General features: G+C 35.1%; 4 protein-coding genes across 4 annotated transcripts; 1 reads left to right on the forward strand and 3 right to left on the reverse strand.

The window, feature by feature from the left end:
- Positions 1–1,291: 1,291 nt before the first annotated feature.
- On the reverse strand, positions 1,292–7,681 carry LOC131928777 (uncharacterized). Its single transcript, XM_059284904.1, has 2 exons — positions 7,494–7,681; positions 1,292–2,277 (listed from the first exon to the last, which is right to left on the reverse strand). The coding sequence occupies exon 2, from the start codon at positions 2,261–2,263 to the stop codon at positions 1,292–1,294; it is 972 nt and encodes a 323-aa protein (XP_059140887.1). The 5' UTR covers positions 2,264–2,277; positions 7,494–7,681.
- Positions 7,682–9,195: 1,514 nt separating this feature from the next.
- LOC131928780 (cytosolic 10-formyltetrahydrofolate dehydrogenase-like) lies at positions 9,196–29,519 on the reverse strand. The gene is made up of 25 exons (XM_059284907.1): positions 29,240–29,519; positions 23,234–23,375; positions 22,987–23,051; positions 22,313–22,482; positions 21,554–21,719; positions 21,193–21,294; positions 20,648–20,737; positions 20,317–20,451; positions 19,991–20,119; positions 19,329–19,414; positions 18,751–18,895; positions 18,279–18,398; positions 18,050–18,112; positions 17,806–17,870; positions 17,360–17,510; positions 17,173–17,243; positions 16,733–16,838; positions 16,468–16,555; positions 15,733–15,826; positions 15,142–15,340; positions 14,247–14,412; positions 12,962–13,067; positions 12,035–12,234; positions 11,297–11,383; positions 9,196–11,197 (listed from the first exon to the last, which is right to left on the reverse strand). Exons 2-24 carry the CDS (start codon positions 23,358–23,360, stop codon positions 11,325–11,327), a joined length of 2,703 nt encoding a protein of 900 aa, XP_059140890.1. The 5' UTR covers positions 23,361–23,375; positions 29,240–29,519; the 3' UTR covers positions 9,196–11,197; positions 11,297–11,324.
- A 3,804-nt stretch (positions 29,520–33,323) lies between these two features.
- Positions 33,324–45,164, reverse strand: LOC131928778 (leucine-rich repeat and guanylate kinase domain-containing protein-like). Its single transcript, XM_059284905.1, has 16 exons — positions 44,944–45,164; positions 40,145–40,252; positions 39,706–39,787; positions 39,371–39,553; positions 39,162–39,286; positions 38,841–38,894; positions 38,229–38,318; positions 37,895–38,062; positions 36,913–37,019; positions 36,445–36,564; positions 35,867–35,963; positions 35,438–35,551; positions 34,883–35,084; positions 34,346–34,566; positions 34,107–34,195; positions 33,324–33,888 (listed from the first exon to the last, which is right to left on the reverse strand). Exons 1-16 carry the CDS (start codon positions 45,115–45,117, stop codon positions 33,501–33,503), a joined length of 2,322 nt encoding a protein of 773 aa, XP_059140888.1. The 5' UTR covers positions 45,118–45,164; the 3' UTR covers positions 33,324–33,500.
- A 984-nt stretch (positions 45,165–46,148) lies between these two features.
- On the forward strand, positions 46,149–50,416 carry LOC131928779 (elongation factor Tu, mitochondrial). Its single transcript, XM_059284906.1, has 2 exons — positions 46,149–47,269; positions 49,473–50,416. Exons 1-2 carry the CDS (start codon positions 46,169–46,171, stop codon positions 49,788–49,790), a joined length of 1,419 nt encoding a protein of 472 aa, XP_059140889.1. The 5' UTR covers positions 46,149–46,168; the 3' UTR covers positions 49,791–50,416.
- The last annotated feature ends 12,084 nt before the right edge of the window (positions 50,417–62,500 follow it).

Raw genomic sequence — 62,500 nt, forward strand, 5'->3', positions numbered from 1 at the left:
TACGAAATCATGTAATCAAATGGAATTATCATTTAAAAATATGTGTTGACCTATTCGAAATATAGTTCCCTCCGATAAATTAGTTTAATGAAAAGTCGATTTTAAAAATAAATTAAAAATAATACTTCTGACTGAATGAACATTAAGAATCGAGTGTTATTTCTTTTGTAAACACACTTATGATTGGCAATTAATACTCCAAATGTTGTTTTTTGTATCAGATAGGGTAATTAAGCTAAAATTAACTCACTCATTGGGACAAGGGTGTATTAATAAATGGGAAGAGAGGCGTGATCAGTCTTAGTAGACTACTATAAGCTTCACTAAACTTAAGCACAAAGTACGTGAATGTGATCATTGATTAGCCTTGGACTCTGTGATGAAGAAACTATTGGACTCGTTCATGTTATAAAGTAGGCTGATATGATACGAAATATAAAACGGGGTTTTTAAATTCGTATCAAATACGATTGACTTGTTTTTTAATCAGTGTTTTTCATACAACCATACTTTTAGTAGTAAGGAATACGTTAAGTAATACGGTAAGAACTTGGAAAAGCTCCATATTTCCAAATATATTTTAACTACAGGATTAATCTGTATCGTAAATAAGAAAAAGGCAGTAGTGGTAGCCTATTTAATTTTTAAAAATTATTATATTTATTTAAAATAAAAAATTGTGTTGGAATAAAGATGTGATTTAGATCAACGTTGTAACATTCAAGGAAAGCATCAAATGTGGACCGTAATACATTGGATACAAAAGTTTAAAATTATTTAAATTGTTTGAAAGTTGGTGTTGTGTTGAAATCTGGTAAGGATTCAGGAAGATCATGGGGTTACCATTTTTTCTTTAGCTCTTGCAGTTTATTTAAAAACACTTCAGAAGTTATAAACAAATTTTAAAAAAAAAACATGCACAAGAAGATAGTGTTGTGGACTTAATTGGAAAACTTTTTAAAACTGTTTTTGTGAATGCCGCATGCACATTTAGAAACTGGTTGATCTTTTTGTTAAGACATTTTTAGATAAAGGCATATGAGACCTAAACAAAGGCTAATTAATAAAAGATGGCATAGATTCCTATATAGAAACAGGCCCATTCAAAATTAAATAGATTTCTGTATAGACACGGACTAATACAAGATAATACCTATTTCTGAATAGACGAAGACTAATACTTGATAACACAGATCTCTGTATAGACACAGGCTAATAAGATAACAGATATCTCTGTATAGACACAGACTAATACAAGATTAGACAGATTTCAGTATAGACACATGCTAATCTAGATAAATAAAAGACTTACCTGGGACGGTCGACCGCCGTGTGTTGTACCTTTGCGTAGATTAACGATCTGATTAAATCCAGTGGCTTTGATGACGTAGAGATCGTTGGCATTAATCTGACCCGCGGTGTACCAGTTCTCGTACAGAGGACGAGACGCCCAGTAACTGTACCACTGTGCTAGACTAACCTTTGGTGCGCGGGCTGTTTTAGGTAGCGCTTTGCCAGTTATGGAAGTTACTGTAGCCGATGTGTAATTTAACAATTTGACAAAATCCAAACCATGTTTTCTGGTGATCTCGTAAAATCTCGTGCTGTTCACCCGCGGTTTAAAATCCGGGTCGTTGACGGTTTGGTTAGCGTAGTAGAGTAACGCTAGAAACGTAGAGACGACGCCTTTCCGGCAGTGGATCAACGCCGGAAGTTCAAGCTGTCGGATAATTTCCGTCATCTTCCTCACAGCATCCACGCTGTTCCAGTCTCCATCTTGGTCTCCGTCCAACACCGTGAAAAATTTCATCCCGGCCAAATTTTCAACGATAAATTTTTCAGTGGCTGTAGATATTAGAACCTCTTTACCGTCCGGGCTAAGTTGTCCTTTATGGGTAAACACAGACACCACTGTTTTAAACCCGCTGTCGGCGGCGTATTTAATCTGTCGCGGGGTCGGCTGACCGGAAATATACACGCCATCATCCAACCTCCTGGCGTACCACATCTTCTGCGGGGATATCAGCGACCCCTCGGGTACCTGGTGGTTGGGGTACATGGGTACGATGAGGGCGTCTTCACACGAGTCGGGCTCCCCGATGGTGAGGTTGGAGCAGAAGGTGGTCGTGTCCAGGTTGCTGTAGGCCATGGAGATGCTGATGTCTCCTCTACGGGTGGTCTTTGACGAGACATGTCCGGTCCAACTTAGCAGAGTCAGGAGAAGTAAGGAGGGAGGCGTTCTGTTAAACGGTGTCCAGGCCATAGCACGGAATGCAACTGTGGACACAAAACCGTTTATACAGGAATATATATATATATATATATATATATATATATATATATATATATATATATATATATATATATATATATATATACATACATATATACATACATATATATATATATATACATATATATAGGCCTACATATATATATATATATATATATATATATATATATATATATATATATATATATATATATATATATATATATATATCATATTATGTTAAGCATCCGTTTAAAAAAAAATAACCAAGACGGCATTGTTTTCCATCAGGGTTATCTAGTGTTTACTCAAATGAATAAACACTGTGGACTTGAGTTATCTTCTCCTAGCCATGAAAGCTACTCGCCGTAAATCAAGCATCTGGTAATTGTCTTAAAAATTACATCCTTGTGATAAACATTGTACAGTTCCTGTATAATTTTAAACGTAATTTGCGTTATGTTTTTTTTTAAAAAATAGCCACAAGGCATCAGCCACTGATGACGTGTAGGCTACAGTTGACCTTGACCTTTAGTGTCAAGATGTTTCTACATTCTGCTGACCTCTTGGAGAAATGTAACCGCAGTCTAAAAAAAAATTCTCTCCGTCTAGCTTGTGCGCAGTTGTGATGTTGTGGCCTGTTATTATTATTTCGTAAAGGTCTGGTATGGTTGAGTTAGAGGCTTGGGACGTAAAGGTATGGTAGGGTTAAGGGATGGAGATGTATAGGTATGGTAGGGTTAGGGAATGGGGACGTAAAGGTATGGTAGGGTTAGGGAATCGAGACGTAAAGGTATGGTAGGGTTAGAGAAGGGGACGTAAAGTTATGGTAGGGTTAGGGGATGGGGACGTAAAGGTATGGTAGGGTTAAGGGGTGGGGAATGTAAAGGTATGGTAGGGTTAGGGAATGGGGACGTAAAGGTATGATAGGGTTAGGGGATGGGGACGTAAAGGTATGGTAGGGTTAGGGAATGGGGACGTAAAGGTATGATAGGGTTAGGGGATGGGGACGTAAAGGTATGGTAGGGTTAGGGGGTGGGGACGTAAAGGTATGGTAGGGTTAGGGGGTGGGGACGTAAAGGTATGGTAGGGTTAGGGGGTGGGGACGTAAAGGTATGGTAGGGTTAGGGGGTGGGGACGTAAAGGTATGGTAGGGTTAGGGGGTGGGGACGTAAAGGTATGGTAGGGTTAGGGAATGGGGACGTAAAGGTATGGTAGGGTTAGGGAATGGGGACGTAAAGGTATGATAGGGTTAGGGTGGGGACGTAAAGGTATGGTAGTGTTAGGGAATGGGAATATAAAGGTATGGTAGGGTTATGGAAAGGGGACGTAAATGTATGGTGGGGTAATGGAAAAGGGACGTAAAGGTATGGTGGGGTAATGGAAAGGGGACGTAAAGGTATGGTAGGGTTGGGGAATGGGGACGTAAAGGTATGGTAGGGGATTGGGACGTACAGGTGTAGTATGGTTGTGAAGGGGTATGGAAGGGTGGGAGTTCTGCACCGTAAAAATAGTTTATGCACTTTAAATAAGTTAAATCCTTAACATAAAATTAATATCTTTAATAATATAGAATTCAATGAATGACGAACGATAGTTTTATATGGCATTCTGAAATTACATAAGACATTTTTCAAAATGATATAGGACGCATATTTTAGAATTGAAATATATATATATATAAGTTAATGGTAGGTACAACTACTATATATATATTATATATATTATATATATATATATATATATATATATATATATATATATATATATATATATATATATATATATATATATATGGTGTTTACTAATGTATAAATGTGAGTACTAATTGATTAACAGGGTGTAATCATGCGTAAAAATCTGTTGCATTCAGTTCCGGCGCCAGGTTATTTAGCGCTCTAGCAAAAACTTATTAAAATGCCACCTCCCCCTCTTGCAATTGTGTGTGTGTGTGTGTGTGTATGTGTGTATTAGAATATTACTTTAAAAACTTTAAAATTCTGTTTAGGATTTTGTGGTGCCAACAATTAATTTGGTTTGAAAATCTAAATCTCTCCCTGACTAACGAGATTTTAAAATTTAAAAATCGAAAGTGCACAGGCGTCGTCCCAAAGGGGGGCGCCAAACGCGGTAGCTAGTATTATAAAAAGCGCGTTACTGAATTATATACATTCGAAATAAAAAATGTTGACTGCTACTTGTCATACGGACAAATTTAATTGTTTTCTACATCAATTGTGTGACAATATGTGACACCAAAATAAAAAGTCAAAGTGACTTGTAAAAAGCGCCCCGATCTCTCTCTAAGAAGATGGGGCGCAAAAATTGAAAGTTCGCCCTGGTTACTGAAATAGATTGCCACGCCTTTGTATATTATCCCGTCTAAAGTTGATAAAATGTGATCAAATTTATTAATTATTATGTACTTTTTACTAATGGAAAATACATATTTTTGCGCCCCCTTATGGATTGCACACTACGCGACCGCCTAGTTCGCCTTATAGGTAGCGCCGGCCCTGGTCACATTAGTAGTAATGTATAAATGGTGTGTAGGGCCTACTGATGTTCAAATACTGTGTACGCTAATGTATGTAATGAGTAGGTACTGAGGTGGAAACGATGTTAACTGAAGTTGTAAGATAAGCGCCAAGTGGTGGGCTATAGGCACGTAGCGTCTAAAAGTTTGATAGCTGTTGGTTGAGTTGGTGTTGGAGTGTTGTGCTACCTATGTACTGTTGGTCTAGGAGTCCTAGCTATGTCCTGATGGTGTATGAGTTTTGTCCTACATATCCTGATGGTGTAGGAGTGTTGTCCTACATGTCCTGATAGTCTAGGTATTTAGTCCAACCTATATCATTATGGTATTAGTGTTATCTTGTCCTGATGGTATCAGTGTTGTCCTACCTTTGTCCTGTTTGTGTACATGGTGTGTTGTCATACCTATGCCCCGTGGTGTAGACGTGCTGGGATTATCATATTTTCAAAGTCCAATCATTTTTAAATTACAGACAAGAATCGTGGACCATTAAAGATGTGGAGAATGAAGGGAAGGGGGGGGGATCCTAAAAATTTAATGTAATATGACGGTGGTTGGATAGTCTGTGTAAATATTATGTAATGCGATATATATAGTTTCAGTTTAGGTTAAAAACTTCATATTCGTGCAGAATTCCTATGTACGTAAAGTTACAGCATAAAGGATGTTATAGTTTTGACATGCGCAATGTGTGCAACAGCTGCCCATTCAGACGTGCAATTGTTTAACAGGTGCACAAATGTCAGGTGTTACGTGGCCACTGATCAATACAAATGTGCAGTTATGCGATTGAGATAGCGATTGATGTTTGTCCCTGTTCAACCCGTCGGCAATTTCTTGTTATAATTTAAAAATAATTAAAGTTTGAACCATGGGGCAGATGTGGCTCAATAGCTGATGACAGCTACCCACTTAGGAGACAAAACTCCAAAATGAAACAATTGTATGGACAAAAACTATGAAAGTAAATCCAGACAGAAAAACATGGCGTTTAATATGTAGACACGTAATACTAAATCCCGTCCAACATTACAATTGAGAACAAAGAAGAAGAAGAAGAATTGATGAGCCCAAAACAATTTTAGACAAAATTCCTTTATTTTTTTAATAATTTTAGGAGGGGGGAGAAAATCCTTCGTAAAAAGTATGAGTCGACACAGGCTCAAAAATGAATCAACCAAAAGATAAAAGACTTACACAAAGGCTCAACACTAGTAGGATATATTTGAAAAGTAAAAATGTGATGGTTAGGATATATGAAAAGGTTAATAAATCACAGACAGGTGGATATAGTGTATAACCAAAAATCCAGGAATATACTATCCACGGGGTTAATCAGTAGCGTAGCGAGGGGGGGGGGGGGCGAGGGGGGGGGGGGGGGACATATGTCCCCGGGCGCCGACCTTAGGGGGCGCCAAAATGGGTTGGAAAAATAAATTGATAGGTTCAGGGGGTGCAAATCGAAAGTTTGAGGGGGGGGGGTGCAAATCGAAATCTTGAGGGGAGGGGTGCAAATCAAAAGTTTGTCCCCGGGCGCCGGGAAGGGTCGCTACGCCTCTGGGGTTAATAATGGGGTATATGTCCAGTGGGTTATTGACCAAACACCAAGGGAGGCGACCAAATGATGTGGTTTTAGTCCAGACATGGAAGAAGTCCAGACAATCTGAGTGGAAGATGGTGGTGGAGTAGATTAAACCTAACCCCCCCCCATGTGCTGTACATCCCTAGGGATGGATGGAAGGTGTATATTAGGATACCTTAAGAATGATTGTTACCTACAGCCATCAAACAGTTAATGAACTTTGCTTCAATATTGTTTCAACAGACTTAATAGAAAATAAACTCGCCATTATCAACAGCATCTTAAGGGGAAAATATCAAAAATTATACGGCAATGCTAACAGTTACACGGTATTACTATCAACGTATCATTTGTGTAAACAAATGAAATAAAACACAATCAAGGTACTTTTTACAAAGGGAAATCTTAAAAACAGCATCGTTGTTAGTTTCTTAAAATACAGCTAGTTTTTGTAGCCCTAAAATTAACTTAAGTATGTTGCCCTCTATGTATATATTTAAATCAAATAAATACCATATCATTATAGATAAAATATCGGTCTTAAAGCGATGCTTACCTAGAATAGCTGAAAGTAATACATACAGTTTACCTTCACAAGATTAACTTTAAGAGAAAAACACTAAAGCCAGCAAGCCTAAACTATAATGGTTAATTTAATAGTATACTATTGATCCGACCCACGTCAGACTATATGATTGATTTATATCGTCAATTAAAAACAAATTCCTTAGCTATTGTTGAACTACACATCTTCTGAACTGAATCGACTGATACTGATACACTCTTTAAAGCTGATTTTATTTTTGTTCAAAGCTTTCGTTGATTTAACGTCTAGACTGTAAACAAATACAGATTTAGCTGACAGGAGGAATTTAAAACCTAACTTTTATATTTTAATCTAACTTTAAATGGTTTTAAATGAAGAACTAACATTTTGACAGTTATTGTAATAAAAATCTACAAGACGTTGTTACTAAAAATAAACCTGAGTATTTTGACACGTTGAAAGATAAATATAACTTAAAGACAGAAACAAATATAGAGCCAGCAGACGATAGAGCTAACTGCTGAGGCAGGAGGCGAACATGCAAGTAAGTACTCACGGAGCAAGACAAGCCCTGCTACACACGTGCCGAGGAGCGTGTGCGTTTTACGTGTGCGTGTGAACTTCCCGGACAGCTGTGACCCAGGCAAACATACCCCATCAAAAGCAAGGAGATGAATGGTGAAGATATCACAACACAATAGCGCCGTCACGTGATACGACTCTGTTGTTTAATAGACCTGGATGTGTACGGCGTACTTATCACGGCATTAAAGAAAAAGGAACGCCAACCTATGTCTGTTTCAAATATTCCATGAAATGTCCTTGTGAATAAAAAAATATAAAAAAATAAACAGAAGTTATCTCCCTTTCCCAAAGTTGCCTCCCCTATCAAAGTATACGATACCGCAAGATTTCTTTTTTATCGTTTCACGCTTAGTCGTTTTTCCCCCTCTTCCATGAAGAAGGCATGTAATTTATTCCTTTAAGTGAGGAAAAAATTGTTTTGTCTCGAACTAAAAGCTCGTCTTAGAGCGTACCTTACAGTCGCCTCCCCTACCAAGCTGAAGTTATTTGTTTCTTACCCACTTTATACATAGGCGGAGACTTAACTTAATGAGTTGTTTTCAGTTAAATGATAGTTATTTTCATGGAATACAGGTGTAAACACGTTTCAAAAAGAAAATTTGATATTAAATAATCTTTGAAAAGAAAAAAAAATTACGGTCAGGAATGTTAATGTATGAGCTCTGGTTTATATTTTGAAACTCGAGTTGTGTAGTGTTTTTGTTATCTCTTTTTTTCTTTTCTTCAACCTTCAGTGTTCACACGCTTGGAAAATTGTCAGTTTTTAATCTCACTCTGTCTCTCTTGTTGCTAGATGAAATTTGCTAAGAGGAATCTCTCTTAAATTAGAATTTGGTTTCAAAAGTGCACACCAACAAAAAAAAAAACCCACTCATAGATACACCTGGGTTGTATCAGGCTGTATGAATAGCACGAAGTTCGATCACTGTTCTTAGCGAAATACTGCTGGCAGATTTTACATACACATTCAACCAATTTATTTAATACAGAGCAGGCTACACTGATTGATTGGGGGGGGGGGGGGGGGGGCTATACGCTGCACACTTTAATTAATTGAAATAAAAATATAAGGAGAATCATAGAATAAAAAAAGCACAAGAAAACAACACGGAGTGTTCAACTTCGGTCTAAATTATCAAATGATGGTTTCATGTCTAAAGCTTAATACAGAAATATTTCGTTCTGGCTGTCGCAAGCGTCCCATTAACAATGTCCTATAAATGAGACCTTAGGACGTTCCATTAATACTGTCGTATAAATACAACCTACCAACTTCCCATGAACACTGGGACCTTCCACCTTATCCATGTTGTAGTGCAACACATCAGCCGTCACCTACCACCGTTCTATCCACATGTGGATAACAATATGTTATTTGGGGTTGAAGGCACTTCGGTAAGAAGAAAACCTACAGTCGAGTACCCAATCAGGTGAAGTAGAGTCCCACTGTTTCAGTTACCTCGACATTCCACCCGTAAACCATGAATGATTATTTCCTACAATAATTAATTCATTTTTGTAAACCTTTTCTAAACAAAAGCGCACTCAATATATTAGACCTACATTGGTATATCCAAATGAAAAACCAAACATCAATGAAAATAGTTTACATGAGAACATGAATTATTTACTCACATTCGCAAAAGTACTCACAATAAATAATAAAACACATATCTGGTAAATGCACATTGTATTCATGTAAAATTTGTACTTCCAATGTTACAATCCATCCACCAAAGTGATCCTTGTAAAATGAAAGGTTGTCAGTTTTTTTATGGTGAGTAGGACTACACCAAGGTTAGCTTGTATCTGTCTAGATCAATACATCACAACCACAACATGACTTTTATTTCTTTTGGTAAATATCTTTCACAGTACATATATGATAAATCTATACTTCAACACATTTCATAGCTGAAACTTTTACAAGAAACTTTAAGTTTAAACATGTTTCATAGCAGGAACAAGTACAAAAACTTGCATTTTAACATATTTCATAATAGGAACTTGTACAATAAACTTTCATTTTAACAATTTTCATAATAGGAACTTGTACAATAAACTTTCATTTTAAACAAATTTGTGTAGTAGAAATCTGCATTTTATACAAACAGTTGTACATAATGTTACTTTCAGTTTTAATTTATTTGTCTAAAATGCAAAGAACACAAATGTATAGCTATCAATGACTAAAGACAGCTAGTTATAGGTTATACATGTATGGAGAGTCAGGTTAAGAAGTAATCCCCTTAAACTACCTGCTTCGACCTGTGAATAGGTTGAAGCAAAATGTTTGCAACAAACATGTATGTGAACACACCATCCATAATATTTTTTTTACAATTTTTTTTTTAAATCATTCAGAAAACACCATCAAACAAAAATTAAAGCCATTGAACACTTCCAATTAAGATTTGGAATAATTGCATAGAAAGTAAATATCATTATTTTTTTTTAAATATAGCAACAGGATTGCCAATCCTGTTAACAGTTGTTTAATAAAGGGATTAAAGAATTATTGAAGGCGGATAAATCAAAACCAACAAAGCAATCCTCCAAAAATAGCTTGGAATGTTCCAATCTAAAAAAACGTTATATTTTTTAATCACTTTTTTTTATCACTGGAGAGAAATAAAGATGCAACAAGCAGTAGTTCTATACAAAACTTTAAATAGACAAAAAATTAGCAACACGATTTATGGCACTGTATAGCGTATAAGAAAAATAACAGACAATTTGCAAAATAAAATATAATTTCTGAATTAGAAAATAGGTAAAATAAGTTTTTTTCTCTGTGCAGGCATGTGATTTACAAAAAAATTGCTGAAACTTGTAAAACAGTTCTTGATTAATATTTCTTTCATGCATGAGCTATGAAAAAAATATAGTTATAAACACTGAAAATACCTAAATTGTTTTCTAATTTTTACTCCATTTAATGGTGGTTAAAAGGGACTCAGTTTTAATTCCCAAATTTATAAGCGACTATAGTTGTATAGAGGCAAATTAGCTTATACATTAAACAACTTAAATGTATTTAAATCTTGGTGAAAATCACAATACAAAAATGTTCTCCATTTTCTGAACAGCGTTCTTGGGTAAAAAGAAGAATTTTAAAAAGAGAAACAATATTTATAAAGGTAAACTATTGTGCTTTAAAAAGAAGAATTTTAAAAAGAGAAACAATATTTATAAAGGTAAACTATTGTGCTTTAAAAAGAAGAATTTTAAAAAGAGAAACAATATTAATAACGACAAACTATTGTGCTTCAACATTGCATATTTTATATTCAATACTTCGCTGTATATTCAAAATAGAATAAATCCCAGTACTGAGGTATTGCACAGTTCAGTAAAGTGAAATTAATTCAGTGTTAATATTTGGTCTACAATTCGATTACTATTGTAATGTAATTAGATTTAAGGTAGACTAGTTGTACCATATACACATAAAAGCAGGTCTAAAAATAAAATACCTACTAATCTGCTTAATAAAATATAACATACAGTTAAAACATTTAGATAAGTTAGGTAGGTAAAAAAAAACATGAAAATGATACCAGTAAAGTTTCTAAACATTTTCTGTTTGAAATTACTATTAACATGAATCATCCAGAACCATCATTGTGAATAAAACTTGTTTCCACTGCAGCCTTGATCTCAAGATTGCTCTATCTGTAGGAGACAAAAGAGAAAACTAAAGAAATAAATCTTACTTTTAAAACAATTTCTGAATGTATTATAGGAAAAAGAAAATGCAGGAAAATATCTTACCAAACACAGTACAAATCTCTAGGTTCTGTTAGTTGTATTCTAAAGTCACAGCCTTTGTTTTTAAGTATTCATTGAGAGCATCTTCACCTATTTGAAATGGATAAATGTTTTAAGAAATAATAAAGAGTAATGCAGTTGGTCATTATGATAAAGTATGAAAGTAGGCCCAATAATAAAGAAGGACTAAAGGATACAAGTTAATCATATTGGCCAACAAATTTTGGTCAGAACAAAATTACATTAGTTTTTAAATTAAAACTCATAAATTGAGGCAATACAAATAGTCTGTGACAATTAAAACAATTTTAAAATAAATAAAATAATTGCAAGCTATAGCAGAGGCATAGCGAGGGGGGGGGGGGGGGGGGGGGGGGGGGCTGCACCGGGTGACACCGAGGCAAAAATAGTAAATATATAGAGAAAATTTGAGGGGGGGGGGGGGTACAAATCAAAAGTTGAGAGGGGGGAATGGTGCAAATCAAAAATTGAAAGTTTGTCCCTGGGAAGAGTCGCTACGCCTCTGAGGGGGTGACAGCATTAAGTGCCGCACCGGGTGACACCCGACCTCGCTACGCCACTGAGCTATAGTAATATTCTATTACAACACTACTTGTTAGTAATGCATTAAAAATTAAAATAAAATATTTAAAGGCTACAGTAATAATAATAATATTCTATTACAACACTACTTGTTGGTAATATTTTTAAAAAATTCCCTGAGTTCCCGTCGACTCTCACCTAGATCTTTGCCAAAGCCAGACTGCTTGAACCCACCAAACGGCGCTGCAACATCGGTCTTGTTGTAGGTGTTGATGAACACCGTCCCCGCCTCAATGCTGTCTGCGACTCTCATGGCCTTGTCTATGTCGCGCGTGAACACACCAGATGCCAGACCAAACTCTGTGTTGTTGGCGCTACGCAGCACTCCCTCAATGTCGCTGTATCATACACATACAATAAATGTTATTTAAATATAATACAGATCAATTATTTTTATTTGTTAAATTAGGTAATTAAATATTTTACCATAGAAATAAAACAAATATAGGATTATATTATGAATTTTGAATATTTCATCTAAAACTCTATTCTCATTTAGGATTTTTAAATTAACTCAAGGTGTTAAACTAAATTATTATAATTTTGATAAACTCCCTCAATGTCGCTATATCATACACATACAATAAATGCTTTAAAATAAAATACAGATAATTTTTTTTATATATTTTTAAATTTTTAAATTAAATATTTTACCATAGAAATAAAATGAGTATAGGTTTATATTATAGATTTTAAATATTTCATCTAAAACTCTATTCTCATTTAGGATTTTTAAATGAATTCAGGGTGTTAAACTAAATTATTATAATTTTGATAAACTCCCTCAATGTCACTATACCATAAGCATACAATAAATGTTTTTAAAAAAAAACACAGATATTATTTTTTTTAATTTGGTAATTAAATATTTTACAATAGAAATAAAAGAAAAATAGGCTTATATTTTACATTATCACTTAGGGTTTTAAAAATTAATTAAGGGTAATGAACTAAACTATTATAATGAAATTGTAATAAGTTATTGTAATTTGTATTAATAAAAAAAAAACAATAGATTTTATAAATCTCTGATTGTGTTATTATGTGTGTAGCAATTAGACCTACCCATCAATGAATTTGCTAATAATCATGACTGGCCCAAAAGATTCTTCTTTAGCAATCATCATGTGATCTTCCACATCAGTAAATATTGTGGGCTCAAAGAACAGACCTAGGTGAGAAGCATGTTACGAATATAATACAGAATACTTCTTCTTCTTCTTCTTCGTTCTTAATTTTTAGTGTTGGAAGGGATTGAGCCTTATCTGCCAGAGGGTTTTGAACTCGAGACTTTTTTCGAATTTATCAACCATGTGCTTTTTGCACGCCAAGCCTCCATCACAATTAAGGATTCGTGTCAACTGGTTATGCGCCATTGAGGCCATTGACTCTGATTTCAGCCTGCTTTTCTTTTTGGATTTGCTTCCATAGCCTTTGTCCAACCAAGAACAAACTACAAGGCAGCAGTTGTTTGAATTTGGAGTTGTCTCTCATAGAAGAGTGGCTGTCCCCAGCTAACGAGCCTCATCTGCCCGAGGGTTCGAACTCGAGACTTTTCGGTTTAGCGACCATGAGCTTTACCGACTTGACCACGCCGACCCTGAATACTGTTTGTGAACATCCTGGGGCCAAGAACAGCGAGCCTTTTAGCTATTGCAGTAGTATTGGTAAGAAACAGGACAAAAGTAACATGATTTATTCTTACAGTAAAATACACCATCATTTTATAGTTGAAACATGATCACCGTAAACAAAGATAAAATATTGACATTCTTAGTGAGAGCTTCATGTCATCATGTTTGCCTGTCGTCCCTACTGGGACATAGGCTGCTGACAAGAGCTTTCCAGGCGTCTCTGTCTAGGGCTAGTCAGTGAGAGCTTAACATAGAATAAAAAATTGAACCTCCTCTTTGAGACCTAACAATTCGTAGGGCAGGTTAAACAATTGAGTTCATACATTATTTGACTTAGTTAGGTGAAGGGATGGTGTGTTCAGCACAATGCCTAGCATCCTTTACTTTCCCAAACGAGAGTCAGAGACCCGCCAGAGCTGGGTGGACTCTGGGATTTCCTGCAATCTTGAGTCCAGACTAGAATCTGAACTCAAGACCTTTAGGCTAGCAGTCGAGCGCTCTATCAACCGACCACGACATTCCATATAAATTTGTATGTGTAGATATTCCTGTTAGTATATATCAATCTGTTTTTAAACTCAATGTCTAACAATCAAAATCTCTGTTTTTTGTTTCGTCTAATTTTTTCCAATGGAATCTTAAGAACTACCTCAAATAAACTTTATGTATATAAACAGAAAACACAAGTACAAAAGCAAAAAAAAAAAATTTCTGACCTGGTCTGTTACACTGGTGTCCACCTCTGACCAGTTTCGCCCCTTCACTGACGCCAGTTGCACAATACTCCACCAGCTTCTCCAGATGGGCTCTGTGATTCTGTGGACCATGGTCAGTGGATCGATCCAATGGGTTGCCGATTTTCATTTTTTCTACTTCAACTACCTGTAACCAATAAAATTATCAGGAGAGTTAATTATTTTTTTATAATATTAATAGAAGTAAAAAGAAGAGAGATTTTTAAAAATTGTATTTATGGTTCTAAGTTTATAATCTATTATCTCCCTTTCCGTTTTCTCAACATCACTTTGGGGCTTTGAGCCGTATATTTGTTTATCATTAATGTCTTGCAATCATAGCATGTGCATTGTATATTGTTATACTAATGGAGATAGGCGGAACTGATATTTTCATGTTTTTAATTGTTAGGCAAACTAAAAGTTTTTTATTCCTGCTAGGCAAAGACAAAAATGCAAGTCCTATAACACAAGCTAGAAAAAAAACCTCTCATACTTAGAATTTTTCTTCTAATAAAGATGATCAAATGCACAACTTAAGAGAAGACATTTAGAAAAGGATAACTTGAAACAGTGCAGCTAAGAAATGAGCAATATAGGATACAGATAAATTATTTGTCAAAAGAAACTTTGAAATTTTTTTTTAAACTGAGCTTCTACATTAAAAATCAGTGAAGTTGTAACTAACAAAATTAAACATTTTAATTAAGAAGAAATATCGTCAAACCATAAAATATTTTAGATTATACTAAAAATAGAAATTACATTGTATATCATACTGAAATTAAGTCTTTACAATGTCTTACAGTAAGATGGGAACTTTAATTACAGAGTTGGTCAAAATAAAAAAATAAAAATGTTCTGGCACTTCACATACCACTCTCCTGACAAACTCATCATGGATTGACTCCTCCACAAAAAGCCGCCCCGCAGCAATGCAGTTCTCTCCCTTGTTGAAGAAAACAGCTCCGCAGCCCAGTCGAACAGCTTTGTCCAAATCACAGTCACTAAAGATGATCAGCGGTGACTTGCCACCCAGCTCCAGGGAAACTTTCTTCAAGTTTGCTTTAGCACAGCTATATACGAATTTAAAACAAAAAACATCAAGACAATGTTAATGATTTAGATAAAAGTTCATATGGAAATATAAAAATTAATAACTATTGACGTCCTTGGTGCAAGAAAGTCATTAAAAAGTGGAGATAGGTAAGAAAACATTGAGGAAACTGGCTACAAGTATTGCCAGATAAGGCATATCATAGAATCAACAAGGATAAAAAAAAAAAGGAAGACCCAAAAACAACTGGTATAGAGAAAATGAAAGACATGAAAATTATTGGAAAGAGGTGGAAAAAATAGCAAATGACTTAAAAGCATCGAATGATGTTCTAAATCAAAATGGCCACTGGGAGAATAAGCCATTTGAAAAAAAATGAAGAAGAACTATTGACATATGAACGTAGGTCACCTTTCCATGATAGTTTTGCCAACTGGTGTAGAGCCAGTGAACCCAAGTTTCCTGATGTCAGGGTGTTCAGACATTGCTTGACCCACCAGGGCTCCTGTAGATTGAGAATCTCTAAATTATTATTATGAATAATTATCATTAGGTTCAAGTTTAGACTAGGTTTGTCATCCCACTAAAATTATGGTGGCTCACAAGAACTTTCTAGGAAATTTAAACACTGGTTGAATAAACTACGGTTGACAGTAACTAATGTTTACAAAACTCAAGTAACATTACTGGAGAAAATCTGTGCTATACTGTGAGATTACCTGTCCCAGTATTTATAAAATATATTATAGTTTTATAAGGAGAAAGTAGACCTATCAATATTTACTGCACAAAATTTGCATCATGATTTTGTATTTTGGGATTTTTTATACATATAAAACTTCTTAACAACCTCGGGCTATTAAAAACTTTTGACTCAAAATTCACCACACAGTTCACTTTAAAATTTAATGTGATGGGCATAAGCAAGCCTTCTGTTATGTGTTAATGATATGTTAGTTGTACCCATAAGAACCATGGTACAGAACATATAAAGTAAGCTAAACCCTTGTAAAACACTTGTCTTGTAAAAAAAACCTACTTAAACCCTTGTAAGACACTTGTAAGAAAACCCTACCTGAACCATTGTAAGACACTTGTAAGAAAACCCTACCTGAACCCTTTAAGACACTTGTAAGAAAACCCTACCTGAACCAGGCAAAATGTTGATAACACCAGCTGGAAAACCAGCCAAGACAGATAACTCTGCAAATTTTAGTGCTGTCAGGGGAGTTACCTGTTAGACAAAAAAAAATTTAAATTTTATTTGGAAACAAAATGTATTTTCTGGAGATGCAATTAAATTTTATTAAAACATTCCTTGCAATAAAAGTATGTGTACAAAATTAGATCTAATTAGACAAAATTAAAAACTTATGAGTTAAATTTTATTGTTTAAGAGATTAAAACATACCATGGCAGGCTTTAAGACAACTGTGTTTCCTGCAGCCAAGCATGCAGCTATCTTCCAGGCCAGCATCATGAGTGGATAGTTCCAGGGTACAACAATGGCGCAAACACTGAAATATTTGTTTTTAAAATAAATAGAGGATAATTTAACATCACAAACATAGTGAGTGGATAGTTCCAAGGTACAATAATGGCACAAACACTGAAACATTTTTTAAAAAAATAATTAGAGGATAATTTAACGTCACAAATATAGCGACTGAATAATTCCATGGTAGGATAATGGCACAAACACTGAAACTTTTTAAATATTTAGAGGAAAAATTTTATGTTCTATGGTACAAACATTTGTTTTAATTATTAAAGGACAATTCAATTTAGCAATTAATTAGAGATTTCTGTTACAATTTAAAGTTTTAAAAGACTATAAACAAAGTATAATACCCTATAGGTTCCCGCTTTGTAAATGTTAAATTCTTGCTTGGTCGAGCATTATTAATTGGAATAGTCTTGCCCTTCAAAAGAAAACACAATCAAATAAATATGTATAATTTTAAGATAAAAACAATAAATAAAAATAACCTGTAACCTAAATATTAATACTTAAATAAAATTATACAAAGCCACTTACCTGTATCTTATCACACCATCCTGCGAAATACCTGAATGTCTGTATGGACATTCCAACGTGTGTTTTGAGTGCAAGGGTGTACACAGCACCAGAATCCAGACTCTCTATAGTGGCAAGTTCTTCTTGGTGCTGCTCCATCAGATCTGCAAGCCTAAATAAACATAATGGAAGATAGACTACTGAGGCTTCAGTGCTGTGAATGAGGCATTGCCAGATGTAATTCAGGTAACATTGTCTAGCTTATGTAATTATAGTAGCCAACCCATTTAAAAAATAACTTTCTATATTAACTCTTAAGGTATGGTTAATTAAATAGGTACTAGTTAAATTAAGCTTTATTTTGAAAACGAATACACTTATCAAAATATGAATTTATTTAAGGATATTATATTTTTTGTATCAATTATTAAAAAGGTGGAAAGAAATAATAAGAAACAAATGTTTACTTCATCAGCAATTGACCTCTGTCCCTAGCATTCATCTTTCCCCACTCTCCTTCTTCAAAGGCTTCCTACCAATGCATAATAATGTTAAAGTAACACCCATATTTTAGTAAAAAAAAAAAAACGAAACATAAGAACTATTCAAACTTTTTGAAATTTTGAACTCCTTTGAAATAAAAAAAAAATAACTTAATTTTAACAGCCTAAAAATTCTAATTTAATTAGAAAAAGTTTTAAAATTATCTACCTTAGCTGCTTCAACAGCCCTGTTCACATCCTGTTTGGTAGCTTTGCTGATTTGACAGATAACCTAAAATAGAAAATATATAAATTTTCACTCTAATATTAATAGCACTCGTTTCCATTTACAAATTAAATCACAAACATTCACTACATAGAACAAAATAATATAAAATAATAATTTTTAACAAAATTTCATTTGCTTGTCCAACACATATTGTTAAATGATGTCTTACTGATTCATCAGCAGGGTTGATGGTGTTATAAGTAGCTCCATCTGAGGCATCAATAAATTCATTATCAATGAACAACTGGTGTGGGAACCTCAGGTTCATCTTATTTGCTTTGATCTCAACCTAATGTAAGATGTATTCCAAAATTTTGTTCATGAATTTTTATTTAGGCTTACAATATTATCACAACAATATCCATTAAGTTATTTTAGCTTATGTATATCAGCCTGTTACCTAAAAATATGGCCTTAGAAATCCTATTTTAAAAATTAATTTCTGATTATGGTTAGGACTAGTCTTAAAAATGTGAGTTTAGATAATACAAATAAAAGCATATAATCGTTTTTAAATGAACTTTAGTTTTTAAATTCTGTTTACAAGTAAGAAGTTCTAAAAAATTAAAATGTAGTATAAACTAGTATACAAATGATATTAGTATAACAATATATGTTTTGAAGCTGATATGAAACCTTACAGCATCGTATGTGAAAGGCTCTTTATCCTCTATACCTCGACCTCTTCTGATGATGCACATGAGAAGGTCTTCAAAGACTGTGTTCATGTATACATCCTCAGCAGCCATCTTGATGTCAAAGTTCTCTTTAATTTCTTCAACCAGCCTATTAGAATTGAATCAGGATAAGGAATTTAACTATTTAGAGCATTAAAAGAGTCTTAACTATTTCTAATTAATTCTTTATTTTAATATTTATCTAATTCAAAAACAGTCTTACGTAATATCAATATTTATATAATAGGGCAGTCTTTCTCAAAGAAACAGTCTGACTTAAGAAACAGTTTGCATATGAAACAGTCTTTTATAAGAAATAGTCTTACAAAAGAAACAGTCTTTTATAAGAAATAGTCTTATAAAAGAAACAGTCTTACATAAGAAACAGTTTTATATAAACACAGTGTTACATGAGAAACAGTCTTACATAAGAAACCATTTTATATAAACAGTCATACATGAGAAACAGTCTTACATAAAAATCAGTCTGAATAAGAAATAGTCTTACATAAGAAAAAGTCTGACGTAAGAAACAGTTTTACCTAACAACATCCATGGACCCTGCCCCAGCTTTGAAAAAATCCAAAGAGTTTTCAATGTCTGTGTTCAAAATGCCTCTCCATATGTTCTAAAAGTGTTCAAGATCAGATAATCTTACAGTGACAAAAAGTTATGCACATTGTTAAATAGTGGCCAATCTGGAAACAGTTCAAGAAAATGTAGGTAATTGATTCTGTTATGTTTGGATTTAAAATAAGTAGTTTCAAAATTTTATTTAGAAAAGAAAAAAAAAGAAAAAGCTTATAGCATAAATCTTCTTTTCTTACTCTTCTTTGTTCTTATTTGTAATATTTTAGAGAGTTCCCTCCAACACAATAGATTACATGTCAACTTGTTATGAGCTATATGACCCATTGACTCTGATTTCAGCCAGCTTTTCTTACTGGATTGATTTCCATAGCCTTAGTACACCCAAGAACAATCTGCAAGGCAGCAGTTGTATGATTTTGGAGTTGACTCTCCTAGTTGGGTTGTTGTCCCCATCTATTGTGCCCCATCTTCCCAGGTAGCATAAAAAACTTCTAGTCGTTTAGGGTGAGTTCTTCATAAATTATGGAGTATATGTTGAAATTATATACTTCTTAAAACAGAATTTAATTCTATTACCACTTTAAGGATGTAAAGATTTAAACACCAGCACTACCTTCAAGCCATTCCCCATTTCAATTTCTTCTGGAGTCAATTCCAGCTTTTGCGTGGATGCATCCTCTTTCCCAAATTTGGAGGCAGGAATCATTTTCCCACTGGCATATTGTATCTGGGACACGTTGACCTGGTGACACATGCAAACACAAGAGGTCACAACAGGTCAGAAGGTTAAAAGTTTAGTTTCCACAATTGTAATTGATCAGGTTAGAAGTTTAGCATTCAAAAATTTGAAATGGATAATATAGACGTAAGTAAGATTGCTTAAAAAAAATATAATAATCTTTAATAAACTAATAAACATATTTATCCTGTTGAACATACCATATTTCCATCATTCCCAAACAGTATCATCCCACCTTTGTGGACAATAGCTGGTTGCTTTGCATCATCAATAACAACTTTAGTGCCATATGGAGCAAGGCGAGTCCAGAGACGAGAGCCGAAAAATGTGATTTGCTAGGAATATAATTAAATACGTTTTTCTTTTTCAATTTTTAAAGTAAATTAATTTTGTTAATAAATTTGTAAAAAAAAATTTTTTAGTGGTAAATTAAAAGGTGCATAAACTTCCTTTCTAAAAACTGTACACTAATACGCATCTATGAGTTGTATATAGCTTTAGATATGAAAATAAAATTATTTAAAAAATTACTTCTCCATTTATTGTAGTCCATGCACCAGGAACCTTGTCATTTCCTCGAATGAAATTATGAATGCTAGATGCTGGTTGGTCAAAGTTTATCTAAGGGAAGTAATTAGATGCATATTTTATTTTTCTTAGTTTTATTCATTTTTAATAAAGGTTGTAGATAGGTTAAGATTACCATTTTTTACATGATAAATTGTCACGAGTCAATAGGTAATACATTTAATTAAGAAGAGTTGACTAATAAAAACACCAGTAACCATCTTTTGTAAGTTGCTATTTTCAAACTATACAGAACATTGGTTACAGCCAGAGTTTCTTCCAGGCATCTCTTTGGGGGGGGGGGGGGGGGCAACCGAAATTTTTTTACCGCCCCCCCCCCCCCCCCCGAACGAAATGAAATTTATATAATTTATATAGAAAATATATACTTTTAACAGTGTCCGCCCCCCTGAAGAAAGTCTACAGCCCCCCCCCCCTGGAGAAAAAAGTCTGGAAGAAACACTGGTTACAGCAATAAACTGTAGAGGGCACTGGTTACAGAAACTTACTTTAACTTTGTCCTTTTTGATCATGGCATCATAGGTGGCTCCTTCAACTGGCTGGACAATTCTTGGGGCTCGTCCAGTCACAATAAGGTCTACGGCCTCACCCTGGGGACACAAGATTCAAGTTGACATGTGCTTTACAAATTTTATTCTAAGATAAACAAAATGTAAAACAAGTTAACTTCTTAGGAATACACTACTGCTTGTGTCACAATGATATTGATTAAATGTTGTCTCCCTTATGAACTATAAGACTTAAAAGGGGAAATTACTAAAATTATATAAATTTTACATAAATAAACACTCAGCAACTATTTTTTAAACCTCTACTTTAAATTTGTATAATTTTTTTCCTTAATATTACCATGGCTTTGATGCCCTCAGGAAAACAGAATCGGTTATAGAAGGAGTCAACTGTTTCATTGGGATCCACGTATGTTGACTTCTGCAGCAAGATTGGGCCAGTATCCAGGCCATCATCTGCCCAAAACACTGTAAACCCTCCCTTTTTATCACCACACATTAGTGTCCTATGTTTAAAGATAAGTTGTTTACAAAATAAGTAGGTATTAAGATTTAATCGGTTTATCAATCAAAAACATTTTGAAAAAAATTGTAATTCATCAGGAGGTTAAAAGGTTTAGTTTAAAAAAAACTAAAAAAATTGATTATATAAAACAGATTTCATGAACATTTTATGACACTTCTTTCCTTAAATATTATAATAATATAATAAATTTGAATAAACATTTTATCATGTTGGACATACTATATTTCCATCATTCCCACACAGTACCATCACACCTTTGTGTTTTGCTGCTTATTTTTATTTATTTAATTATATTGGCATATAAAAGACGTTATTAATTGGCAATCGAAATAATGTACTTGGGTGTTAGAGTACATTTTTGTGTGTGTTAGAAATAACATTATAATTATATATAAAAAACAGATTAATTTTTAGTAACCTAATAAAATCAAATTTGCGAGGAATATTTCCAAAAATTGTATCAAAACTAGGTTTTCAAAACTTGACAAAAATTCTATTTAAAAGATTGAAATAACAGTCACTGGTTTTATCCAAATTTACCACCAAAAAAGGGAAGTAAACATGAAGACTCACCAATTAATGGCAGATGCACCCCTGTGTACCGGGAGAAGGGATGGGTGATAAATAATTGTTTCATGTTTAGGGAAGAGAATCACTTCATTGGGGATGAACTGGGAGCAGAATGGCAGCACGTTGAGCTCAGCGTTTAAAGACTTGTACTCATCTAACACCTCTGGGATGGCCTAGAAATAGAATGATAGAATGTAAGACATTAAAAAACTAAATAACTTTTGTACTGTTTTATAATGAAAAGCGGGCGGTATAGTTTATAAAGCAAACAATAAGAGGGCAATATATGTTTATTAAAATTCAAATTTCATATTTTAAAAATATTATAATAAAAGTTTAAAGAATTATCAACAAAATCTGAGAACTTAATTTTATTTTTAATGTAAGATGTGTTACAGTACAAGTGCATACAGTTTGTAACTGTTTTCAAGTGGATAAGGCTTTAGAGCAATTTCTATTTAAAAATAGTGTTTTTTTACTTTTATATAAGTTCCAAATATATAAGACATATATAAGACAAATAATTAAATTTACCAACTATTTTTTAAAATGTGGGATGTGGTGATGATAGGGAGGGGGTTTACTTTGTAATGTAGCATATTTAATTAAAATTTAATTAAAAAGTGGAATCAACATATAAAATGGTTTTCAATTAAAATTCAGTGTGCCACCCATACCTTTTTGTTAAGCTGCCACCTTTTGTACTTAAACACCCTGACACCAGCAAGTTCAGCCACAGTTGCTGTACGGGGAAAATTATATTAATTTTAGTTGAGTAATGAACAAAATTATGAACACTATTTAAAGTTATGCATATACTTCAAGGGAGATGATTCACATATTCTAATTAACTCCCTTAATCATATAATCGGAATCAGGGTTATATTGCTTTAATTAGAACCGAGGATTGAATTTAATACCCACCTAACGGATCGGGTTTCCCGTTGACGTCAGGTATGGTGAACACACCAACAATTTCATGACCATTTTTCCTCAGCAGCTTGAAAACCTCGGCCCCGAACACACTCTGACCTATGATGGCGATCCTCATTTTCACGATATCCCTCTGTAATATGAGAGACATATAGTAATAAATATTATTGGGAAATAAAACAAGTCTATAAAAATTTATAATAATAAACTTATTGAGGAACGAAAAAATATAACATTTTAGATATAACATTAGAAGTAAAAAACGTTTGATGCTGTAGAAATAATTTCAATACATTTTGAGACTTGAGATCAACTCCTTTTGTTAGCTTAGATTATTTTTCCAAAAGCCTATTCCATACAGGACAAGACGTAGACGCCGTTACTCACCCGCTCTCCAGGCAAATCGCTACCACCCCCACCAATCTGGTGAGCTTTGGTTCACGACGAATGTTTACAATCGTAGAGCCGGGTTAGTGACGGCTATTAGGGGCAGATAATTTAGTATTAAACGATTTGAAACGAAGGGGAGGTAAAATTTCTGATTGATCTTTTCATTTTCTGTAAACGGCTACTTTCGCTGGGCGAGGGGAGGGGGGGGGGGGAGAGGGAGGGAGGGATGGATGGGGTAGTGTTGAATTCACAAATTATCAATTGCTGATAAGCAGAAAATAAAACAACTAGATGGCGGCGTAAACTACGTCGCGGGTCAGCTCGTATATAATAATAAACTTATTAAGGAACGAAAAATATAAAATTTTAGATATAACATTAGAAGTAAAAAACGTTTGATGTTGCAGAAATCATTTCAATACATTTTGAGATCAATTCCTTTTGTTAGCATAGATTATTTTTTCCAATAGCATATTTCATAATACATAACAATTTCTCGTCTGTGTCTGTGTGTGTTCAGCAGGAGGGGAGGGGGTGGTCGATGTGGGAGGGGGTCGGTCTGTTGATGTGTGATGTGTTGTGTTTAAGCAACAGGACAAACGTAAGATTGATATTATGATTTACTCGGTGCTACTTTAAAATGTGGCCCAAAGAATTAAGACGGAATAAATTGTGTCAGCTCTATCTAACAATCACTGGCCAAATGAATGAGGTCAGTTTAAGTTCACCTGTCGAGGTCACGACACGGGGACTTGGACTTTAAGACGGGGCATGTCTTGAGTAGCCTCAACTTACTAATTACGTTGATTGATCTCTGATTTTAAAAAAATTGGATATAAAAAAAACCCTCAGGACTTAGTGGCAATCCTTTCATCACGCCCGTGTGAAGGGGGGTAAGGGGGTGGAGTTTGAAAAGGTCAACTTTTGTGGACGGGTAGAGACTTGTGATGGGGGTGGAGGGTGTGCTGACATCCAGCTCAATCAATATTTTAAGGGGGGGGTGCAATTTTAAAATTTAACAAATTGCAATTGAAGAGGGGAGATGGTGGTCATATAATGTGAAACGTGATTTTAAAGATACATTGATCTGCGACAATGAACAGTGAAGAAAATGGGAAAAGAGTGTGTGTGTGTATGGGGGGGGGGTCTCAACAAAAAACATAATGTTAATTATAAATGACCCCTGTGTCTAGAACTGTGGAAAAATGTGTATAGTCGCTATCATTTTAGAGGGATACAATCTTGTTTTATACAATATAAGCTACCAATCCAAACGTTGATAGATTTTTGTTGGGTATTTAACACAGATATTAAGCAATGGGAGAACTAGACGACCAGTTTATTGTTTCTACTACTTTAAAGTGTCCTTATAAAAAAAAATAAGGTTATGGTAAGCTCAGGATGTCAAGCTAGATTATTATTAATCCCAGGATTAAGGAAAGGGTTGGAGTTAAGTTTTAAGTTAATGATCTTTATTCTATATTAGTATCATGTTTCTTTCAGACATTTTTCTTCCAGATAGGGGTATGGGTGGAAACTGGTTAAATCATTTAATTTCTATTTAAATTCTATATTTGTTTTATTTTGTCTTGTGGTAGCGATGTGTGGGACAGTGCCCCCGAGCCCCCCCCCCCCCCCCCCGGGGAGATGCCTGAAACACTGTTTAGTATGTAACCTTGACGGAATGGACAACTTCCTCTATACTTCTTCAATAGGACGTTTCTCTTCCACCCCCCCCCCCTTTCCCTACTGTGGTCCCCACTTCCAACAGCCAAGTCAATAGTTGACTTTTATTAAAATTGTCATCAGCATTATAAATTATTTTAATGGATATGTTCATAAGATTTCATTAAATTATCCGTGGCATCCAAATAGATAGTTGTTTTATTAAAAGTTTAATTAGCATTTTAAATTAACTATTTTAATGGATCGTCTGGTCATAAGAATTCTTTCAACTATCCGAGAGGTGTAAATAAATATAATCAACAAGGCGCTAATTAGCCCGTTGAGTGATTACATAAAATATTTAATAACGATCATTGCCTGTTAAAAATCTGCTGACGTGACAAAAAGCTTCAAACCACGACACCTATAGACTTAGAACGTGAGAACAGCTAGATCTAGATCTTGTTAAAATGTCGTAACTTCAATATGGACAGAAAGACAATAAAAACAATAGATTATGTTTTTTTTTTAAATCAGGCTTTTCTAAAAAGCGTAATGCTGGGGACGAGGTTTAGGTTCGGTCTCTGATTTAGGACGGGTTAAGTTAGGTCTCTGATTGGGTGGGGGCAGGTTAAGTTAGGTCTCTGATTGGGTGGGGGCAGGTTAAGTTAGGTCTCTGATTGGGTGGGGGCAGGTTAAGTTAGGTCTCTGATTGGGTGGGGGCAGGTTAAGTTAGGTCTCTGATTGGGTGGGGGCAGGTTAAGTTAGGTCTCTGATTGGGGGCAGGTTAGGTCTCTGATTGGGGGCAGGTTAGGTCTCTGATTGGGGGCAGGTTAGGTCTCTGATTGGGGGCAGGTTAGGTCTCTGATTGGGGGCAGGTTAGGTTAGGTCTCTGATTGGGGGCAGGTTAGGTCTCTGATTGGGGGCAGGTTAGGTCTCTGATTGGGGGCAGGTTAGGTCTCTGATTGGGGGCAGGTTAGGTCTCTGATTGGGGGCAGGTTAAGTTAGGTCTCTGATTGGGGGCAGGTTAGGTCTCTGATTGGGGGCAGGTTAGGTCTCTGATTGGGGGCAGGTTAGGTTAGGTCTCTGATTGGGGGCAGGTTAGGTCTCTGATTGGGGGCAGGTTAGGTCTCTGATTGGGGGCAGGTTAGGTTAGGTCTCTGATTGGGGGCAGGTTAGGTCTCTGATTGGGGGCAGGTTAGGTCTCTGATTGGGGGCAGGTTAGGTTAGGTCTCTGATTGGGGGCAGGTTAGGTCTCTGATTGGGGGCAGGTTAGGTTAGGTCTCTGATTGGGGGCAGGTTAGGTCTCTGATTGGGGGCAGGTTAGGTCTCTGATTGGGGGCAGGTTAGGTCTCTGATTGGGGGCAGGTTAGGTTAGGTCTCTGATTGGGGGCAGGTTAGGTCTCTGATTGGGGGCAGGTTAGGTCTCTGATTGGGGGCAGGTTAGGTCTCTGATTGGGGGCAGGTTAGGTCTCTGATTGGGGGCAGGTTAGGTTAGGTCTCTGATTGGGGGCAGGTTAGGTCTCTGATTGGGGGCAGGTTAGGTCTCTGATTGGGGGCAGGTTAGGTTAGGTCTCTGATTGGGGGCAGGTTAGGTCTCTGATTGGGGGCAGGTTAGGTCTCTAATTTAGGACGGGTTAGGTTAGGTCTCTGATTGGGGGCAGTTTAAGTTAGGTTTGTGATAGCAGAGTTTCTTCCAGGCATCTCTTCGGGGGTGCTTCGCCCCCACCCACCCCCCCCCCCCCCCAACGAAATTGAATTTATATAGAAATATATACTTTTAACAGTGTCCCCCCCCCCCCCGGGTGGAAAATAAGTCTGGAAGAAACACTGTGTGATATGGGAGGCGAGTATGATTTAGGTCTATTGTAAGTCAAAAAAAAAAAAAGACTTCACATTTCTCGTTCATATGAATGAGACGAAAATTATGGTTCTGGGCGTGTAGCTTGAAGTCAACAGAGCAGGCTTTAATTAAACTTGCTACCTATTCACTGTTTTAAATTGTTTTAAATGTTCTTGCATTTGTTCAGTAGAAAACGCATTCATTCATATTTTTTAATCTAGCTCCGTGTTTTTAGCAGAGCGTGGCTGAAACAGAAGTTTATAGTCACGTGTATACAGCTAAAAGTCAGGCAAAAGAAAGAATGTTTGTCAATGCACACATAATAAAAAAAAAAAAAGATAACAGCCGGTGGGAAAAAAAAACAAAAAAACGTTCACAGCCTTGACCCGTCATCGTTTTCTATCAAGTGAACACACCCCCAAACCAACCAATGGGATTTGTTTAAGAAGTGACGTAACACTGAAATACCACATGCAATCCGGCCTAGGTCTAATCTTTGAATGTAAAGTAGGCCTACCGGTTCACTCTTACTTAGCATTTTTATAACGGTCACAGATGTTATAATTTTATCTGCTTATAAAAAGAATAACCAAATATGAAAAAGGGCCTATAGCTAAATTCGTACAGTGTATTTTTTAAAAATTAAACGAAGATGAAATTTAAATAAACAACATATACGTGAAATATTTACAGGGTTTCGCTCGGCATAAATCAGAAAAGCTTTACTGCCCCTTGGCCTGTGGGTGACAAATTAAGCCAACCAGGGCTTAATGAGGTTTAATTAAAACAGCAAAGCTTTCGCCAGCCGGGCCGTTTCCACGTTTAGGTGCAGTGTGTTCAAGGTCAGTTCAAACTTAAAGGGAGATAAACTGTTTTGTTACAATTCGAATAGCCGCCCATATCAGTTGTTGCAGCTCATTTCAACAGCTTTGATTATAGAGTATCTTTTAAAAATTACACACATATTTTTATAGTATTGAAATTGCTTTATGATGCTAAAAGATGGCCACCAAATACGCCAATAATAATGATCAGGGTTTAAGAGAAGGGGTTTGTAATATAGGGCTTAATGTATAGGTGTGGCAGCAGTTCTATATATAACTTGGTTCATGCAAATGGCAATTTACGAAATACAGTAGTAGATGGTGACAAGTCTCTACACGTAGTCAGACCTACCCACCCCAGCCTTTATTAACTAATTGTAGTAGACTGTATGTTCGTGTAGCCTTACCAGTGTTTCTTCCAGACTTTTTTCTCCGGGGGGGGGGGGGGGGCACTTGAAATTTTCGGGGGGGGGGGGGGGACACTAGTAAGAGTGTATATTGTTTACTATATAAATTCCATTTCGTTCGGGGGATGCCTGGAAGAAACTCTGAGCATTGAAACCATCAGCTGATACGGGGAAAAGTAAGCGAAATAAACTGCGTATGTCGTGGTCTATATTATGAAGTGACTGTGTATACTATAGTCACTATATATAATCTCGTGGCGATGTGATGATTAAACAGAAGTGGCGATGCTAGGGAGGTGCTTAGGTAAGGAAGGGGGGGGGGGAAAATCAGCCGAACGGTATTTTTTTTCTTCACTATGGACATATCAAAACGAGATCTCGCTCTTAGTTATAGAAGAGATCTAGATATTAATTATTACCAAGGGTTGCAAAATCAAAAGGCAACATGTGTGTAACTACTTCAATGGGGTAAAATGTTTTTAAAAATAGGCAACGTGTCTTCACATAAATCAGATTTATAGCCTGAATTAGTTAGCCCATATAGTGTCATATATACTCATACCAACTTGGTATTACCAAGGCACATAAAAACATATCACACAATCCATTCTATTGCTAGTACTGCTGCTGCGTTGTATTTATTGAGTAGGAATCTAAATTCGGAAGATTCTATTTAAAAGCAATTATAATGCCTATACAACTACCATGCTATTTATTTATTATGCTTGTGTTGCTGCTTGCATTGCTACTGGACTGACCAATACATTTGTTTACAAACGATACACACCCACTTCTGCAGCCAAGTGTGTGATCTAAACTCCAAACATAAATAATTAAATATACAAAAATAAAATAGCAATAGACTCGCCTGTGCAAACAGCGAAAACTCCGCAGCAACAATGTGAAACGACTTAAACTATGTGCAACAAAAAATGCCTAATATTTTTTTTATCCACGTAAGAAACACGGCAGCAGTGTTGTCTTCAAGCTTGTACTTGCACAATGTGTAGTTTTCAACGCACGTTTCTGACCTCTGTGAAACTAGGTCATATCGCTACGCGGCGGATAGCAGCCGAGTTCGCTACGTGGAATAGGCTGACAAATGCGACTTTTTAATTTAATTTTTTTTAATGCAAACTTTGATCGATCTATCTTTACTAGTCACCAAATAGCACGTAAACACTTTAGGTCTCATATCCTCTATCTACCCGAAGTGATAATCTCTTGGAAAAAAAAAGTAACTTGTTATCGTTTTTTATGGGACAATTTGACCTCTGCAAAACAAAACAAAAAAAATAGGCTAGACGTATTCGGGTTACTGAATCAGTAACAACCTATAAATTGTGACCGGCTTGTTTGTTGAAATAAACTACATTTCATTGAAATAAGAGAGAAAGGTGTACGCTAGTATGCTTTTAGAGGGGAGAGTATGTAGGTACACACAAATTGTTGTTTACTAAAATAAAACTTGTCAACAACGAAATTTTTACTGCCATAAAAGGCTAGAATCTGGTTTGTTTTGGTGCGCTGTACTGATGAAATACAGTAAGTCACTAGATTTACAGTAAGTCACTAGATTTAGTTTAGTAGGACTCCATCAGCATTCTAAATAAGCATGCACATGTCATTTTACATACAGCATTGCACAATGGCATCCTATACACACCTCTCAGACATTTTCAGGCATTTCTTATTGGGGGAGGGGGGGGGGGGAGAACGAAGGACGTCTACCGTCTTCGCCCCCCCCCCACCCCGAAGAGATGCCTGGAAACTCTGAGCAGGATATTCTCTTGACAGAATACATGGGGACAAGGAGGAGCCAATATGTCAGAGTTTCATTCAGGCAACTTTTCGGGGCGGAGCACACCCCCCCCCCGAACCTAATATATATATATATATATATATATATATATATATATATATATATATATATATATATATATATATATATATATATATATATATATATATATACTTTTACCAGTTTCCCCCCCCCCCTCGGAAAGTTTAGTCCGCCCCCCCCCCCCCCACCGAGAATAAAAGTCTCTGATAAACACTGCAATATAATGTGTTCCACTCATGATTCACCGGAATGCATGCATTGACCATGTTTAAATGTGTCTCTTTGCATAATTCAAATAAACCAATATGTAACAACGTATGTATTTCTTTATTGAGTAGAGCATATTATGAATTATAGCTGTGGTGGCAATATTTAAAAAACTATTTTTGCATTAACACTTGAAGCAGGGATGAGGAGCCAACAGTGTTTTTTTTTGGGGGGAGGGGGGGGGGGGTGGCCGACTAAATTTTACCGGAAGCGATCACTTGCAAAAGTATTTATTTTCTATAAAAATTCCATTTCGTTCGACGTTCGGGGGGGGGGGGGGGGTAGACTCCTCCCCCCCTCGAAAAGATGCCTGGAAGAAACCCGGTGGGTGCCAAACGCACTGGAGTAACACCCGACCTAGTGACGCCCAGAGGCGTAGCGACCCTTCCCGGCGCCCGGGGACAAACTTTCAATTTGGCGCCCCTCTCGGGAGCAAATTAAATTTTCAATTTGTACCCCCCCCCCCACCCCCTCAAGCTTTTAATTGCACCCCCCCCCCTCAAACTTTCGATTTGCACCCCCCCCTCAAACTATTTATAATGCAAAAATGCAGCTAAATTGACATTTTACAACCCATTTTGGCGCCCCCTAAGGTCGGCGCCCGGGAACATATGTACCTCCCTGCCCACCCCATCGCTACGCCTCTGGTGACGCCAATGGCTCAGTATTTTTTTCATGGAACAGATTAATTCGTATTCGTCGTAGGGTCTTTACTGTTAAATGTTTTACATCACCCATTTGTACAAGCGTCCACACATGATCATTGGTACATTAAGCACCCATGTAATTGTACGTATACAAGCACCAATTTTAATAATCGACAAAGCGCCCATGTATACCGTTTTATAGTCTACTTAAATTACCAGTTGGGAACGAAATGACAGTTTAAAGCTGCCAACATCAGTGATTTCGTTCCAAGTGTGAGAAATTATTTTAAAAACAATGAGTTATTAGGAGTGAAATTAAAAGCGATTAAGATGTAGGCCTATCCCAGGGGTCGGCAACCTTTTGAAGCGGAAGAGCCAAAAGTTACAATTTTCAAAATTTCCCTGGTTTTGAAGAGCCACTGACATTTTTTTATTTCAAATATTTTATTTTTTTATGAAGATTATTAGTATTTGTGCAAGGAGCTGGAGAGCCGCATCTTGATATCAAAAGAGCCGCATGCGGCTCGCGAGCCGCAGGTTGCCGACCCCTGGCCTATCCTAATCGTATTTTTGGCTTAGGTTTACAAAAATGTTGTGCTTTGGGCTACGGCTAAACTACAATTGTTGATTCACTCAGTCATAAGCTCATGGAGATGGAGATATACCGGCGTCTGAGCACACGCCTAATTAAAATAAATGCGTTGAGTATTTTGATTCATACTTACATGAAATGTAAACACACAGAGAGGAGTCGCCAGTGGAGGGCGGGTGGGGCGGCCACCCCAGGTACAGACCCCAGGGGTGGGGGGGACCGGCCTGACCGCGAATGCATCCCCCCCCCTCCCGGACAAACTTCTGTGTAAGTTAGCCACTGATTAGACGTGATATTGCAGGCCCTACTTGGCAATCAAAGCTCCCCCCCTACCTTTCTTTTGACAGAATTTTTTCTGTTTCCTTGGCGTGAAGGAATGGTATGCTCAGTGTTATACACACCACATGCCTATAGGGATCAAATTATACCAGAATCCAACAACTCCATTACTTGGTTTTGTAAACACCAACATTTTTACTTTCAACCTCTTTTAACAGTAGGCTTATATTTTTGATAACGTCCTTTATAAGCAGTGTTTCTTCCAGACTTTTTTCTCGGGGGGAGGGGGGCTTGATATTTTCGGGGGTGGGGTGGGGGGGTGGGGGCGGTCTACATTTTTGCTATATAAATTTCTATTTCGTTCCTAGGGAGGGGGGGGGGTGAACTTTCTTCGGGGGGGGGGGGGGGCTTTCCTCCCCCCCCCCCCAAGCCCCCCCCCCCCCCCCCCCCCAAAAGATGCCTGGAAGAAACTCTGTTTATAAGCACAGAATAAGCAGATGGGAAATCTGTATCAACTATTTTAAATGGCTGTCACGTGAGACAAGCAAGGAAAGACAACTGTTCATTAACACTATGTTAATGCCCTGATTGTTGGCATATGAAGCCTCACATTAGAGATGACAGCATTTTGACACCCAACTGTGACAAAGGCTTTAAAAATATATCCCAGTAAAAAAGGCTCAAAATTACCAGGCTAGTCACTTCTATAACAATTTAAAATTATTGATCATTTGCTTTCAATTAAACTAAGACGTAAATAATTTTTTTAATTTAATGAAAAATGCATAATAAAATATTTCTGTTTTTTTTTTTACATAACAACATATAATTTTTATATAGTACTGGTACTTTTTAAAAAGTAGGCTAATTTAACATAACATCATTATATCTTTAATAAATTGCAAAGTTTTAGTTCAATTTGTAACACAATTCACACATTAAAATAACATTTTACAAAATTGGCATTTAACATTTTAAAAAATTAGTTAACTGATAATTTTAACAAGTTTTTTTCTTTTTATTTACATTTTAAATAATTTACAGCTATAAGAAGACAGTTGTTTCTGGATAATGTAATGGGCATATAAAAGCAATTTTTAATATTTTAAGAGGGCCTTTTTTAAAACAGTTAAAAATAATTATTTTTTATAAATCATCTGCAATGTTGTAAGAAAATGTAAACCTACCAAGCAAATACAATTTTAAAAAAATGACACTTTATCATTAATGTAATTAAAAAAAACCCACAACTACATTACGAAGTTCCTTTTTACAAATATTTTATTTCATTCTTATATATGTTTAAAAAAAATCTGTCCTATTAAAAAAAATGTTTTGTTTTGTTTATCCAGCTGTGGTTTGTATGGGAGGTAACACAGTTAATGTAATTAAAAAAACCACAACTACATTATGAAGTTCCTTTTTTTACAAATATTTTATTTTATTCTTATATATGATTAAAAAAAAATCTGTCTTGTTAAAAAAAAATGTTTTGTTTTGTTTATCCAGCTGTGTTTTGTATGGGAGGTAACACGGCATGTCTATCCGACCCTGGCCTGGGGGAGAAGGAGTGTGGCTCATACTTGGAGTAATTGAATGAACAGGGGGAGGCGTCATCCCCGGACATGTAGATGGGGTCTTTGGGCTGCATGCTCTCATACAGGGTTGTTATGTCCTCCATCCGGCTCTGCTGCAGCTCTGTGGCCGAATCCAGGTCCGATGACCCTGAGCTGACCGTGTCACCGCAGGAAGAGTCTGGGGACTCTGGCAGGATGGAGTCATCAAACAGGTTTGGGGGCTGTCTCTGATGAGCAGGTTCCGATGTTGCTCGAGATAACTCCCCAAAACCAACTTGTTTTTTCACAGACTGGGGAGCTGTCTTAGGATACCTGTTTAAAATTTTTTACCCAAAAATATTGTTTTGAAAAAAAAAAATTATGGTTATGTTGATTTCTTTGCTTTAAAAATGTTTTAAGACTGAAACATGATAAAAAACATCTAAATAAAAAAAAAAGACAGAAAGTTTGAGTTATTTTCTTATTTTTAGAGAATTTTTTAAAATTTTAAAATTTTTTTCAAAATTTACTTAAAATATTACAAAACTTACATATTTTTAATTTGATCATACAGAGGTGGAACATATCCAGTAAAAACATTCTTGGCGGCACTCTGTCTTCTTTTAAATGATTCTTGTTCCTACAACATAAACATAACAAATATAATCTCCCTTTTTAAAATATAACAATGTATGTTTAAAAAATTATAATTTTTAATATTTATCTGTATTTAAAAGCATTTTGTAAACGATCAACTTTGTTTTGGTGTCAGGAGCAACACTAGTCTTACCACAATACCCTTGTCTTTTATGACTCCTGACTGGTTGGGTTGGCTCCTTTTGTTTGAGCTGTCTGTGTTACTGGGTTTTGACCAAGTTCTACCTCGCATATTGTTGGGAGTAGCCTCCCTTGTAGCAAAGTTGGGATCTACATTTTGTAGGGCATCACTGGTAATTCCAAGATAGTCCATCACAATTTTGCGCAGTTGCTTATAAGCTTCAGTTATGTCATCTTTAAAACAAGAACAAAATGATATGTTCTCTTAAACAATCAATTATTATACCAAAAAATCCCCTTCATAGAAGAAAAGAAGAAAAAAAAGTGTTTACTTTTTTTTTTTTTACATTTTCATAACATCATTTAACTATTTATTTTTCACATTAAACTATAATTAAAAGTTTTTAATTTATTAGGACAAATATTTTTATTGTTTGCACCTTAATGCAGAAAATTAATTATGTAATGACAAATTATTTTTCAGTAACCTTCATAGATAAACCTTATTTAAAAACTGCAGCCATACTATAATTCAACAAATGAAACTTACCACTGCATATCATAATGTCAAAGAACCCTGGATGATCTTGGTTGGTTTTGACATACAATTCACTTTTCTTTAGTGTTCTTTTTATTTGTTCCTCTGTGTAAATGTCTCTTTTACGCAACCTTTTTTCATGTATTTCTGAATTCAGAGGCATAACCAGAACATATCGGGGCTCAAAATAGGTTTTCTTCAAAGTCAGAACTCCCTAGAGGTTTAAAATGATATAATAATATAAAATTCAGTTCATGTTTGGGTTGCTAATAAATAAAAAAGGTTGCAAAACAAAAAGAAGAGCTTTGTATCCTTTAAAAATAACATTTTTGTATACCCTGTTAAAACATTTTCATAAAACAAAATTTAAAAACATCTAAAGAGAATTTGTTAGTCAATTAGGGTAGATACTAATTTTTGTTAATTATTTTTAGCAAAAAAAAAAACATTAACTTTTGGGAATCTGTTTAGTGTCTATAAAAATTGCATAAATAGTGCTAATCGAGTTTGTTCAATGTTTGGGAACTTTGTATATCTGAAAGGTGATTAAAAGCATAAAATATTTACTTCTAGTTCCATGTGTACAATACACGCCAGTCCATCTCTTGCTACATTCTCAATAGATTCCATTTGGAGACCATACCAGTGATCATTGTATTGATATGTCTGTATAAACTGACCCTAGAATATAATTTACAAACATTTGTTATGTATTATCAATTTATTATTGGAGCTATTCTGGCATAATTATCTTTTTTTAATTTAGCCCCTACTTTTTCGTACTTAGTTATTAGCTTCAGATATCAGTTAGGTTAGAGAGTATTTGAATTTTTTGTTGTTAAGTAGTCTCTTACAGTCTAAATGAGAATATGATGGTATATTTAACTTTGTATTTATAAACACTGCTGATACTAAAATAGTTTATATATATATATATTACACAAAAACTTTATATTTAATTACTAAACAATAACTGGAATAACTAGAATGTCTTACTGTCTTTATGTCTGATTCAAACCTATCCAAAGATACAAAGTAATAATCTCTTCCTTGCATTTCATCATATCTTGGCTTTCTTGTTGTATGAGAAACTCTGTAAAAGAAATAAATATAGTGTGTAGTTTCAGAGTTTGACTTTACTATATGATAGGTCTACACAGTGGGTACAATTCTAACTGAAAAGTTTCATTGCCCAATAGCAGGACCTCATAATTTGGTGAGCACATACTCATCATACACAACTTTAACTTTTTTTAAAAGCCTTACTACAAAATGATTACTCATCTGAAGTCTTGCTCTTTTAAACTAACAACGGACAGAAACTATACATGTTTAGTAAGCTTAGTGTAAAATATAAATGATCTATTAAGTTGAATAATAAATATAACTTTTGTGATTATTCTGAAAACATAAAACTACACACAACAAGTATTCACATGTAAAAAAAATAATATATATTTTTATATAATATAAAACTAACTTTTTAAAATATTTTTTTACAGATATGAATCAATAGAAAGTTACTGTCATCTTAAGCTTTTAACAAGAGCTTTAACTAGTATATGTGAACTTACCCATAACCAAAGTAATCACTAAATTCATCAACCAGTTTCATAGCCAGATCTTTCTTCCCTGAGCCTTGAGGACCCACAAGAACAAGCATTGGGTAGGGTGTCTCAATATTGGGTAGTGTACTAAAAACATGATATGCATACATATCATTATTTTAAAAACCACAATTTAAAAGAACTATAAGAAACAATACAATAAAGAAACAGATTGTTGAATCTTTCAGTATATTCAGTTTGAATGAAGGCTGTTTTGATTGTTTGGAACTTTGAGAATTTTATAAATTTAGAGCGGTTGATTAAGGTAAATAGTAATGTTATAAAACAAGGATAGTTTTATTACTAGAATTTAATTTCTCATTAGCGTAATACAACAACTAACAAAGGCATATTCTCACAGTGTGTAATAATTGTGTAATAGAAGATTTATTTGTAAATGATTGAAAGCTACAAGTAGGTAGTATATAAAGTTACCAGTTCCAAACTTTAGCTGGTTGAAGAAAAGAATACACAACATGCATTATGTGATCTCTAGCTGCTACCACTTCCATGGGAGGATCAAATGTGTTCACTGCTGCAACCTTGGTGAGCAAATACATACAATTTAATTCTATATCTAAAACAATATGAAATTTTGATGAAACAAGTCCAATTCTTTGACAATTACGGCAACATGCTTTAGAAAATAATCAACAGTCAGTTTTTTTATAGCCTAATTATGATAGAGTGCGAGTATTCTTGTTCAGCTAATAGTGGCCTACACCCTAAGACAACATTACTTAAATGGCCTACTAATTGAGGCAACGTTACTGTATGGCCTACATCTTGAGACAACATTACATAAATGGCCTACACTGTGAGACAACATTATATTAATGGCTTACACCCTTAGACAAAATTACATTAATGGTACATTCTGAGACATTACTTTAATGGTCTACATCTTGAGACATTACTGTAATGGCCTACATCTTAAGACAACATTACATAAATGACCTACACTTGAGACAACATTACTGTAATAGCCTACATTTTGAGACAACATTACTGTAATGACCTACATCTTGAGATGTTACTGTAAAGGCTTACACCTTGAGACAACATTATATTAATGGCCTACACCCTGAGAGAACATTACATTAATGACACATTCTGAGACATTACTTTAAAACATGAATCTAATTGACCTGATTTAAGTCCAGGAGAGTAGAGTTGCTGGATGCATTTTTAATATTTTAAAAAGGCATTTTTTTTAAATAAAAAAAAATTATTTAATTAATCAAACTATCCCTTCATGTGCAGAGGTAAATGAAACAGGTGAACTCTACATCACCTTCCAACCAACTATGTGTTTACATTAAAGCAGATGTGCTCTACTTTCTTTAAATGTCTCTTTTGTTATTTTCATTATATTCTTAAATAGCATTGTGAAAGGTTCTAAGATAGCGGTCCTCACCTTTTCCTCATCCTTCACATGTTTTCGATCAAGCAGAGTCAGTTTATTCAGTCTAAAAATAATGGAAAGCCTGTAGTCTGGCAGCTCTTGGATGGGGTTTCGCAGCAGATTTAGGTCACACAAACCCTTCGCTTGCTTGATGTGATTTATCTCCACAATGTCAATCACCTGAAAATTTAACTTCACTTTAAGCTATCTTTTAGATAAATATTTATAGCTATCATAAATAAATATTTGTTACAAACAACTCTCTAACAGTTTTAAAAGCAATGCTATTTTCTTTTATATTTTTTACTAAGTGTCTCATACAGCATAGAACTGAATGATTCAGTACCTCATTATCCTCTAAGTTGACAATCTCCAGATTTTTAATCTTGTCCAGTCCTGATAAGCTTCTAATGCAGTTACCTGACAAGTTTAGTTCCTAAATAAGAGAGACATTAAATTGGCTTTTTAGTTGTTTTTTTATTACACTAATGAAAGAATTGCTGTTGGTAGAATGCTATACTATTAGCCAGAAAGCCTTGAGATTGAATCTTCAAGTCAGTAGAACATACTTGAGTCCACCCAGCTCTGATGGGTACATATCTCACATAAGGAAAAGTAAAGGCACCTGGGCATAGTGCTGACCACACTATCCCTTCAAATGTTGAGGTCACAGAAACAGGTGAACTCTACTTCACTAGTCCCATGGACTGTCAGGTTTGAAAAGAGAACTTAACTTTTTTATAATGTTGTTGGATTCATATTCTATAACAAAGTCTATTTAATGAAAAATTTTGAACTTTAAAACGGGTGAAATTTCATGTTAGCTGATAGCATTGTCATCCACAACACAAAAAAAAAAGCTTCTAAGATTAATAACTGTGAACTAAAAATTTTAAAGAACAATCAAAATAGATAATTAGGACAGTATATAAAATGCACATGAAAAGAACAAACTCACTCTGAGCTGCTTCATTGATTCCAGCTTCTCAATGACTCTGATACCATTGTAACTCTGTAAGTTAAAAAATTAAGCAATTTATTCATCATTAAAAAACAAAAAACCCATACATCAAATAGTCAATTTTTTTGTAAAATACTATTTCAATTATAAAACAATAGTGTTAAAGATCATTAAAATGCAGATCTATTTAAATTAACTAATAACTACAATCAAATAAGCAATTGTGTTAATAGTTAATAGTATTAATATATGAATTAGTTTTTAGTTAAAGAAATCTTTTTCCATGTAAGCTCAATTAAATAAAAATCAGGTTGTTACCAGATTTAGGTACTGTATTGGAAGATCATCGAGGCACTGAATTTTCAAAATTTTGTTATGGGAAAGGCTGAGATGCTTCAGCCGTTTACAATGCTGCAAACCATTAATGGAAGTGATTTCGTTGTCTTTAAAGGGTTAAGGAAAATTACAATTTGAAATTGACTATCTTTCAAAAATTTGAAATAAAACTTTTCTAAAACAAAGGATACTGTCAAGACAGAGTTTCCTCAAACTGTGGTGACTGGAGAGATTATTTATCTCTTTTATTTTATTCCATGACAGGTTGACTTCTTGTAGATTAAATGGAGGTTCAAAGTCCAGAACTTTTTCAATTTTGTTGTGAGATGCATCAAGAATTAGAAGGTTTTTCAGTTTTCCCAAAGGAGATAAATCTACAAAACAAACAAAACTCAGTTAATCGTTTTAATATTAAATTAAAAAATGTAATAACTAATAAATAATTTTACTTTAAAAATGGTAACTCAAGCTCACGTCTAATGCACACATACATTTTATTCTTAATTACTAATAAGAAAGCTTTAACCTGTAATATCATTGTATGGAATTTCAACTTTTTGCAGGTGGATATACTCTCCTAACAAGGAAATGTCAGTTAATGAAAATCCCTATTGAAAGATACAATAATGAATATAAAATGAGGTGGAAACATTTGATAAACAAAGCAATTCTACTCATGTAAATGATTTAATGAATTTCTTCTTATTTTCTGAATAGTTAAATTTAAAAGGACGTAATTTGTATTTTTACAGTAACCATCTATCAGCTTTCTACCACAACCCAACCCTTGAAAAAAGAGGAAGGAACTTTTTTTATAAGATCTATTGAAGTATACTTATACAATAACACACTGACTTTTGTATAAGGCCAGGAGTAAACAACGGAATTTTAACTAACTAAAACAACTAAATAGTTTAATAATAATTCATTAAATACTTTTATTGATGTTAGAATTTTGTTCTTACTGGTATAGTCACATTTAAAAATACTTGGCTATCACCATTTGCTGAGCGTCCAACATTAGAAAGTCCGCGGGCTATTGTTTCCTCATCTAAAATGCCATCAGGTGATAACTGGAAAATAATATTACATAATATTAATGTAGGCATACAAATGGTAATGTTTATTAAAGATTTTTAAAAATAAGTTAAAATATCCTATAGTTGATAGGGTTTTAGGAGATATTTGACCATGGCTCATATCCTAATTTATAAAAGCCCAATGTGCGCACATCTCTCTCTCTCTCTCTCTCTTTCTCTGTCCGCAAAAAATTTTCGCCGGACATCACGTCAGAATCGGCAGCGATATATCGAGAACTTTTTACGGACTTTTGTTGAAAATAATATGTTAGATGTTTTAAATGTATAACCACAATTTTACTTAAAGAAGAAAAATAAAAATTAAAGGCGTATTCGAATGTAGTGAAACAGTATTATTTATGCAACCGGAAAAGCATTAATATATGTGAAAAAGAACGCATAAAACTGTGACGTCACTATTGCTTATACATTAACTAATGACGTCATCTGCCGTGTTTAGAATGAAAAGAAATGAACTATTTCATTCAAATTTGATTTAGATCTACGTACACTATGAAATGTATACAATACAATTTTTCCGGCCTAAACTCATAAAATTTATTTTATGTATTTGGATTCTAGATCTAGAGATTCTAGATCTAGACTAAATCTAAATCTAAATCTACGCAATAACTAGATCTAGACGTAGACGCTAAGATCTAGATTTAGACTCTAACTTCTCTAAAATCAATTCCAAAAATAAATTTCTATATTAGGACTAAACTATTTCAAGACTTATTTATTTTATACAAAATCTTTGTTTGGAACTGGCTAATTTGGGATAAAAAATTAATTTGAAAGAATAGGCATATTCGCGTAAGTTAAGATTTTAAAATACGTGTTTCATTCTCCGTATTTTATAAGGTGCCTAAATAGTGGAGATGTTAGTGTACATTAAACCACGCAGGTGGTGCGGGTTCGAGACACAGCAAGTCAACTTGGTTAATGTATTCTTTTTTATTATGCTCGGGCTAAACTTAAAAAAAAAAATTCTTTTAGGAATCTAGATCTAGATCTAGATTGTCGGGTGTCCGATAGGGCACTTCCCGGCGCCGCAGGCGCTTCAAATTTGGCATGATCTTGCCTTGATGCGACAGAACACGGGGGCCGGTTGGCCGAAAAGTCTACGATGTGGGGGTCAAAACTGACCTCGACTGACCGGTACCTTATATAAGCTATAAATCGAAAAAAAATGTCCACGGAGGAACCTCTTCATAACTCTTGAGGTCGTAGACCGACCTTCGGGCGAATTAATTAAGCATTCAAATTCTCAATGTTTTCGAAAGCCTAAGCGAAGCTGGGCAGCATGCCTAGTTTATTATAAGGCATGTACAAACAAGCTTGTTACATACTTGTTATGCTTTAGGCAGAAACAAAAAGAATTGAGTTTAAAATTAGAATTAGGGCTAAACATCAGATTAGTGCAAAGTTGAGTTGAAGCTGGGGTTGGGTTTGAATTTAGTATTGTTATAGGCTGTCAAAAATCAAACAACAGTTGCTTGCATTTTTTCGGTAAGAAATCATTTGTACTATATATAGCAAATGAAGACAGGGATGTTTTGAACCAAGTTCTTCATCAGAACACAACAGTGTGGTTAAAGCTTAGACAAAAAAGACAAACAGTAACACAATTTTGGACTTAGTTCGACAATGAAAACAAGTTTTGTCTAAATGTCAGGATATCAAAATGAGAAGATGGATGTTAAAGGACAACCAGACAACATATAGTAGTGGGGGTTGGGGGAATGGTGTATGGGTAGGCGCAGTTGCCTACCCGTTTAAGCCATCTGGTGCTTGCTAGCCAAATCTTAGTATGAACCATGTTACCATGTTCATGTAGTTTTAAATTGTAAAAAAATTGATAGATATATAATATGTATATGTATATATATAATATGTATATATATATATATATATATATATATATATACATATACATATACATATACATATACATATACATATACATATACATATACATATACATATACATATACATATACATATACATATACATATACATATACATATACATATACATATACATATACATATACATATACATATACATATACATATACATATACATATACATATACATATACATATACATACATACATATATATATATATATATATATATATATATATATATATATATATATATATATATATATATATATATATATATATATATATATATATATATACACACACACTAGTTTGTACCCATGCTCAGCTATGGTAACGAAATTGGCCTGCAAAGACAAAGTGGCTATACAGCCTATATTTACATGTATGTCTTTTGGGTGTCTGCCTTTTGGCTGTCGGCCTAATAGTATATTGGCCTTATCTCCTGTCGGCCTTTTTTATGTCAGTCTTTTGTCCAAGTCAGCCTTTTGTCATGTCGGCCTTTTGTCCTGTCAGCCTTGTGGATGTTGACCTTTTGTCAATCACCCCTATTCGACTCAAGTTAATTATTAAAATAATAAAATCAATTGTGTTGTTATACTCGTAGGATTCATTTTTTTATCGAGAGTCTGTTGGATGTAAAATTAGCTCAGGGGCACGGGAATTTTAGGGTCAGGAATTAAGGGTTTAAAGGGTTAAAACCAGGTACATTAGTAAAACTTTGAAACATTTTTGTAACTTTCAAAACATAAATCTTCCTAAAAATGTGAAATAATAAAACGATAGATTACCATATATGTATGTATATATATATATATATATATATATATATATATATATATATATATATATATATATATATATATATGTACATATATAAATATGTCGGTTATAGCGTAGGTTATTATTCTGCATTGGTACAGCAGTAAAAAACAGTAAAACCATGACAGTCTCTCAAGACCATGTCGTTCTGGAAACCACTGGAAATACGGTAAACTAGGCCATTCGGTTCATGGCTTCTGGGTTTGTTTGTTTATATTATCTCACAGTGCAAGCTCTCAAAGCGATTTACTAAGATGGCGGAGCGGTTTCATTTTCATTAAGGGGTAAAGGGATTAAACCAATGATTTTGAAGTTACCGTCAATTTTAGTAATCGGAATTACCCATTTCTAATTAAGTCTGTTAATCAAGAATAGTAAGGTGTACTTTAGTGAAAGTAGCTCTTTTTATTCTTGTGTTAACGTGAACTTAAAATCAAATAACTTATAAACTACGCGATGAATGTTAACCAGCTGGTGATGAAGCAACTGTTCAGAGTCTTAGCTTTATATACATGACAACATCTGGAAATAATTCTCAGGCCCGTAAGCCAGAAATATAACCCCCCTTATAATGCCATTTTTAATAATCTTTTTGCCAAAAACAAAGCGCTGGAAAATGTGTGCGGCAACAAAACCCAATAATTTGGCTAAATGTATTAGTCATGTCGGGTCATATCTAAAAATAGAATGCATTGGGCTTTCCTCATTGATGATCGTTTTTAGCATATTTTAAAGCAAAATATGAATTATTAGTTAAGATTGCAGTTTTTTTAACATGGTATTTTAAAAAGCATGGCATGTTAATTATGTACAAATATTGTCATAAAACACAAAAATATAAAGTTCGATTTTTTTTACTACCACTATCTGCCACACCTAGCTAAGCCTATACAATACTTTAAAAAGTTTTTTTTTTACATTGTTTATTTATTGTGTTAAATTTTAGCTATCTAAATTCATTTCTAAGATATTTTAATATGCTTCTATAAAGTTTTGTTGAAAATCTTTAAAAATAATCGAGAAATCCACCCATTAAATCAGGTCACAGTTCTAGTACTTTTTTCTTCATTAGCTCATAATAGGCTGAACCTGACTTTGGAATTATTTTTCAGTTATAATGACTTTGCACATAATGTTAATATATGCTAAATTGACTTAGTTTGCTAGTGTACTAGCTATTTTTAAAAAAAAAATATTTTTTCATCAAAATGCCTACTGTAAGTGTATTTTATTTGGTGCCATTAATAAATAATGTTTAAAAATTTGCATAGATTGATTTTAGTTGCATTTTAAATACTGTTTTGCTAATTATTTTGTATCACTAGATCTAAATATTTTAAAGATGGACTAATTGTTACTGTTACTGTAGTGTTACTAAACATTTTTCTAGTCCTTCTTATGATTTTAGGCTTTAGTAAATCTAATCGCCTTATTTTACAAGGCCTAGATCTAAGATCTAGAATCTATTTGTCGCAAGACTTCTGCAAGTTTTTTTCTGTTTCTTAAAAAACATGAATTAGTACACATGACTTTATTATTAATATTTAGATCTACTAATTAGACTAATTGTTGTAAATTTTCTGTAAATTAAACTTAAAATTAAGTTAAAACTGTAATTTAATGCACTTGACTTTATTTAAGCCTAGGCCTATATATTTCAATGTTGAAATGAACTATGGTTTCCGACGATATATCATGAGATTACCTGTATATGTATATACTAATAATTACTCATTAATATTAATTTAATAAACTAATAAATAAACTACTAACTAATTGAACTAATAAATTATAAAACTAAAACTTAACTAAACTAATAACCCTCAATATTCATGAAAGACTTTCCCTGTTTTAATTCAAGTATGAGACAACCACAGTAATAGATCTGTAGTAAGAACCTAAAAAACGTTAACAAAGGTTCAAAAACTTTCAAAAACCCAAAATTTCAAAACCTCAGCATCCTCTTCCTCATGCTCTTCTTGATTATTTTTCTCTAGCAATTCATCATCTTCTGCGAGTATAGCTGTATTTGCATTTTCGTTATCTTGAGCTGATTCTGTGATTTCAGGATTTATTTCATCATCTAAATTTAAAATATCAGTTTCTAATTCAAGCGGCATATCCATTTTATAAGATGTTTTTTATTCGATTATCCGCCATTAATAATCAACACTATGGCAACTGGCTGTACCGGAACAAAGATTAGGCTCGCAACAAAAAGCGTGAGATGTAAAAAGCAAATAAAAAAAAAGCCTATGGATTTATGATATAGACTGTCCTTAGATCATACAGCATTATCAGTTAGATACAAATATTTTTAGGCATAATAATATCAATATCGTTGATTTTATTAAGGATATATATATATATATATATATATATATATATATATATATATATATATATATATATATATATATATATAAAACTAGGTCTATTCTAGTCTTTGCATAACTTGTAGGATTAAATCAAATGAATTTGAAAGTTTCGCGTATTTTATGCATTCTATTTTTTTTTTAACTTTCAAATCTGAAAAAGAAATGCGATTTATATCACAATATTAATAATCATTGTAGATAGGCGTCTTTGATTTGCCAATTAGTCAATTTATTTTAATACAATAGTTCATTTTGTATAATAGTAGCCTATACTTTTATGAATAATTTAAAGCAAATGCTCTAACTAGTGCTTTTGTTTGAATTTTAACTTTTTTAAGGCCCTTATCCCGAACTTTCGTTGGAGTAAATGACGTGACATAAAAACAAATTAAAGTTTTAGTTTTTAAATACTTTTATTTTAACACGATCTATGATTAATTGTTCTGATTATAGATCTAGATCTATATGCTTTTGGTATTTTTAAATTTAGCCTACACTGGTGTCTTGTTATCCAAATTTTAAAAATATATCAATCGAAATTTTTAACTACTTCTCCCTAATATTAGCAATCCTTGCCAAGTTGTAAACTAATTCAGTTTTAAATTATTTTATTTTATTTGTGTTTCTAACCACCATACTACATTATGTTCATATATTTTAAAACAGATGTGAGAATTTGCATTATTAAAAAATGTTTAATTTTGAAGTTTTTATTTTATTTTGAACAGAAGTTTTTATTTTGTGATTTGGCTCAAAAGTGGCAAACAATCTGTCATACTAATACACATGTTATTGAAACATGGCTGCTTTCCTCATTCGACCTTTCGTTGATGCAGGTTCTATTAAAATGTCATCTAAATCTACGCTATTTTACAAATATGCCAAGCAGTTGGTCGGAACCCAAAAACATTGCTTTTCTATTTACGCTAGGCTTCTGGCAGCACCGCCTGCAGCAGCGGGTAAGAAAGTTTTCGTACGAGATAAACCACACATGAACATTGGGACGATAGGTCACGTCGATCATGGAAAAACAACTCTGACGGCGGCGATTACGAAAGTTCTTGCTGATGAAAATAAGGCCGATTTTAAAGCGTATGCCGACATCGACAATGCACCTGAAGAAAGGAAAAGAGGTATCACTATTAATGCTGCAACTGTTGAATATTCGACAAACACACGCCACTATGGGCATGTTGATTGTCCAGGTCATGCAGATTACATAAAAAATATGATAACTGGTACAACTCAAATGGATGGTGCAATTCTGGTTGTTGCGGCCACAGATGGAACAATGCCCCAAACTAGAGAGCATCTTTTACTTTCCAAACAAATTGGAATAAAACGGTTGGTCGTATTCATCAACAAAGCAGATGCTGCAGACAAAGAGATGCAAGAATTGGTTGAGATGGAGATCAGGGAACTTCTAACGGAGTTTGGCTATGATGGAGATGGAACACCAGTTATTATTGGATCAGCTCTTAAAGCTCTTGATGGATCAGACAAAGCCATTGGAGAGGAGAAAGTTAAAGAACTTTTAAATGCAGTTGATGAATATATCGAAACACCAGTTAGAGATCTGGACAAACCATTTTTCATGCCAATTGATGGCTGTTTTAGTATCCCAGGTAGAGGCACAGTTGTTTCTGGAAGAATAGAACGAGGTGTAATTAAAAAAGGAGACGAATGTGAAATAATGGGCTTTGACAAAAAGTGGAAGGCTAATGTTACTGGTATTGAAATGTTTAAGAAAAGTTTGGACCGAGGTGAGGCAGGTGATCAGTTAGGTGCACTAATTCGTGGTGTTAAGAGAGAAGAAATGAAGCGAGGCCTTTGCATGGGTAAACCAGGAAGTATGTCTATGAACAATCGTTTTGAAGCCCAAATATATTTACTTTCTAAGGTTTGTATTCTAAATTTAAACAGTTATTAAAATCGTATTCTTTAGGCCTACAGATTCTAACTTTAGGATGGGCCTTAATTTTTTTTATCACTTGCTAGCCTGCATATTTGGATTTTGTGTTATAACTTGTGCAGATATTGTCATGTATCAGTCTGTATAAATATATAGGCCTACCTCACAACTATCTGAATATATTCTTTACATTTTAAACTCCTACTTTTCAGCCTATTTTCACTCAGTCGACGTGGTCGAGTCGGTAAAGCTCATGGTTGATAAACCGAAAAGTCTCGAGTTCGAAGCCTCGGGCAGATGAGGCTCGTTAGCTGGGGACAGCCACTCTTCTAGGAGAGACAACTCCAAAATTAAACAACTGCTGCCTTGTAGTTTTTTCTTGGTTGGACAAAGGCTATGGAAGCAAATCCAAAAAGAAAAGCAGGCTGAAATTGGAGTCAATGGCCTCAATGGCGCATAACCAGTTGACACGTAACGCTTAATTGTGTTGGAGGCGTGGTCGAGTCGGCAAAAAGCTCATGGTTGATAAATTCGAACAAAGTCTTGAGTTCAAACCCACTGGCAGATAAATCTCTATCACCTCCAACACTAATAATTAGGAACGAAGAAGAAGAAGCCTATTTCTCAGGTTTTGGGAAATGTGCGAAAAGGCGGCAGTAAATGCCAGAAAAAAATGTGAGACCTACCAGCAAAATTGCAAATTGATTTGCAAGAGATTTTGTTTTGTTTTATGGTTGTTTTTTTTCCATATTTTTATTTTCTATCCTAGAATTGGTTTTCAACTAAACAAGTAGATCAGTGATGAGTGTTTTATTTTCTTGATCTAGATTTTTTTAAAAATTTTCAATTCTAATCGATGTTACTTGTATGATCATCCATTCATGTTTTCTTGTTAGCGGGAGAAAAATTCTGACATGGTTGAGGGGTCATTGTGAGCTCACTTTGTTTTAGATATCTGTAGGTGTACGTCTTAGCAACAAGATTACTATTTGAGATTGCCGATGACATCGCTTTTATTTTTCCCCAAGTATTATGAAATACAGGGTCACTGAGTTTATTAAGAGGCTAAAGTATACATAGTAGAATTTTACTTTTATTTTCCCTAAAGTCATTTTATGGCCACAGCATTTTGTTCTCGGTATTAACCAAGACCCTATTTCTCACTGCCCTCAAACCTACAAAAAGATATGCTACATATAGATTGTCTATTTCCAGTCAGAAATGCTACTAATAAATTTAGAAAGAGTGCACTGTAAAATTAAATATGCTAGTCTAGTACTTTCACATTTTGTGTGCATTTTGTGAGAAAAATATTACAAACAGAAGAAATGCAAACAAATCATTTAGGCTTGTCTAATTAGTTGTCACTCTTTCTGTATATATTTTTTTACAATGATTATCCTTTTTGAATTTATTACTTGCCTCACATGATCACACTTTTGGTGAGGTCTTTGCAGTGCCGGAGACATGAGCATCGTAATGTTCAGACTGCATTATTTCTGCCAGCACAAGTGACAAACTGGTAGGCCAAAAAAAATTGGCAGCAAAGTCTGTTCGGTAGATACATGCTGAAGAAATTTGCCGATGAAAAATACAGTAGAAAATGGACTTCCAATCCAATATTTTTCAGAAATCACCTTGAATTTTCAAAGGTTCATACTGTCTGTTTTTTAATTTTAAGCCCAAATACTGTGAGGCGTTCTGGTAGAAATAACTACCATAACATTTTAATTATTGAGTGTTAGATCTAGTAAAACAGATAGTGAAGATTGTTCTTAGTCCCGACCATACAGAAGGGCTCATTGGACTGAAAGATTATTGTATTCCAGTCACTATTAAATCTCATTTTAAGACAAATTTGATTAAAATTAATGAAAAAAAACAGAATGTTATTATTATAATGCAAAATTATTTCTAAATGACGAGTAGTGGTTAATTTTAACATTATCAACATTAATTGTTTAGTTGCAATTAAGTTTGTTTTAATATTAATATATCAATATCTGAATCTTGAATATCATCAATGTATTTTGTTTTTCATATATTACTTTTTATACCCCTTCTTTGTTTGGATTTATTACAAAAATTCTGACACTTGAGTAACTAAACATTGATATATTAATATTGTGTTAATTTCATTTTAAAATATTTACACTACCATTCTGTTAACTTTTAATTTTTTTTTGTACAGGATGAAGGTGGAAAAAACAAACCAATTACATCATTCTCTCAAGTTATAACATTCTGTAACACCTGGTCTCAGCCGGCACTACTAGAGATTGTTGGTAAAGATTTATTAATGCCTGGGGAAGATGGCAAAATCATATTTAACATGTTCAAAAAAATGGTTCTCGAGAAAAACCAGCGTTTCACCCTCAGAGATGGCAGTGTTACTTTAGGTTACGGTGTCATTAGTGATGTGTTACCAGATAGAGATCCTGAAGAATTGGACAACACACGCAGGGCACTCAAGAAGCAGAAGCAGGCTGCACATGAGAAGGAGGAATAAATTTGTTCACTGTCTGTCTGTCTACCACATGTTGACTGAAAGAGTTTGAGTAGTGACATTTAGCCTTGTTTTATGTGAGTTGGGAATGAGTTTCTTGGTGCATAAATAGGTTGGCATTCTTTTTTTTTTTTTCTAGATTAACAAAGGGATAAGTCCATAGTGTTTTTAACTGTAGTATTAAATAACAATCTCTGTAGTTTGACGTTCTTTACACAAGTTAAGTATTCCTACTTAGCCAGATTGTTGTTATAGTAAAGGCTCATGTAGTAAAGATGCTTTATATTGGAGTCATGATCTAAGTATGGGTAGGCAAAGTCTTATCATTGTCATTCTTAAAATTCTTCTTGCATTGTTACAAAAGTTGATTATAAAAAATATGTGTAGATTGAACAAAATATATGAAGTCAATTGTTCTATTTTCTCTACACATTTCATCTAATTTATTGAACCACTTATGAAATGACAATGAGTTTTGTAATTTGTTAAAATATAAGGCATATTTTCATGTGATTTTTGCCAACCAGACTGAACTGTTGCTAACTATTTTGTTTTGAATGCACTTGACTGTATGACATCATTCATTTCTTTTATAAAATTTTTGTCATTAAAATTATTGTACTTACCAGTAGTATTTTTTATTTTTATATTACAATTTGTTTGCTTTTAATTTTAATTGTACAGTGTTGGTTGGATGTTGTTGGGTAAATGCTGAGAAAGTTTATCAGTGTTGGCTCTTGACTTGGTCCTTCCTCAATCTTGGTGGAATACCATTATATTTGCATGTATATGTTGTGTCTGTGTGCATATGACTACAAATGTAAAACAAAAGGAAACATTAAAGGATATAGGCCTATACAGAATGGCAACTGACAATGAGAGCAAATACCATAGAACAATTCTTATTGCTCAGACAGAGATAAAGAAGCTTTTAGCAGATTTTGGGCTGCAAATACTTTGAGAAAAAAAATTGTCTTTCTACTAAAATGTAGGTTGGTGCTAGTAGGCTAAGAAAATGATAGATATATTTTACATAATTCTTGTGTATGAAGACTTCAACTTACTGATAATGATACAACAGAATCTTGGCTAGGGTAGTACTCAACAACTAGTAGTAGTATGGGACGGAGTGACCTAGCGGTAGAGAGCTGGACTGCTAACTGTAAGTCTCGAGTTCGAATCCTGGTTCAAGTCAATAGACCGTCCTTTAGTCCACCCAACTCTGATGGGTACCTAACTCACGTTAGGGAAAGTAAAGGCGGCTGGGCATAGTGCTGCCCACACTATCTCTTCATATGCCGAGGTCACAGAAACAAGTGAAATTTACTTCACTTGGCCCATAGACCGTCAGATTTGAAAGGGAAAGTTTTTACTAGTAGTAGTAGTAGTACACTCTAGTCCATAAATGACGTCACACTCGTAGGGGGGGTAGGGGTCCATAGGGGGGGTGTAGGCTGATGTGTGACATCATTTTATGGGGAGGGGGGTGTCTGGCTTTTTTTTTTGTGACGATGTGTGACTGGGGGGAAGTAAAAATCGTCAAAAAAGCGTGACGTCTATTATGGAAGACTCCACAGCGTTTCTTCCAGACTTTTTTCTCGGGGGGGGGGGGGGGCGGACACTGTTAAAAGTATATATTTTCTATATAAATTATATAAATTTTGTTCGAAGAGATGCCTGGAAGAAACTCTGTGGATGACCCCCCCCCCCCAAACTCTAATACGTTTACTATGGAAAGATAACTCACTATTTTATTTCATCGTTTATTTTATTTGGTTATTTCCCTTTCCCCATTTATAGCTGTGAATCTAGCTATTTGAAGAAGAGTAGAAACACTTTATAACTTTTTTTTTTACATGCCTTCTTTAAGCTAACGAACAGTATGTGCTGGCTGCATTGTAATCTAAATATTATAATTACAAGTTTGTAAAAAAAATTAGTAACTATTAAAAGAGTTTATTTTTTCTCCATCCTACTTGAATTTGAATAGAATACACCAACAGATTATGTACCGCACGGTGTGGTGGTGGTTTATCATTTTGTTTGTACGAGGCCTATTATAAACGCATCTTTTGATTACCAGTGTTCCGATTAATAGATTAACTTATTTAACTTACACTTAGTATTTCTTAAACACCTTATGGGTAATTTTATAATTTTTTCTAACGAAGATGCAACAAGCAACTTTGAAGTACACTAATTTGATTCCCATATGTGTAGTAGCCTACACACATATCGTCGGTGAGGGGCGGGTGGTTGCTAAAAATATTAATGAGTGGGGCCAGTCAATGCCAATGGTATTTACCGTAATATCAGTATGGAGGTAGAGGGTGGGTACATGTGTCCGATTTTGTGTTAAATAACGAATATGTGCACAGAGGCGTAGCGACGGGGGTGGGGGTGGGGGGTAAATATGTCCCCGGGCGTCAAAATAAGCTAATTTTAGCTGCTATTTTGAATTATAAATAAAAAAATATATGGGGGGGGGGGGGGCAGTGGCGTAGCGAGGTCGGGTGTCACCCGGTGCGGCACTTAATGGTGTCACCCCCTCAGAGGCGTAGCGACTCTTCCCGGGGCCAAACTTTCAATTTTCGGGGGCAAATTGAAAGCTTGGCCCCGGGAGGGGTTGCTACGCCTCTGTATGTGCACCTTCTCTTTACTCTCGCCTGAGTCACGTGACAGATAATGTATGTGTTATCATATGTGTGTTATATTTTGTTACCAGCAGCATGACAGCCGCCTTTAACTTAGGGTAATGTGCTGTAAGATAGTAGTTTTCGTTAGCACAATCATACCTGGGTTTACCCTTGCAGACTAGGGGGGTTCTGTTTCCTAGACAACCAATCTTTTAGTTGTAAGGCCCGCGTAGATATTTTGACTTAATGGTAGCCTACATAACGACGTTACGCCCAATCGAACAGATTTTTTAGCCACCCCACCCCCTAACTATCTTAACCACCATCCGCCTCATCACCAGAGTTTCTTCCAGGCATATTCTCGAAGAAAGTCTACACCCCTTCCTCGAAAGAAATGGAATTTATATAGAACATATATACCCTTCCCCCATCCCCCCCCCCCGAAAAATTTAATCCACCCCCCTCCCCCGGAAAATATCAAGTACCCCCCCCCCCTTCGGAGAAAAAAGTCTGAAAGAAACACTGCTCATCACACATTGTTACAGAAGATCTGCCCTCTCACATACATGTGACATCATTTATGAAAGTCGTCGTACCCTCCATATTCACTATACTTTTACTACTGCTGTTCTAGCAGTAGGCCTATTCACTGGTAGACTTATTTTGTGCACCCCCTTCCTCACCGTCCCCAACTAAACAGTATTTGTGTTGTTAAGCGAAACTTTTGTTAAATGGTTTTCAGTCACCACCGTTTCTTCCGTATTCAAATAGGCCGTCAGTGCAGATATAAAATAGATCTATATCTTTCTGGGTAAAATTCCTTACTCATGAATAGTCTGGCATATAGAGTTACACAGGCGGAATACTTGAAATAAAAAAAATGTAATGAAACATAAAATTAATTAGTTTTTTTTACGTCTAAAAAACGGAGAATTATAATGTCAACTGTGGTACCCCCAAAGACCCCCATCCCAATCAGATTTTCTTCCAGGCATCTCTGGGGGGGGGGGGGGGGGGGGCGAAAATATCAAAAGCCCCCCCCCCCCCCCCCGGAGAAAAAAGTCTGGAAGTAACACTGCCCCCCATACGGATTAAAGGCAGAGGCGTAGCGAGGGGGAGGGGGGCGGGGAGTGCTGACCACACCGGGTGACACCAATTAGGGGGGTGACACCAAGGCAAAAAAAAGCAAAATATATACAGAAAAATAATTTCACTTAATTAAATGATTAAATAGAGGGATTAATTAGAGTGAATTAAATAGTCTTTTAAGAGCAAAGTGGACAAATCCCGACACGATTGGGGGGGGGGGGGGAGGAAGGGGGTGACACCATCAGGTGCCGCACCGAGGTGACACCCGATCTCGCTACGCCACTGGTTAAAGGAAGATGATTCGAATTATAAAATAACATTAAAGCTTAACCGATATAAAGTTTACATCAACACTGAACGCATGGATACCGAAGTCCTTCACGATATTCAGTAGCCATACCGCGAATCACACGGCTACGCTTCAGCTAATTTATATCATGTTTCAAAATGATTTTTCACACTAAAAACCTATAACTTATAGCTCTTTGTATAATCAGTGTCACCAAAGCATTGTCAAGTCTTAGCGGCAACAGAAAAGCTTTTAATAATAATCGGCGGTTCTCAAAATGCAAAGCTTGTGACTTTGGTCAGTAAGTTATGGATTCAATAATAATTAATAATGCGAAAAAGATTGTTGGTTTACACGTCTTATTAAAGCTGGTGTAATTTAGACACAAATAGTTAGCAAAGCATTGTAAAACATAAAAATCTAACGGAAATACATGTTTGTTAATTATAAAAAACTATCAGAGTATTTACAAAAATCTGAATTTTTGTGACAATCTTTATACAATATTTCATCAAACAGTACTTAATAATATATCGCAGGTGTTTCAGTAGCGTAGCGAGGTCGGGTGTCACCCGGTGCGGCACTTAATGATGTCACCCCCCCCCCCCCCCCAGGGGCGTAGCGAGGTCGGGTGTCACCCGGTGCGGCACTTAATGATGTCACCCCCCCCCCCCCAGGGGCGTAGCGACCTTTCCCGGGGACAAACTTTCAACTTTCAATTTGCACCCCCCTCCTCAAACTTTCGATTTGCACCCCCTCACACTTTCGATTTGCACCCCCACCCCCTCAAACTTTCGATTTGCACCTCTTAAAAGACTATTTAACACTCGAATTAATCACTTAGTTAAGTGGAATTATCATTTTTCTCTATATATTTTGCTAATTTTTGCCTTGGTGTCACCCCCCTAAATGGTGTCACCCGGTGCGATCCGCACCCCGTCCCCTCCCTCGCTACGCCAGTGGGTTTTGTCTATATTATGACGTCACACACCGATTAGAATTATTGCGTTCAGGCATTTGTGACGGTGCTATGAAAAAAGCTGTTTGTGGGGCAGCTACCCCTCCTTTCTCAAAATAATGCCTTAAAGAAACTCTGTTTTCAGAAAGTTGGCCTATTCGGAGAAAAATTCAGCAACACAACTTTTGACAAAATCACAGTGTTACAGCCTAATACTTTTAGAACCTTTAAACATAAGTTGTGTTTATGTGTAATACATCATCATAATATTTCTGGTTAAAATATCCAGAAACGATACACTTCCCCTCACACCTTGTCGGTCCACACCGATCAAGCCATTTTGATAAAGGTGTTAATGTACCCTGTACTAAAAATAAAAAATAAAAAACCGGTGTCGATTTATTCTCTACGGTCTAGTGATTTGCCAATCCCAGATCTCTTTTTGCGAACGTAACCTTTTTTTTTTTGTAACCGTCATTCATGGACGCCATATTTTCCTTTTGTAACACCAGCGCCGCGTTGGATAATTTTATGCAATACCGAATCAAATAAAAACCGTTCAAGGATTAGGAGAACGTGACTTGCTACATAGATTCCACACGGTGGGTTCCCCGAAATAAATATGGGAAATTTTTAACTGCTATTTTTTTCTTTTTATCACATTACTACACTACGCTAGAACATATTTAAGCGCCCCCCCCCCCCCCCCCACACACACACATTCTTTATGTCACTTATAAATTTCATTTGGATTCATCGAATCATTCACGTGTCAACCGTCTTGGAGGTCACGTGTTACATTACTTTTTAATTACACAACCTAAGAAGGATTTATTTATAAATAATGTGTGTCATTCATTCAATAGTGGCGAAAGCTGTGTAGGCCTACTATGGTGTTTAAAAGAGCAGATTGAAAATTCTTTTTATTGAAACTGATTAATCGAAATATTAATTTGCAAATTAGGTTAGGGTGTAGGGAAAAGATGAGTTTTTTGCTAACTTAAACCAAGCGAAATGTAAAAGTCAGAGTTCCATACGCCTACACAGCTAAACAAATATCTTGACACCACATTTAAACACCCCCGTCCATACTTTATTGAGATGCGTGTCTGTATATAATATTTAAAGACCAAAGCGGAACTAGCCTTTTAGCGTTTTATTGATATTTCTTTAGGTGGGGGAGTGGAAGAGGGTTGATATAATATTCAAATTTTCTGCAAAAATTGTGCTAACATATGAAATTACTATATTCCCCCCCCCCCACTCCACCCCAGGGGCGCAGCGAAGAAGGGGGCGGGGCGGGGGCGGGGGGGGGGGGGGTACATATGTCCCCGGGCGCCGACATTAGGGGGCGCCAAAATGGATTGAAATAAATTAAAAGCTCATTTTAAGGGAAGGGTCGCTACGCCTCTGCTCCCCCCCCCCCCACTCACACCCACACACCATGACCACCTCACACAACAGCCGATAGACAGGGAAATTAACGCACCACAATTGGTGACGGATCGGCCACGCCCTTAAAAGGGGGTATAAATACATGCCGAGACAAGCGTTTGACTGGAACCCACGTTGGAAGAAAAAAGCTGACCAGCCTAAAGTATTTTTGAAAAGGACAGTTGAAAATCATGGTGTCTTTTGTTTAAATTTGGAGGTGGGGGGGGGGGCACATGATGTTATCTAATAAAGGAAAACAAAACAAAACTTTGTGATTAAACGAGCCCTGTGATTGCACACGTGACCAGACAAGGGAGTGTTCCTTAAAATTAAAATTGCCCTCCTCCAGCTGGTTAGAAACAAAGTTGTCGAAACCTCTTGAGTCGTGACAGTCGTCCACCGTTGACGCAACTCTATTCAAATTAAAAAAAAAAAGTTTATTTTCGTGTTTTTGAACATTCATTTTTCAAGTTTATGTTTGACGATTGTTTTTGTTGTCAATTAAATTTACACAAATAAAAAACCCTGCTTGCTCCCGCCCCCCCCCCCAACATACAAACAAAGAGAGAGAGATAATTGAACACGCCTTCACCCCTCTGAACATTATACATCATAATCAGATGTCTATTTTTAAATTATTGGGAATCACCGCTGTATAAGGGTGCCCGCGCTCTAATGCACAAGTACCGAGGCTAGGTGGGATGGGGATTGGTGTGTGTGTGTGTGGGGGGGGGGGAGGTGTTGCCTGATTTAGAACAACAGGGTAAACTTCCTTCTTGAAGAAAAAACCCTGAGTACCCTCGTGATTCAGAGCAAGTGTCAAGATGTGTAACTTGGGTTGACGGCAAACATGGGCAACCCCATCAGCTTAATTTTTTTTTACATCACTAAGCTGCAGATTTAACTTAGCTAACCTTGTATTGTCGGAACAGGTTGACCTACACTCGGAACGATATGACGTCATTTGTATTGTATTACCTTTCAAAACCCCCCCCCCCCCCCCCCCCCCCCACACACACACACCATGAAGTACTACATAAAAGTGTACCTTTTTAAAAATAAATGCGAATTTTTCTAAAATGAATGAAAAATCTATTCGTACTTTCTTTATTTACAGCCACGCCAGGTGTAAAAATTTTTGGGGTGGACTATAAATGTCATCACAGTTCTAGAGGGGAGCTGGGGGTTAGGCAGTGCCGGCGTCAGGTTATTTAGCGCCCTAGGCAAAACTTATTAAAACGCCCCCTTTCGCACACATTTCTTACTAAAACATGTGTATAAGAAAATAATTAATTAAAAGTGGCATATCAATTTATCATCAATTGCATACACATTACAACTAAACATCAAAATAAAATTTTACTTGCCTCCTTCGTCGCTAAAGTTTGTACTGATTCCTTCAATTCCAGTTTGCAAGTGTATTCAAATTCAATTGAAATTGGTGCAGTCCACGAGTCTAAATTTTACTTTACGTCATTTTTACTTTCTCGTATATACAGAGTATAGAGAAAGTATTGTAATCGTGCAAAAAAATAAACCGGGAGTGATCTCCCCTAAACTTTCTCGAATATTCTTATATAAAATAACAGGGATGGGAACTCGGGCTATAGACATGATTTTTAATCCATTTTAAATACTTAAAGTTTTAAAAATAGAATAAAATCTCGTAGACAAAAGAATTGCACACCAAGTGAACGCCAAATAAAGATGTGCATAATAGTGAGCAATATTATTAGTACTTATAAATTTACATGCGTTTTTTTGAGAAATATGAAATAGCGTAAATTAGTACATCCGGTCAACGAAAATTACTCAAAATTTGACAGAAGGTAGAGAATTAGATCTTTTACTTACATGTGAAATTTCATTTATCTATCTAAAATAGTACTCAAGTTATAGGCTTTTGAAAAATTCAAAGTAGAAAAAGTACCACTTCCGGTTATCGGAAATCGCTCAAAAGTTTATCAGGATCTACGATTTTGATAAAATACTTATATATAAAATTTCATCAACCTAGCTGTAACGGTACTCAAGTTATCGTGTATACACACACACACACAGACACACACACAGACACACACACACAGAAATACGGACAAGATTGCAAAATTATGTTTTTCCGTATCAGTGAGATGTAAAACGTCGAGATTTGTAAAAATCTCGCTTTTTTTTTGCACGATTACAATACTTTCTCTATACTTCGTATATACGAGAAAGTAAAAATAAATCGAGATTATGTCTGTGTGTCTGTGTGTCTGTGTATGTGTGTGTGTATGTACGTGTGTATGTAAACACGGTAACTTGAGTACCGTTATAGCTAGGTTGATGAAATTTCATATATAAGTATTATACCAAATTTGTAGATCATTATCAACTTTTCAACAATTTCCGATAAACGGAAGTGGAACCTTTTTTGCTTTCAATTTTTCAAAAGCCATAACCTGAGTATTAATCAGATAGATAAATGAAATTTCACATATAAGTAAACGATATAATTCTCCGCCTTCTAACAAATTTAAGTAATTTCCGTTGAACGAAATAATAATTTTCGCTATTTCCTATTTCTCAAAAAATGCATGTAAATTTATAAAGTACTAATAATGTGTATAATAGTACTATTATACACATTTTGTTTTGCGTTCACTTGGTGTGCAATTCTTTTTTCTACGAGATTCTATTCAATAATAAAAAGTTTAAGTAATTAAAAACGGATTAAAAATCATGTCTATTTCCCAGGTCTCCATCCCCTTTAGTGTTGTATAAGAACATTCGAGGAAGTTTAGGGGAGATCACTCCCGGTTTTTTTTCTACTTTACGACATAGCACCCCCCCTCCCTAAATTTAGACGCATTTTTTTGCACTCATACTGTATGTCTAGGCCCTACTAGTATTAAGTATTGCAATCTACAACAGCTACTGATGTTTTTTTGTTTGTTTTTCAATTTGATAATGCTAAAAACGTACCAAACTATTTTGTTTAAAACTTCTGCTCTAGATCTAAATAATTTTTTACAATAGAAAATAATAACTTAAAGTTTTATTTACAAGTAGGCGGTTAACTTAAGGTGCAGGAATTTGAAATGAATGTAAAGTTAAGCAACGAATTATCCCCCATTTGGTAATCCAAATACCAAATTTTCATTCAAAGGGAAATAGCTTTCACAAGAATAGCTAAATTAACCAAGTGTAACTAAGACATGCTTGAAAACCAGATTAAAGCGGTTTACATTTCATAACGTAATAATTACTCCAAATATTTTGTATTAGCTATGTAACCGTGTCAAAACAATATATTTTAATAATTGACTTCTTAATTGTAGGGTTTTGTTTGAAAGTCTAAACATGGTAGCTTTATCATAACATACACCTAGTCAATTTTGATGATATAATTTCTAACAAGCAACTGTAAGTTCGATTCACATAACTTAATTTTGGATCCCCTAAATTAAGGGACACCTTTTAAAAAAAATACGGGTAACTATTTAAAAACATTGCTATAATTGTTGATTAAAATATAAAAAATATAATTTGAAAAAAAAAAACAACAACAAAGTTTACGGTTAGTTAAAAATTCTAGCCTATATAATATATCTTAATTCATGATTAAAAGTGGTAATATAGATTCCCAAAAAAAACCTAAAAATTTTTCAGCGAGAGAACTCCTTTCTTTGTGTTCCGTCCTGAATTGAAATCATCTAACTTACGATAAACTCGACTACTCAATATACTCAAACTCTACTACATTCACAACAGATATCAAACTTCGATACCTAAACATAAACCAAAACTCGATGCTCCAGAACTACGACACTAACTCACTTAACTTCACCAAGCTTTACAAACGATACTCACAAGCAACAACGATTTCTCTGGACCTACTCCTACACGATAAATTCAAGATAATTTGATACTTTAATACTACATTACTCAATACTCCCGAACTCCAGAACTACGATACTTCATCGCCGACATTCTCATTTCTCTATTACCAATCAGATTCCACTAGACCTTCAACTACACAACAGTCAAATAAAAAAATAACAACACTTTAACACTTCGATAGTTTATACCTACGAAACCATATTAGCCTTCCACCGTTACTCCTAAATCTAAACCTTCATCAAAACTTACCAAAACACCCCGTCATTATAAAACTATACACCTGAACAGATCTCTAATTCAGAGAAATCGAGACTTACAAGCCCTATTAAAAACCGAAAAATTGCACGTGTTTTGGAAAGGGGTCATCCATAAATGACGTCACACTCGTAGGGGGGAGGGGAGGTCCGTAATTTTGTGACGATGTGTGATGAGGGGGAGGGGGGGGGGGTTCAGATGTTGCGACGTCACATTTTTGCATTATAAAAAAGCAATGTTAGAAAACGAATTTTAGACGTTATTTCGCGTTTTAGATAACTGTTTTAATAAATTGTAATAGTTTAGACAAGATTTTGGAAAAATATCAATGTTTAAAAAAAAATTCAACTGCAATTTGGAGGGGGGGGGGGTTGTAGGTTGAGGTGTGACGTTTTAGGGGGGGGGGGAGGGGCGGCGTGGTCGAGTCGGTAAAGCTCATGGTTGCTAAACCGTAAAGTCTCGAGTTCGAACCCTCGGGCAGATGGCGCCCTAGGAGAGCGCCTAGTTCGCCTTATAGGTGCGCCGGCCCTGGAGATAGGAAATGACGAAATGTAACAAAGAGAAGTGGGAAAGGATGCTTAAAAAGTATCATCTCTCATTTTTATTTTTAAAAAAAAGTAATTTCTCAAAGTTAATTTTAGCATTTGTGTGAAAATTTTAAAATATTTTTCCATGAAATTGAAATAAAAATGTATCAATATACGTAATTTTAATCCAGCTTAGTTGAAACTTGTTGCATTTTGTGTTTGAAATTGTCAATGACCTAACGATCGAATGTCAAATGACTACATGACCTAACGTGGGAGCGTCTTATCTTCCGGCAAGTCACGTGTCTATATCCGGTTGTCCTCTTCTTCTTCTTCTTCGTTCTCAATTTTACTGTTGAAAGGGATCCTTCCCTCCAACACAATTAAGTATACGTGTCAACTGGTTGCGCCATTGAGGTCATTGACTCCGATTTCAGCCTGCTTTTCTTTTTGGATTTTCTTCCAAAGCGTTTGTCCAACCAAGAACAAACTACAAGGCAGCAGTTGTTGAATTTTGGGGTTTTCTAACCTCATCTGCCAGGGGGTTCGAACTCAGGACATTTCGGTTCAGCAGCCATGAGCTTAATCGACCCGCCTGTCCTCGAACTGTTCCCACATACAACCCCAACATACGGCTCCATATTACCCCACAACTAAATACTCCACGCCCCATATCAAAGCAATATTGTATTTTAACATTCTCAAATTCTAGTCCACAGAAACTTGATCTGCCAGATTCAAATCTTCCACCAGTTATATCATTACATAAATGGCCCTCGTTGGATCACCTAACGCACAGCCGGTGCGGAATTGTGCGGGTGTCAGTCTTGAATGGGCACCCCCGCTGACACCGGTAAAGGGTTAAAATGTTTTGACTTGACGCGGCTTGAAAAGAAAATCCCCAAAGTTTGTCGTTCCCCAGTGGGCCCTTGACTAGTCTATTTCAACACGGGAGTGATCGTTCTTGAACAGACAGACGGAGCGGATTAATCTGGGCAAGTTGAAAAAGTTATACCAGGATTGATGCTCTGAATCCAGGTGGGGTACTCATTAGATAGATTAAAATTTGAATTCTTTTTTGTGTGTGTTAAAAATGAGAGTGATTATATGTACTAAGTAGATTCTTATAATTTATTTACTTTATCGGAGGCAGTTGAGTGGTTGAAGTGGTAAATTTTTATTTTCGATTTTACCATTTTAAAGAGCGTAAAAAATAGAAAAAAAAAAACCCGAAAACTTTTAAGCCTGAAGAAAGTTAGAAAATTAACAATTTTTAGAGTCAATCTTTAAAAAGTTGCAAATGCAGAGAACTGAAAATATTTTTTTTTTTTTGGGTTTAAGGCAACATTTTTATTTTTTATTTTCATCAAGCTTAAATTATTACTTAAAGTTTCACTTTAGTAAGACAAACATCGATTAACAACTCCGTCATCGATCTTCTGAAAACCCCACTTTGTAGTAATTTGTACTCAAAATATAGCCGATTAAACTTTTTAATAAATTTTTAAAAATCAAATTTTTTAGAACACGTGACCTCCCAGTCTGCTCACACCGTCAAGTAATCTTAAAGCCGGCACCGGTTGAATCCAACACCGGCACCGGTTAACTTTTCAAACTTTCTCTTTCAAAGCTACCGGCCAAGA

This window comes from Physella acuta, unplaced genomic scaffold (assembly GCF_028476545.2).
Source record: "Physella acuta isolate Inbredline_101_S28 unplaced genomic scaffold, ASM2847654v3 ptg001546l, whole genome shotgun sequence".
In the NCBI taxonomy this organism is placed as follows: Eukaryota; Metazoa; Mollusca; class Gastropoda; family Physidae; genus Physella; species Physella acuta.

What these genes read in the sequence shown, in the direction of transcription:
- LOC131928777 (XM_059284904.1), bottom strand. Translation starts at nt 2,263, where the DNA reads ATGGCCTGGACACCGTTTAACAGAACGCCTCCCTCCTTACTTCTCCTG.
- LOC131928780 (XM_059284907.1), bottom strand. Translation starts at nt 23,360, where the DNA reads ATGAGGATCGCCATCATAGGTCAGAGTGTGTTCGGGGCCGAGGTTTTC. An exon ending in GGTGCATCTGCCATTAATTG is followed by an intron (nt 21,720 to 22,312) that starts GTGAGTCTTCAT and finishes CTTTAAACATAG; the next exon opens with GACACTAATGTGTGGTGATA. An exon ending in ACAAAGCGGGAACCTATAGG is followed by an intron (nt 16,839 to 17,172) that starts GTATTATACTTT and finishes CAAATATTTCAG; the next exon opens with TGTTTGCGCCATTGTTGTAC.
- LOC131928778 (XM_059284905.1), bottom strand. Translation starts at nt 45,117, where the DNA reads ATGGATATGCCGCTTGAATTAGAAACTGATATTTTAAATTTAGATGAT. An exon ending in CAATACAGTACCTAAATCTG is followed by an intron (nt 38,895 to 39,161) that starts GTAACAACCTGA and finishes TTTAACTTACAG; the next exon opens with AGTTACAATGGTATCAGAGT. An exon ending in TTGTACACATGGAACTAGAA is followed by an intron (nt 35,085 to 35,437) that starts GTAAATATTTTA and finishes TTAAACCTCTAG; the next exon opens with GGAGTTCTGACTTTGAAGAA.
- LOC131928779 (XM_059284906.1), top strand. Translation starts at nt 46,169, where the DNA reads ATGGCTGCTTTCCTCATTCGACCTTTCGTTGATGCAGGTTCTATTAAA. An exon ending in AAATATATTTACTTTCTAAG is followed by an intron (nt 47,270 to 49,472) that starts GTTTGTATTCTA and finishes TTTTTTGTACAG; the next exon opens with GATGAAGGTGGAAAAAACAA.